At 49.4% G+C, this 70,504-nt stretch overlaps 2 protein-coding genes, 1 long non-coding RNA gene and 1 pseudogene across 3 annotated transcripts; 3 read left to right on the top strand and 1 right to left on the bottom strand.

The window, feature by feature from the left end:
- The first annotated feature begins 215 nt into the window (after positions 1-215).
- On the top strand, positions 216-6,400 carry ULBP3 (UL16 binding protein 3). Its single transcript, XM_010383590.2, has 5 exons — positions 216-361; positions 3,094-3,357; positions 3,582-3,854; positions 4,531-4,659; positions 5,904-6,400. The coding sequence occupies exons 1-4, from the start codon at positions 238-240 to the stop codon at positions 4,635-4,637; spliced, it is 768 nt and encodes a 255-aa protein (XP_010381892.1). The 5' UTR covers positions 216-237; the 3' UTR covers positions 4,638-4,659; positions 5,904-6,400.
- Positions 6,401-12,164: 5,764 nt separating this feature from the next.
- Positions 12,165-33,755, top strand: LOC115897007. The gene is made up of 3 exons (XR_004056974.1): positions 12,165-12,570; positions 30,481-30,607; positions 32,699-33,755. It is a non-coding gene; the product is annotated as an uncharacterized LOC115897007 (long non-coding RNA).
- Positions 29,006-29,820, bottom strand: LOC104678342 (annotated as a pseudogene).
- Positions 33,756-55,035: 21,280 nt separating the features above from the next.
- Positions 55,036-59,942, top strand: LOC104678341 (UL16-binding protein 3-like). The gene is made up of 4 exons (XM_010383589.1): positions 55,036-55,120; positions 58,374-58,637; positions 58,863-59,135; positions 59,836-59,942. The coding sequence occupies exons 1-4, from the start codon at positions 55,036-55,038 to the stop codon at positions 59,940-59,942; spliced, it is 729 nt and encodes a 242-aa protein (XP_010381891.1).
- The last annotated feature ends 10,562 nt before the right edge of the window (positions 59,943-70,504 follow it).

Below are 70,504 nucleotides of genomic sequence, written 5' to 3' on the forward strand. Positions count from 1 at the left end.
AGGCTCCCCGGGTCCCAGCCCGGGGTGGGGCGGGGAAGGGCGGGACGGGGCGGGATAGGGCGGAGCATCCCTCCAAACTTGGGCAGGCGTAGGCTCTCCTGGATCCCGAGGCGGGGCGGGACTGGACAGGCGTCGTGGGGCGGGACGGGCCCGACCATACTCAACCACTAGCAGGCGTGGGAGGGTGGAAGTGATTCATCCGCTGGTCCCGACATCTAATTCGCCGCCGGTCCACACATGGACCGCTCCTTGAGTCAGCTGCGCTCCAGGTCAACAATGGCAGTGGCCGCCAGCCCCGCGATCTTTCTGTGCCTCCCGACTCTGTACCTGCTATCCAACTGGTCCGGGACGGGGCGGGCCGGTGAGTTTGGGGATGGAGCCTCAGCGGGGCGGGGGCCAAACCTCGGGGGCTGTGGACTGCAGAGCGTTTCAGAGGAGAGAAGGCTTCTAGAAGGGCCGGCGCGATCTCCCCGGACTGCCCCCTCGCTCAGTTCCCATTCGCTGCTCTTTTTCGCCAGGTTAGCTTCCTGAGGCTGCTGCTTGCCCCGGAGGGCAGGAGGGGGGTCAAAGAAGGCGAAAAAGGAACCGCAGGAGGGTGGAGGGGCCAAAAAGCTGCAGAGGGTTAGGTGGGGAGGGGATCCCTTGGTGGTGCCCCGCAGCCCCACTCGCCCTCGGGAAGGAGAAACCAGAGCCCCTGGAACCCGAGCTGGGGTCAAGACAGGAGTGAAGGGGGGTTCCACAGAGACGCGATCACTGACGCCACAACCTGCTCTTCTCTCACTGGCTCTCTACCACACAAACCCTCCAGCACCCCCAGGGCTCCATGCCTTGGAACTTCCCCCTGCGCTTTGCTGCAGACACTCAACTGCCCCTAGCGGCTCAGCAGACACTTTCTACTCCTCCCCTCACTATTCACTTGGTGTCATCTCCAAGTGGTGTAAGTTGAAGAGTCACAGGTGTGTCCGACCCTGCCTGTGTCTTCTGGGTGGTGTGGATGTGATGCATATAAGTGGAGGTTCTATGGTTCGGGGTCAATGCTCCCCTGCTTTGCTGCTGAGTGGCATCATTGGTCCCTCGGGGCGATCAGGGACCGTCCCTGAAGCCTCAGGTGTGAGCTGAGGGTGCGGGGTGCACCCATGTGGTGTCCTGGGGATCGGGGCCAACTGTTTGTGCAGCTTCTTGGTTCCCTGTGGCCCTGCTCCAGCCCATCCCAGGAGACCCACCTGCGTCTTCTCACTGCCGGGCCTATCTTCCTAATGACCTAAAGGGTGAGGAGCACACCCTGTGATGGGCAGCTCTGAGACTGTGTGGTCACTGCCCTCCCGTAGCTGGAGGCCCATCTCCACCAGGGCCCAGGACCACACCTGCAGCCACTTTTAAGTGAGGGGATTTCATTGCTGTGAGTGGCACAACCTTGCTTCTGAGCACTAGGGGACCCTGTTGTGATTCCGTGGTTGGGAATAGCCATGAAATCCACATAGCACCTTTTCCAACCACACATGCCTCTGGGATCTTAGGGAGTCCAGGGTCAAATAGCCATAGTGGCAGGTCCAGCAACACTCCTCATGAGAGTGTGTATGGCTGCATCCCAGATACCAGAGCAGCATTGAGTAGTGACAGGGGAGGTCATATGACCAGCACAACCTATAATAGTTACTACATTAACTACAAACACTCTCCATTCCTGGTAGAAATCCAGGAAATGTGAAATTACCATCGAATGGGTCTATGAACCCAGCACATCCCTCTAAGCTGGACCTGACACAGGTGTCTGTCTGTTACTTTGCTCCAAATGCACCTCATGAGTAACAGGGGAGCAAGTTAATGCTTCACATCCCAGGGAAGAGCTCAGATCGCACACTGTGTCCACTAGGAGTGTCTGGGTATTTGCTGTTTCATGGTGTACAGTTACCAGAGTGAATGTCCTTCTTGCTCTGTGGAGGAGGCTGAAGCAGTCATTGCAGTTGCTGTGGGGTTGAAGGGGCCCACCAGGGGCTCTGGGCTCTCCTTCTAGTAAGGGACTCTGCATCTGAGATGTGGCTCAGTTCTCAAAGCTGGGCAAAGGAGCTCAGTTATTTCCTGGGGTGACAACTTTCAGCTACCTGGTCATCCATCCTTGCATTTTGTCTTTGTGGTAATTATTTAAATCTAGTAGTATCCGGGTGGAGTCTCCATCTCTTTTGGATCTTGGACCCTTTTGTTCTATGGGGCATAGCTTTGTAAGACTGAGGTCCCCAGCTGGCATTGTGACTTCTCTAATTATTTCCATCATTGCACCCTCCTTCCTGCTGACAGTTGACGGCCTCCTCTTGAGATCTCTTATTTCAGGATTTTCCACCCCCATTACTACTGGGAGCCCATTTCAGGAAGAGCATCTCCTACCCCTGACCCTGGCCTTCAGCAACAGGCATCCCTGAGCTTCTTGACAGTCTGCTGCCTTCTCCTGGGGCCTTCTTTATATGATGGGTAAACAGGAGTCTTCCAGGCTTCCCTTGAGCACAGAGGGTGGACATTGTTTTGGATTCCATACTGCAGTCACTGTGGCATGGGTGCTTCTCTTAGTCTTTTGTTCCTTCCTCTACAACCTGCCATGTAAGACCTGGGTTTTCTGTTTCATGTGGTGTGAGTCATTCCTTTCTCCAAGGTTCCAAGGGCAACCTCCTAGCAGATGACCACATTCCAGGGAACTTACCATATCTTGTTACCTATAATAAATGAACTCACCCTTATCTGATGTTGACTACCCATTACACCACGCTCCAACATCCTCAGGATGCCTTCCCACACTCTCCTGCCTCCTGCAGTCCACTTGGGCTGCTCCTGAAGATCCTGCCATCTAAGTCCTTCCTCCTGTAGCGGCCTGCCACCACCCTGGCAGGGTCCTGTGCTGATGGATGTGAGTATAGGTCTGGGCAGAGTGGGGAGATGGACATGTTGGCAACCCATGGTTCCTCCACAGGCAGAGACCACCGTCCAGGAAGAGAAATCCATGCTCTGCCAGCCCAGCCCTTCAGGAAACCCTCTTGCTGTCACAGTGTTTGGGGTCGTTCCCCCACACCAACACTCCCCGGTGTTTTTTCTTTTTTTCCATAGATGCTCACTCTCTCTGGTATAACTTCAACATCACTCATTTGCCCAGACATGGACAACAGTGGTGTGAGGTCCAGGGGCAGGCTGATCAGAAGAATTTTCTCTCCTATGACTGTGGCAGTGACAAAGTCTTATCTATGGGTCACCTAGAAGAGCAGCTGGATATCACAGATGCCTGGGGAAAACAATTGGAAATGCTGAAACAGGTGGGACAGAGGCTCAGAATGGAACTGGCTGACACTAAGCTGGAGGATTTCACGCCCAGCGGTGAGTGGAGGAGACCAAGGACAGAAGGGAGCAGAGTGTGGGCTCAGGGGCTGCACTGTGTGTGGGGAGAAAAATTAGACTTGGGACCTCCATGAAGCCCAGCCGCAAGGGCAGGACTTGGAGGAGACAACAGGACCAGATGAGAAGGGTCTCAGCGTAGGAGGATGTGGGACAGGGAAGAGAATGTGTAAAGACCAGAGCTGATCTCTTTCTGATTGGGGCAGGACCCCTCACACTGCAGGCCAGGATGTCTTGTGAGTGTGAAGTCGATGGACCCATCCGTGGATCTTGGCAGTTCAGCTTCAGTGGACAGAAGTTCCTCCTCTTTGACTCAAACAACAGAAAGTGGACAGTGGTTCAGGCTGGAGCCAGGCGGATGAAAGAGAAGTGGGAGAACAGCGGACTAACCAAGTTCTTCCAGAAGGTCTCGATGGGAGACTGCAAAACCTGGCTTAGGGACTTCCTGATGCACAGGAAGAAGAGGCTGGAACCCACAGGTAACTGACAGGGGAGCACTGGGAGCACCCTGGAGATGCCATCGAGTTACACCCTTGTCTGTGAGTGTCTGAGTATGGTGGGTGTGGGTATAAGGGTGTGAGTGGGTGTGAGTCTATGTGTGTGTGAGTGTGAGTGTGTGAATGAGTGTAAGAACGTGAACCCCTCATGGTGGGCTCCTCCTTGGGGTGCCTGGGCTCTTCCATCCTCCTCTTCTGTCTCCCTCCTGACTCCTCTTCCTCACTGCACTTGCTTTTGCTCCACTCACTGTGGATTTCTCGCCAGCCTCGAAACTGTGGGCATCATTGTATTTCTAGACCTTTCTCCTTAGATTTCCCTCCACCTAGGATTACTTTTCTTTTCCTCTCCCTTGGTCTCTTTCTAGAAATCCATCAAAACCACCTCAAATGCCAGCCCCGAGACTCTCCTGTCCCCGACCCTGGGGCATCACTTCCTCTTTCACCAGAGCAGGAGGGTGGGCTGTACTGTCACCTTGCTTCCCTCAGCAGCTATGTGAGCTCCCTGAGGACAGGGACACCCCCTCTCCCTTCCTACCCCAGGACCTGTCACAGCGGCTGCCCCACAGCAGGGGAGACAAATCCTCTGCCTTCCAGGATGACCTGTCTCCTCAGATTTGGGGCATGGACAAGGGCTGTCACTCCTTTGTTTCTGTTTCAGCACCACCCACCGTGGCCCCAGGCACAGCCCAAACCAAAGCCATGGCCACCAGCCTCAGTCCCTGGAGCCTCCTCATCATCCTCTGCTTCATCCTCCCTGGCATCTGAGGAGAGTCCTTTAGAGTGATAGGTACTGTAGGCAAAACTGTGAGGGGAACAAGAGACAGATAGGGGAGGTGGGAGGAAGGCAAAGGAGAATTCCCAGAGCCCCACCCCTCCCCATGGCCGGGTCCTTCTCATCCTGACATGAGACAGATGAATGAGACCTGGTGTCACCTGTTGGCAGTGACCTGGGTAGCTCAACTCTGGGTTCTGATGGATTCTCACCATCAGGGCCAGAGGGAAAGGGAGGGGCCCATACCAAGGCTCAGGGCCTATTGAGTTCAAGAGGGTTTAGACAATTCAGGCCTGTTTCAGAGCAGGTTTCTATTCAGGAAGGGTAGGGGCGTGTGGCCTGCAGGCAGCAGGAACTCAGGCATGGGGAGTCCGCATAATAGGAGAGGAGCAGCATGGCCACTTCACCTAGAATGTCAAGGGAAGGGGCGTCCCTGGAAGAGTTAAGAAGAGAGAGACCTGGGGGAATTCCAGGACGAGGGGGCTGTGAGGGCCTTGGCCCACCCAGTTCCTCCCAGTTCCTAAGGCTGCATTCCTAGAGAAAGCACCTTGAGTCCCAGCAGTTAAGGTGGAAGGTGAAGAGTAGAGCATGTCCAGGACAAGGTTTAGGAAATGGCCAAGCCCCTTGGACCCATGGGATTCCTGGCCGGGCCCTGGGGTGATGCCCCTGCCATTCTGCCTCCTGCACACTCCGGATCCTGAGCCAGCTGATGGCCCTGCCTGGAGCAGAGTGGACTCAGACAGGGCAGCTGAGCTGCTGCTAGAGGTCCATGGTTGCCAGTGAGCTTGGCTGGGAATGAATGTGGCGAGGCAGGGACAGTCCCATTCAGAGCTACGGGTGCAGCTTCCAGGGTGAGGAGAGGCTGAGAGCGAAGGGAAAAGAAGGAGGTTTGCCTGCAAGCCCACCCAAGGCCAGGGAATATGGATCCAGAGACCTCTCTTTGGACAGGGCTCCCCCAGGTCCTCTATACCCTTCTATGAGAGAGAGGATCAGGCCCTGAGTGAGGGTGCAGACCCCTCATTACCAGCCTCAGTTCTGAGCCCCTGTGGGCTGTAACAGGACCTGGGCTGGCTCTGTGTTGTGGTGAAGTGGGGAGGAGGTTGGGACAGGCTGCACAGCCAGGGGTAGGGTTGGAGGGAAAAACATGTTCCTTATTTGGGGGAGAAGCTCCGAAATGGGGAGGGTATGGGAGGGATCACCCAGGAGAACAGACACAGGTTTTTCTCAGCCACTTAAACCAACGCTTCATCTTTCCCAAGGTGGAAGATGATACCAGGAAGCCTTTGTTAGCCTCGTCTGGTTCCCGCTGTCCCTTCAGAGAGGGTGCCTGTATACTCACCACTGTGCCTTACTGGACAGCCAGGAGTTCAAGCCTTAGCAAGCCCACCGGCTCCCAGCACATGATGAGGACATTGTAGACTCAGCATCTCATGCCAGTCATTATCTTTGCTGATGATCCTAGCAGCCATTTTTCTTAACATCTTCTGCCACTTTCTTTTGGTGCTAATGGATGGAATTCCTGCACAAGTTTTAACTGAACAAGAAATCTCAGCAAAAAGCATTTTATTTCTACTGCTTTGATTGTGGAAAAGCAGACATTTCTCTGAAGCATGACCTTATTCTTCTAAACGGTATTGCTAGTAAAATAGCATGGTGGACTTCAGGCCTCAGGGATCCTTTCCATGCACTGACCAAGAATTGTATAAATCCTTTTTATTGTTATGTTGTTTTTTTTTTTTTACATTTTCTCATTCTGTCAACCATATTGGAGTGAAGTGGCATAGTCATCACTCACTGTAATCTCTAACTCCTGGGCTCAAGTGATCCTCTAGACTCAGCCTCTAGAATAGCTGGGACTACAGGCGCATGCCACCATGCCCAGCAATTGTTTTATTTTTAGGTAGAGATTGGGTCTTCCTACGTTGCCCAGGCTGGTCTTCAACTCCTGGCCTCAAGCAATCCTTTTATCTTTGCCTCCCAATTGCTCTAGGATTACAGACCTGAACCACAGTGTCTGTTGTGGAAATTTTTAAGTATTTATTATGAAAATGTATTATATTCATGATTATTTTATTTAGTAATTTATTAGACTGTACGTAAATAAAGATAATCTATTTTCAAAGAACCTTATTGACTTTGGAATTTTGGTTTGTAACCCAGTAGAGAATTAATGGGATTTCATTCTTCTGCCATGTTATGTTTAGTAATACACCTAGGTTGCTGCTAGATATCTTTTGGTGATAGAAACTTTAAAGATCACTTTTTTTTTTTTTTTTTTTTTGAGACGGAGTCTCGCTCTGCTGCCCAGGCTGGAGTGCAATGGCTGGATCTCAGCTCACTGCAAGCCCCGCCTCCTGGGTTTACGCCATTCTCCTGCCTGAGCCTCCCGAGTAGCTGGGACTACAGGTGCCCGCCACGTTGCCCAGCTAGTTTTTTGTATTTTTTAGTAGAGACGGGGTTTCACCATGTTAGCCAGGATGGTCTCGATCTCCTGACCTCGTGATCCGCTCGTCTCGGCCTCCCAAAGTGCTGGGATTACAGGCTTGAGCCACCGCGCCCGGCTAAAGATCACTCTTAATTTACAAGCAGCCTGGCTATCAGTCTTCACCACTGTCCTGATGCCCTGGGGGCCAGCAGGTATTCCTGCCTCTATCCCTGCTTCCAGAATGTGATGCTTTCTGGTTTGTCCCCAGCCCACTCCATGCTTGGCAGTGGCTTTTCTCATCATTCTTCAGCCCTGACCATGCTCACTTCTAGTAGAAGAAATCCTCACCACAGATACATCTCTGTTTTTAAAAGTAATTCTATTCCCCCATAGACAAAAAATCAGAAGCAGAATATATAAATAAAATGCACCTAATTCTTGGGCAAATGGTATGAGCAGTTCAGAGATGCTGAACAAACCTGTGAAAGCTTTCATATATCTGACACAATCGAGAACAACGGTCTACCCCTGCACACCCTTCCTACTGACAAATGTTTTAAATCTGTCTCTACTAATTGGTGGATAGGAAATGAAATATCAGAGACTTCTTACATTGTGGGTAGGAATCCAGATTAAATCACTTCTTTGATGTCTACTCAGGCAGTATCCAGGACAGTGGATGCTGTGCTCATCCCACTAACCAGCAATCCCAGAGTCAGTTCCAGGCAGAAAACATGTTCCAGAGAGTATGGAGTTACGAGACTGCTGACTATGCTATTCATTGTCATAGCAAAAAGTTGGCCATGAAATATTCCAGTACAGTACAGGATGCTTTTCAATGTTGATGAGAGATTTCTCTTTCACTCTACATTAGACTACAAAATCTGAACTAGCAAAAATGAAACCATCCAAATGCTGGATGAAAATGTTAAACTTTTCCAACATGTTAGTGAGGATTTATCATTTACACATAATAAAAATAACCACATCACTCCAGATCACTTTCCATATTTCCAAAAATATGCAGCTCAATCAATGGGATAAATAGAGCACCATTATGTATGTATTTAGGAAAATAAGGGAGTAGGAAATGCCCGCATCCATCAGCTCCCTGGATAATTGCTGAACCCGGAGTGGCATCTGAGCATGAGATGGTCGCAATGTCTGCAGTGAAATCTAATTTGGAGTTTGCACAGGGGTTATCTGGAGAGTGTCCTGGTTTGCAAGGAAACCATAGTAAAGTATGGGGCATGAGGTGGCATCCCTAAGATGGGGCATCAGCGTGACAGCTCACTCTCAAGTAGTGCAAGAAGAGAAGTTCTCCGTAATGTGCTTGCGACCACTCTGTTCATTCTGCTTGTTTCATTTTATTTTTTTTACTAGTTGAAAATAGAAATTTAAGAAAAACTTACTTTTCAGAAATTGATATGAAGGGGTGAATACCTCCATAAATGTAGCACAGCTCCTCCTCCTCCTCCTGCAAAGCCAGGGCCTCCAGGTGTTCCCCTCTCACCCTTTGTTCTCAACTTCAGGCAGCTTCTCCTGCCCCCTCCTCCCCTGCAGGCAGCCCCCAGGCCCCTCTAGAGAATGAAGCAGCTCTACAGAATGAAGGCCCAGAGTCCCTTCAACAATTTCTAAATACGTGACCTAATCCAGATGAGACTGAGATCTTTGAAGTGTTGGATTTCCATGGACACAGGAGCTGAGGGAGGGTTCTCCTTCCATCTAGGGCTCACTTTACCACACAGCCATCGATGGTTGCCCAGGCCTGAGTCGGCAGCTGTATCCCCTCTCCATTCGGCTCACCCCTGCATGCACCCACAACTGAGGAATCCCCAGCACATCCTCTTCTCAGTCACTATGGAGGCATCTGGAACTGCGGGCAGAAGTAGAAGGGAGGTAGGGGGCCCAGTGGCCCCTGGCTGCCGGGGAGGGCATAGCCTGGGGTGAGGACTGGGCAGAGACCTTGAGGTCCACTCTGCCTCCAGCCATTCAGCCCTTTACCCATTAAATGAAAAAAAGATAGGCACAGACATCCCTCTCTACACAGTATTCATGTGGGGAGAACCTGTACCTGGTGACCTTCAATCCCCTGAGGCTGGGTCCTGAGGCTGTGGGAAAGGGGAGGAGGCCTGGGCCAACCCCAGGGCCTGTCTCTGCTTCAGGACAGGGGCATGGGATGGCACCCACCTCTGTGACTGTGCAGGGACACAGGAGCCCAGAAGGTTCTGGCCTGATGCACTAAAGCCTCTGTCCAGGAGGAGCCACATGGAGGGTGGTCTGGAGGACAACAGACACATGGGGATGGGCAGTTCTTACACATGGGAGGGGCAGAGCTTGGTGGGTCCCCAGATCTGTGTGTGAGAAGAGTCCCATGTACAGGGCTGGGGACAGGAGCCTAGGTTAGTCCTGAGAGGAGGCTACTGGGAAGGCCCTGGCAGCCCCCCCCCGCCCCGCCCACCGAGGCTGGGAGACCTGGGTCAGTGACTGGGTGAACAGGAGGAAGGCAGAAGGCTGGCAGGACAGTCCTGGGCAGGACAGCCAGGTGACAGGAGGAGGGGCCTCTGTGCACACCTGGGCCCACCTGCCTCACTCCTGCTGTAGGCTCCTGGCCACCAGACTCAGGCCATCCAAGCTGGGAATAGCAGCAGCCCAAAGGTGCTAATGGCTGTGATCTAGCGATCATGCACCTCCTCCAGCAACCAGGGGGACACAGCACACACTTATCAGGAATCCAGAATCTTTTTCAGACTCACAGAGAATGGTTTTTCTCTCCTTCGTCAGGTGTACCTGACATGATTTAAGTGGTGGTTGGAGGCTGAGCATGCAACTGAATGAATGAGACATTTGCGGGAGGAAATGGGGCTCAAAGGAAAACCCAGGTGCAGAAGGGGAGCCAGAATGGCTCCTGGAACTGATACATGAATTCAGTCAAGTTTCAGGATATAAAATCAATGTACACAATCAGTAGCATTCTTATACTCCAACAACATTCTAGCTGAGAATGGAAGCAAGAACACAATCACATTTACAACAGCCACAAAGAAAATGAAGTACCTAGTAGTTCATCTACCCAAAGAGATGAAAGATCTTTATAAGAGAACTACAAAATACTCCTAAAAAAAATCAGAGACAACACACATGAATAGAAAATATATTTCATGCTCATTGGTTGGAAGAATCAATAGAGCTAAAATGGCCATACTTCCCAAAACAATTTACAGATGAAAAGTTATCACTATCAAAATACCAATATTGGTTTTCACAGAATTAGAAAAATCTATTCTAAAATATATTTGGAACCAAAAAAAAAAAAAAAAGTTCAAACTCTCAAAACAATCCTAAGCAAAAAGGACAAAGCCAGAGGCATCACGTTACCAGACTTCAAAATATACTATAAGGCTACAGTGACCAACACAGACCTACACAGTTACAAAAATAGACACTTAGATCAGTAGAATAAATTAGCCCAGAAATCAACCTGCACACCTACTGCCATTTAATCTTCAACAGAAATGAGCAATGGAGGAAAGACTCCCTATTTAATAAATAATGCTGGGCTAGAAGAGAGCAGGCGGGAGAGGGTGGGGTGACTGCGGGCGGAGCTCTCTGGCTTCTCTCTGCCTTCCTTGCAGGTTCTTGCTTTCTTCCTCCTTGGACATCAGACTCCAGGTTGTTTGGCCTTCGGGCTCTGGGGCTTGCCCCAGCAGTTTCCGACTTCTGGGGTCTCTGGGAGCTTTGGCAGGGGATAAAGGCTGCCCTGTGACCTTCCCCGGTTTTGAAGCTTTCTGACTTGGACTGACCTCTGCTGGTTTGTCTCCTCCCCAGCTTGCAGATGGTCTACCATTGGACTTTGCCTTGAAATCGTGTGCACCAATTTTCCCTAATAAACTCCCTTTCATATACATATACCTATATCCTATTGGGGCAGTCCCTCTGGAGAACCCTGACTAACCTGGGCCGGGGGGTAGGGGGCGGGTTGTCCCTGTGGCACCCTCTCCCTATTTTCGGAGTTGGGGTTTCTTCTGGTTCTCCTGCCACCTGCTTCTCCTTCCCTTTCTCCCGTCCTCTCTCTGAATCTCTACTTTTCCACACGTCTCGGGCCTTTCTCAGCCTCAGGACGTCCATCCTGGAAGAAACCCCAGCCCAGCCGAGGAACCAAGGGCCCTGTCCTCCAAGCGACGGGGTCGGGAAGGGGACGATTAGAAGCTCCTGACCCGACCCGTGGACCCTCAGGACCAAATGGGTCACGACGGGCGCCGCCCACCAGCAGCCTCAAAGAAAGCAGGAGGGGGATCCGAGCGGGAGTCGCGCTGTTGGAGCTCCAAGGACCCCAGCTGGAAGGTGACGTCTCCGCAGGAGTCAGGTGTAAAATCCTCCCCGCGGCCGGGCGCGGTGGCTCAAGCCTGTAATCCCAGCACTTTGGGAGGCCGAGACGGGCGGATCACGAGGTCAGGAGATCGAGACCATCCTGGCTAACACGGTGAAACCCCGTCTCTACTAAAAATACAAAAACTAGCCGGGCGAGGTGGCGGGCGCCTGTAGTCCCAGCTACTCGGGAGGCTGAGGCAGGAGAATGGCGTAAACCCGGGAGGCGGAGCTTGCAGTGAGCTGAGATCTGGCCACTGCACTCCAGACCGGGCGACAGAGCGAGACTCCGCCTCAAAAAAAAAAAAAAAAAAAAATCCTCCCCGCCCACCGCACCAGGCTGTGGGAGGAAACCAGCAGTCACCTCTGATTTCCCCTCACCTCAAGCCTGAGGAAAAAAACTTATCTCTGCCACGATGGGCTAGTACTCCTACGTCTTCCAAAGGCGTTTCCGCCCGCTGCGACCCGCCCGGGGCCGGGTCCCTCCTGATTGGACATCGGCTGCAGCAGGGCGCCCCTGAGGGGTATCAGGCTAGTGGGGGCCAGAGCCCGGGCGCAGCTGCGGTCCAGGGAGGAGCGCGCGGAACCAGAAGGTACGCGGCAGGGCAGGACTGAAACCCCCCGGAACTAACTTTCCACGCAAGTCTTTTGCGGCTGAAATCCGGGGACGCCGAGGCGCGCAAGAGGCAAAACGCAAAAATGACCCTAGAGCGACTCCGACCCGATTTCACCACCCCCAGACACACAAAAACGAACACCACAGAGAAAGTACAAAACCCAAGCCCTGCTCTTTGTGAAACACGCATTTAAAAACATAAAGAAGCAGCGCGCAAGTGGAAGAAAAGATTTGCAAAACGATAAAGTGAAATGATCTCCTGGGAAGAATGGGAAGCAGGAGACAGGCAGAGTGAAACGTCAGGGCGTTTCTCTGCGCTGTGGCTCCACCCGGGTGACCAAAGCCCGGGACGGCTCTGCGGGAGGCTCCGACATTTCCTCCACGGGGTAAACAGCGGTGTCCTCGGCATTCCGTCACAAGGTCCGGGTCCCAAAGGAGCTGACTGAGGGCCCCACGTTCCTTCATTGCGTTCCGGCTCTGTCTCTGCTGCGGGACAGTTCCTGGACCGCGCGAGCCGGTGAGTTCCAGGAATGGGTCGGAGAAAGAGGGGAGGGCGTCGGGGAGGAAGGCCTTTCTGACTGCGCCTGTACCCTTCTCCATTCCCCGCGCAGGGGCTCCTTCTGGCCACGTCGCGTCCCTGGGGTTGCTTCTCCCCGCTCGAGAAAACACAGTGGCAGAAACGAGGCCAGAAAGGAACGGCAGTAAAACAGCTCGTTGTCTGCGATAAATGCCAAGATTCTTGATCTGGCCGCCAAGGAAATCAAGGACGGGGACGTGCATCCACCTAGTGAGATTGGAGCAGGAGTTTCATAGGCGAAAGGAAAGAAGAGCTGTCTGTCACAGAGAGGGGTCCCGAACGATTTGCCAGGTTATAGAAACAAACGTCAGGGTTTTTATAAATGGGCTAAGTAGGAGGGGGTGTCTTATCTCCATAGGGCCTGAAGAACCGGTTAGGACCAGGTGTGCCATCTGCATAGGGCAGAGTCTCTAGCAGTCCCCACCCCATTCGTTGATCATGCAGGCAGGCTCTTAGTTTGTGCTGCTCTGCGCTACTTACTTGCCTGTGATAAAACGGGATGGTGAGTTTCTGTGCCCGTTCCCAGGCTGTTTCTTGAAACTGCAGGCATCCCCACCCCATGCACGCTTCCGACTTCCCTATCTCAATGTGCCTAAAGAAATGGACAGGGGCCAGGCGCAGTGGTTCATGTCTGTAATCCCAGCACTTTGGGAGGCCGAGGCGGATGGATCACCTGAGGTCAAAAGTTCCAAATCAGCCTGGCCAACATGGCGAAACCAGTCTTTACTAAAAATACAAAAATTAGCTGGGTGTGGTGGTGGGCGCCTGTCATCTCAGCTACTTGGGAGGCTGAGGTGGGAGGATTGAACCCGGGAGGCAGATGTTGCAGTCAGCCTAGATTGAGCCACTGCACTCCAGCCTGTGCGACAGAGCAAGACTCTGATTCAAAAAAACAAAAACAGAAACAAAAACGAATGGAATACCTCGTGTTTAGGTGTTACAAAATCCAGGCCAGACAAATCTAAACTTTAATCTCACACCCAGTTCCTAGATTAGTCCCTTCTCCAGCTCAAGTTCAACCTAAGCCTCAGGGGTCTTTAGCTGAGGAGGCAGGCACCACCTGCTCCCTTCTCCATCTTGGTTCCTCATTTTTCTGTGCTGGCTTCTCTGGGGTGGGGTGCGTTCAGAGGTAGGGACAGGCTAAAGGTCTTTGGCTTTTTCCTTCTGTTGATGAGTGAGTTCCAAATACTCGCTTTCTCTTGCATGATATTTCATTTATTTATATGTTAAAAATATTCATTTAGAACACACCATTCATGTGCCAGACACTGTCCCAGGGACTGGGGATACCGTGATAAATGAGATAAACAAAAATCCCTGCCCACATTAAATTAAGCTCCTATTCTAGGAAAGACAAAGAAGAAAGAAAAACACGTGTACTTAGTAAAATAGAAGGTTCCAAGTACTGAAAAGAAAAATAAAGCAGACAGGGCTCAGTGACTCACATCTGTAATCCCAGCAATTTGGGAGGCTGAGGTGGGTGGAATGCTTGAGCCCAGGAGTTCAAGACCAGCCCGCGCAACACAGCAAAACCCTATCTCTACAAAAAAAAAAAAAAAAAAAAAAAAAAAAAAAACATTTACCTGGGTGTGGTGGCATGCACCTGTGGTCCCAGCCACTGGGGAGGCTGAGGTGGGAGGATTGCTTGAGCTAGGGACGCAGAGATTGCAGTAAGCCAAGATCGCACCATTGCACTCCAGCCTGGGTGACAGAGCCAAACCCTGTCTCAAAAAAAGATAAAAATAAAAAATAAAAAAGCAGAGATGGGGGCAAGCGGCTGGGTATGCAAGCTTCCCTGAGCTCCCACAGTTCTTCACTGCCCCTCTCCTGTCTCACTGGGCACAGGCCACCTGGGGCTTGTGGTTGTTTTGCGCCAACCTAATATCTTGTTCTTCCCAACTGTTGAAGGCCAGTTGAAGCTTCTCTGTCCTCCACAGGGAACAGCATTGGCCTAAACCTGCAGACACCAACCATTGATTGCAAAGGGAAGTCAGCTCAGGTGAAACCACTGGTGAAGAATGATTCCAGCGTGGGGACACAGAGGCTGACATTTCTTGCTGTAGGTGATTTAATGTCCCTCAATATTTCACTCTCCCTGTAAGAGTGTGACACAGCCACATCCTTGTCAGGGCCTGAGGGAGGGTGGATAGACTTATCCATCCCATAGGGCATTGCTTGTGGCTGGGTGACTTTCTTATGCCAATGAGATTTTCATAGACACCGCACAAGCATTAGCCTGGAATGTGTCGGCGCTGCCAGGCCTGCCCTCTAATGCTCGTGATTTTTCCCACAAGATGAGCGTGCCCCAGGGAACTGCGGCTCCAACTGCAGGAGGAGAGGCATGTGGAGCACACATGGTTACAACCCTCAGCCTGGAGTCAAGCCCAGACTAGATCAGCCTAAGCCCAGCCAAGCCATGGGTGCAGGAGTGAAAAACAAATGCTAACTGTCCATGACATGAACTTTCAAAGGGGCATGTCATGATATGCAGCTCATCCCAGCAACAATGAAGATATTTCTCTATCAGTCAGTCAGTAAATAATTATTGACAAACAGTGTGCTAGGAAGGTGGAGTGATTTGAGTTGATTTGGTCCCTAATCTCACAGAGCTTACTTTCTAGAAGGGAAGACAGATGACGGATGAATAAATATAAATTATTCTATTAGGTTGGTGCAGCAGTAATCCCGGTTTTTGCCATTAAAAGTAATGGCAACAAAAAGCGGGAAGGAGCCGGTCCTGCAGTTCATTAAAAGTAATGGCAAAAGCCAAGATGACTTCTGCACCAACCTGATGGAATAATTCTGAGTGTACAAAATGCTGCAATGGGAAAGTTTCAAGTGCTAGGATAGCATCTAGCTACCTGGAGTCAAGAGATAGGCAGTCAACCTAACCAAGGTTAAATCCAAGTGATGGGGGCGGGCAGGGAGCAATATTTCAGTGGAGAGTCCAAAGAAGAATGGCAATTAGAAAACTGAACCCAGATGGTGAGAGGGGAAAGTGTTTCAGGCACAGAGAACAGCATGTGCAAAGGCCTATATGGGGAGGACATCATGTGTTCATTGATCTGAGGGGCGACCAGCAGGCTGGAGCTGAGCAGGTTGAGAAGAGGATGGGAGCCAGGGCAAGGGACCTCATGCAGAGGGTACAGAGCGTACAGCAGAGGCAAAGACCCAGAGTCAGGCCTGCGCCTGTGTGGTTTGAGGAACTGACAGAGGCCTGTCCAGCAGGAAAGTAACAGCAGATGGGAGACCGTAAGGCCAGGGCAGAGGGCAGGGCTGTGCTGGGCACTGTAGGCTGTGGATGGGAGCTGGCATTTATGCTCAGGTGATGGCAACATGTTAGAAGATTTTAAGGAGAGCAGTAACGTTTGGGGCTAATATGTATTCTGGGAACCTCAACAAACTGAATTCATAGTTTGAATGTTCATAAGACTTCTGCACAGGCAGAGAGAAATAAGATCGTTTCTACAACTGTGAAATAATATAATATTTAAAAAATTACTAAGGTTTTTACATTTTTATTTATTTATTTGAGACGGAGTCTCGCTCTGTCACCCAGGCTTGAGTGCAGTGGTGCCATCTCGGTTCACTTCAAGCTCCGCCTCCTGGCTTCACGCCATTCTTCTGCCTCAGCCTCTTGAGTAGCTGGGACTATAGGCACCCGCCACCACGCCCAGCTAATTTTTTTGTATTTTTAGTAGAGACAGAGTTTCACCATGTTAGCCAGGATAGTCTTGATCTCCTGACCTCATGATCCACCTGCTTCGGCCTCCCAAAGTGCTGGGATTACAAGTGTGAGCCACTGCACCTGGCAAAAATTACTACGTTTTTAAAGGTCATTTCAAATGGTGGATTTCTATCTTACATTTGAACATAAGTAGATTGCAAGGTTGGGGAAAGTAGAAAAGTTTCCTGACTTTTGTGAACATAAAAGAAATATCAATTTGAAAGCAAAACATTTATTCATTCACTTTCTCTGCAGTTTTCTTTACTGCTGAATTTCATAAGAAGGGATTGTTCATGACGGTCATGGAGCTGGGGACCTGGGGAGGACTGGTGTTGTTCTAGTTTGAGGGTCATGGAGCTGGAGACTCAGGGAGGAGCTGGTGCTGCTGTTCTAGTCTGAGGATCATGGAACTGGAGCCCTGGGAAAGAACCAGTGCTGCCACTGATGTATTAGGGTCTTGGAGCTGGAGATCCGGATGGAGCTGGTGCTGCTGTTCTAGTTTGAGGGTTGAGGAGCTGGAAACCCAGGGAGGAGCTGGTGCTACTGCTGTTCAAATCTGAGGGTGATGGAGCTGGTGGAGCCTTGGGGAGGAGCGGTGCTGCCTTTCAAGTCTGAGAGTCACTGAACTGGGGGTCCAGGGAGGAGCTTATGTTGCTGTTGTAGTTTGAGGGTTGTGGAGCTGGAGGCCCAGGGAGGAGCTGGTGATGCTGTTTTAGTTTGAGGATTGTGGAGCTGGAGATCTAGGGAGGAACCAATGCCGCCATTCAAGTCTGAGGGTCCTGGAGCTGGAGGCCTGGGGAGGAGCTGGTGGTGGTGTTCTAGTTTAAGAATCATGGAGCTGGAGCCCTGGTGAGGAGCTGGTGCTGCCACTGATGTCTTAGGGTCGTGGAGCTGAAGATCCGGGAGGAGCTGCTGCTGCCATTCTAGTTTGAGGGTCATGGAGCTGGAGACCCAGACAGGAGCTGGTGCTACCGCTGTTCAAATCTGAGGGTGCTGGAGCTGGAGTCTTGGGGAGGAGTTCGGGCTGCCTTTCAAGTCTGAGAGTCGTTGAGCTAAAGGTCCAGGGAGGAGCTGGTGCTGTTGTTCTAGTTTGAGGGTCATGGAGCTGGAAACCTGGGGAGGAGCCAGTGTTGATCTCCTTTGAGGGTCATGGAGCTAGAGATCCGAGGAGGAGCCGGTGTTCTTCTAGTTTGAGGGTCGTGGAGCCGGAGACCCGGGGAGGAGCTGGTGCTGTTGTTCTGGTTTGAGTGTCGTGAAGTTGGAGACCTGGGGAGAAGCCAGTTTTGTTCTAGTTTGAGAGTCGTGGAGCTGGAGACCCGGGGAGCAGCCGTTGTTTTTTTAGTTTGAGGGTTGTGAATCTGCAGACCCAGGGAGGAGCGCTGTTGTTCTAGTTTAAGGATCGTGGAGCTGGAAACTCGGGGAGGAGCCGGCGTTGTACTAGTTTTCAGGTTGTGGACCTGGAGACCTGGGGAGGAGTGGTATTGTTCTTGTTTTAAGGTCATGGAGCTGGAGACCCAGGGAGGAGCCATTGTTTTTTGTAGTTTTAGAGTCGTGGAGCTGGAGACCCAAGGAGGAGCCAGTGTTATTCCAGTTATAGAGTGGTGGAGCTGGAGACTTGAGGAGGAGCTTGTGTTGTACTAGTTTGAATGTTATGGAGCTGGAGATCCTGGGAGGAGCTGTGTTGCCCTTGTTTGAGGTTTGTGGAGCTGCAGACCCAGGAAGGAGCAGTGTGGTTCTAGTTTGAGGATTGTAGAGCTGAAGAACCAGGGAGGAGCTGGTGTTGTTCTAGTTTGAGGATTGTGGAGCTGGAGACCTGGGAAGGAGCTGGTGTTTTTGTTCTACTTTGGAGTTCATGGAGCTGGAGACCTGGGGAGGAGCTGGTGTTGCTGTTGTAGTGTGAGGTGCATGGAGTGGAAACCTAGAAATGAGCATTATTGTTTTAGTTTGAGAGTTGTGGAGCTGGAGACCCAAGGAAGAGCTGGTGTTGCTGTTGTTTAAATTTTAGTTTATGGAACTGGAGAACTTGGGATGAGCCGGTGCTGCTGTTCTAGTGTAAGGGTCATGGAGCTAGAGACCCGGTGAGGAGCTGGTGCTTCTGTTGTTTAATTCAAAGGCTGGTGGAGGTGTAGACCAAGGGAGGGGCTGGTGGTGGTGTTCTAGTTTGAGGCTCGTGGAGCTGGAGACTCAGGGAGGAGCTGGTGCTTCTGTTCTAGTGTGAGGTTGTGGAGGTGAAGACCCAGGGAGGAACTTTGTTGTTCTAGTTTGAGGGTTGTGGAGCTCGAGACCCAGGAGGAGCTGGTGCTGCTGTGGTTTAAGGCTGAGGGTCATGGAACTGGAGACCCAGGGAGGAGCTGCTGCTGCTGTTCAAGTCTGGGGGTCGTGAGCTGGAGAGCGGGGAGGAGCTAGTTCTGGTGTTCTAATGTGAGGATCATGGAGCTGTAGACCCAGGGAGGAGCCACTGTTGCTGTGTAGTTTGAGGATCGTGGAGCTGGAGACCTAAGGAGGAGCCAATGCCGCTGTGTAGTTTGAGGGTCATGGAGCTAGAGACCTAGGAAGGAGCTGGTGCTACCACTATTTAAGTCAGGGGGTTGTGGATCTGGAGGTTGTGGGAGGAGTCCATGCTGCTGTTCAACTGTGGGTAGGATCCGGTGCTTCAGTTGAAGTTTGAGGGTTTGGGAGCTGGAGATCCAGGAAGGAGCTGGTGATGCCTTTCTATTTTTAGGGTCATGGAGTTGGAGACCCAGGGAGGAGCTGGTGCTGCTGCTGTTCATGTTTGGGGGTTGTATAGCTGGAAACCCAGGGAGAAGCCAGTACTACCGCTTTTAAATTTTGAGGGTCGTGGAGCCTGATACCCAGGGAGAAGCCAGTGCTGCTGTTCAAATGGCTCCTCCTTGGGTCTCCACTTCCCCGACCTTCAAACTAGAACAGCAGCAGCAGCTCCTCCCCAGGTCTCCAGCTCCATGACTCTCACTAGAACAGCAGCCCCGGCTGCACCTTGGGTCTCCAGATCCACCACCCTCAAACTAGAAGAGCAGCAGCAGCTCCTCTCCGGGTCTCCAGATCCATGACCCTCTAACTAGAACAGTAGCACTGGCTCCTCCCCGGGTCTCCAGCTCTTTCACCCTCAGACTTGAGGAGCTGGAGACTCAGGGAGGAGCCAGTGCTGCTATTCTACTTTGAGGGTTGTGGAGTTGGAGACCCAGCGTGCAGCTGCTACTGCTGTTCTAGTTTGAGGGTCTTGGAGCTGGAGCCTTTGTGAGGAGCTGGTGCTGCCTTTCAAGTCTGAGAGTCGTTGAGCTGGAGATCCAGGAAGGAACCAGTGTTGCTGTTGCTGTCTGAGGGTTGTGGAGCTGGAGACCCAGGTAGGTGCTGATGCTGCAATTCAAGTTTGAGGGTGGTGAAGCTAGAGACCTAAGGAGGAGCTGGTGCTGCTGTTCATGTCTGAGGGTTGTGGAGCTGGAGAGCCGGGGAGAGGCTGGTGCTGCTGTTCATGTCTGAGGGTTGTGGAGCTGGAGACCCGGGGAGAGGCCAGTGCTGCTCTTCATGTCTGAGGGTCATGGAGCTGGAGATCTGGGGAAGAGTTGTTGCTGCCGTTCAAATCTGTGAGTCCTGGAGCTGGAGCCCTGGGGAGGAGCCTGTGCTGCCATTCATGTCTTAGGTTCACGGAGCTGGAAACCCAGGGAGGAGGCTGCTGTTCTAGTTTAAGGATCATGGAACTGAAGACACGGACAGGAGCTGGTGCTACCGCTGTTTAAATCGGAAGGTCGTGGAGCTGGAGCCTTGGAGAGGTGCTGGTGCTGCCTCTCAAGTCTGAGAGTCACTGAGCTGGAGATCTAGGGAAGAGCCACTGCTGCTGTCGTAGTTTGAGGATCGTGGAGCTGGAGACTGGAGGGGAGCTGGTGCTGCAGTTCAAGTTTTATGGTTGTGGAGCTGGAGACCTAGGGAGGAGCTAGTGCTACCACCATGTAAGTCTGAGGGTCGTGGAGCTACTGGCCCTGGGGAGGAGCCAGTGCTACAGTTGAGGTTTGAGGGTCAGGGAGTTGGAGACTTAGGGAGTAGCCAGTGCTGCTGTTCTAATTGAGGATCTTGAAGCTGGAGCCTTGGGGAGGAGCCACTGCTGCCTCTCAAGTCTGAGAATCATTGAGCTGGAGGGGAGCTGGTGCTGCCGTTGTAGTTTGAGGATAGTGGAGCTGGAGACCTGAGGAGAAGCTGGTGCTACAGTTTAAGTTTAAGGGTTGGGGAGCTGGGGAGCTGGAGATCTTGGGAGGAGGCAGTACTGCTGTTTAAGTCTGAGGGTCATGGAGCTAAACATGGAGCCAAATCTGGGGAAGCAGAGAGAGAGAGGGTTACAGGACACCACTTAAAACTGTAGATGTAGCTGTACCCCGAGCAAGTTAAGCTTGGGAGCTTCTCAATTCCAGTGATTAATACATTCTTTTTCCTCTTACACAGTTTGGATTTGTTTTCTGTCTCATGAGACAGAAAGACAATGATTAATACCCTTAGGAATTGAAAAGCTTAAAAAAACTAAATGATGTTGGTAATAATATAATAGAAATTAAACCATCGTTATCCTGACTGAGACAAAATTACACACACACACTATATATATGTGTGTATATATATATATTTTTTCAATCAGTTAGTAAAATTAAAAATGAATTGAAAAATAGACCCAAGCAAAGCTGTAAGATCTTGTTTCATGGAGAAGCAATGGAGGACAGAGATTAATCTGAGAGTTGCTGTTAATGGAGAAACTGAGAACTTACCATTTTTCCTGTGAGGTTTTGGTGCAGAATGATATTCTGTAAGTTCTGGCAGCTGAGTCACTTTGCACGGCCTGGTGATACAGTAGGTGTCACAGAAGGACCCTGACCCAGCTGATCCTGCCTCTCTGCTATGATGAGTGTGGCCTCAGATCCCCGACAACTGACCAACTGACCGTATCTTGAGAGGAGACCAGGCCCATAAGCACAAGGGTATCCATGGTGAGGTTCCATGGATGGAACACTATGGCTGTTCCTGATGTTCCTTCCTGATGTGGATCTGCCATCTTGTTATTTAATGGATCTTGTTTATAACTGTCTTCTAAATATTGAATAGAAAAATGTATTTGTATAATATGGGTAAGGTATAAAGAATATCAATGCGTTGGACACCCAGGACCTCCACCAAGTTTAGGGAATAGAATCTAAAGAGACTTAACTTTGGATGCTCCCTGGAGGCCCCTCCTGAATCCCAGTCCCTTCCCTTCTACAGAGGGAATCATTTTTTGCTTTAGTCTTTATTATTCCAGTACTTTTTTTCATAGTATGTTTCTTTCACCATGTATGTGTACATCCCTAAACAATATGCCATTTAGTTTTTGAACTTTCTGTTGTCTTTGAGACAGGGTCTTGCTCTGTTGCCTCAGCTGCAGTTTTTGAACTTTGATGTGAAGGAATTCTTTTGTGTAAATGCATTGGGTCTGAGCATTTGCTCAATGTCTATTTTTGTCCTCCATTCTCTTCCTGAGACCCATCCACATTGACGTGATTCATTTTCATTGCTGCGTGATCTCCCGTGCTATGAGGGGAACATGGGAAATGTCTCTATTTTCCTGTTGATGAGTGTTTGGCCAGGTTGGGGCCCTTAGGACTGTGTTGCTAGAACGTTCTTGAGCATTTCTTTTATACACAAATGCAAGTTTCTTCTGGTCAGTAGCTTTCAATTTTTAAAATTTCCTCCCTGGTAATAAATATAATTTTCCTCATAACCCACAACACACATCCTTTCATATACAAGAATACAACAACAACAAAAAGTTCACAACCATTCTTATCAGGGGCTGAATGTTCTTGTTGCTCTCCATTCTCCCCAACCGTTTCATTTACTGGATTGTGGGATTTTTGCCAGTTTGGTGGGTGTCACGTGATACCTCATCCTGTTAGGCTGAGACCCTCTTCATGTTTTTATTGGTCATTTCTTCACATTTCCTCTTCTGTGAAGGGCTGGTTCAACTCTATTGCCCATTTTCCCTTTAGTTGTCTGAATTTTTGTCTTTTTCTTTTATTATTATTATTTGAGACAAAGTCTCACTCTGTCACCCAGGCTGAAGTGCAATGGCACGATCTCAGCTTACTGCCACCTGTGCTTTCCAGGTTCAAGCAATTCTCCTGCCTCAGCTTCCAGAGTAGCTGGGATTACAGGTGTGCACCCAAACTCTCCTGACAGCCTGCCCGTCACCCACTCCTCGTTTCTAGATCACCAGGAATTCAAGACTTAGCAAATCCAGAGGCCTCCAGCAGATCAGGATGATGCCATAGACTCAGCATCTCATGAGATTTAATCCCTTTGGCAATAATCCTATCGCTGGAATTTCTTGAAATGCTTTGCCATTTTCTCTTGTGCTACCTAATGGAAGAATCTTTGCACTTAAAGTTTTAACTTAGTGAAAAAGAAATCTCAACCAAAAGAACATTTTCTGTCATCTTCTTTGGTTGTGGAAAAGCAGATGCTTCTCTAAACTATGATTTTGTTCTTCTAAAGCATTGCCACTAAAATACCATGGCTGACTTCAGAACACCAGGGATTCTTTACATGTCCTGAATCAGAATTTTCTAATTTGTTCATAAGAAAATATAAAGCCATGATTCTTTCCTTTAGTAATTTATCTGCTACTGATATTTAGTTAAAAATCTCTATTTTTTTTTGTTTTTTTGAGGGACGGAGTCTCATTCTGTAGCCCAGCCTGGAATGCTGTGGAGTGATCTGGGCTCGCTGCAAGCCTCCTGTGTTCCTGCCATTCTCCTGCCTCAGCCTCCCGAGTAGCTGTGACTGCAAACACCTGCCGCCACACCCTGCTAATTTTTTTTTTTTTTTTTTTTTTTGTATTTTTAGTAGAGACGGGGTTTCACTGTGTTAGCCAGGATAGTCTCGATCTCCTTGACCTCGTGATCTACCTGCCTCTGCCTCCCAAAGTGCTGGGATTACAAGTGTGAGCCACCGCACCTGGCCAAAAATCCCATTTTCTAAAATATTTATTGGCTTTCAAATTTCGTGTTATAATCCAGTAGAGAATTAATGGAATTTCATTCTTTCCTCATGTGATCGAGTAATGAACTAGAGATTCCGCTAGGCTATTTGGGAAGAAGGTAACCTAACGATACTTCTAAACTAGAGATTCCGCTAGACTGTTTGGGAAGAAGATAACAATACTTCTAAATTACAGGTCCTCTGACCGTCAGTCTTGAACATTGTCCTGATACCCTGGACAGACATCAATGTTCCTATTCTTAAAAAACATGACGGGCTGGGCACAATGGCTCACGCCTGTAATCCTAGCACTTTGGGAGGCCAAGGTGGGTGGATCACCTGAGGTTGGGAGTTCGCGACCAGCCTGACCAAAATGGAGAAACCCCGTCTCTACTAAAAATACAAAATTAGCCAGGCATGGTGGTGGGCGCCTGTAGTCCCAGCTCTCCAGCTACTTGGGAGGCTGAGGCAGGAGACTCGCTTGAACCCCGGAGGCAGAGGTTGCAGTGAGCCGAGATCACACCACTGCACTCCTGCCTGGGCAATAAAACTCTGTCTCAAAAAAAAAAAAAAAAAAAAAAACTGACTTATTCTGGTTTGGCTCCAGCATACTACAGCCTGGGCAGTGATGCTCCTTGTCATTCCTCAGCCCTGACCACACCTACTTCTATAAGAAATAATCCCCACATCAGATTAATCTCTCTTTCTAAGAGTTGTTTTATTCCCCTGTGGACAAAAGATCAGATTTGGAGTGTATAAAAAACTGCCACAAATAAATAAGAATATATCTAATTCTCCTAAGATTGGTCAAATGCCATGAGCAGTTCAGAGATTCTGAAGAAGCCCATGAAAGATTTGACATGTCCCACATAATCAAGATAACACCCATGAAAGAACAATGAAATGCCCTCTCACACCCATTCTACTGACAAGTGTTTAAATCTGTCTACACCAGGTGGTGGGCAGGAAGTGGAGAGACCTCTCCCATTGTGGGTAGGAGTCTTTATTGAATGATTCCTTTGACATAGACTCAGGTGGTATCCAGGATAGTGTACGCTGTACTCATTTCACTACTCGGCAATCTGAGTCAGTTCCAGGCTCCAAGCACGTTCTAGAAAGCATGAAGATATTTGGTTGTTTACTTTACTGTTGTTTTCATAATAAAAAGTTAGCAATAAAACATTCCACTGAAGTACAGCATGTTTTCTCACGTTGGTGTTCGATTTCTCTTTCTATGACAGACTAGAACATCTGAACTAGCAAAAAATTAAGCAACCAAAATGCTGGATAAAAAGATGTTAAATCTTTCAAATATATTAATGAGGACTTCTGAGTGACACACAATAAGAAGTACTGCATCAATCCAAATCTCTCCTCATATTTCCAGAAATACAGAGGTCAAATAATGGGGCAAATAAAACACCCTGATCTATATTTTCAGTAAAATAAGTAGATAAAAAATGCCTAAATCCATCAGATCCTTGCCTGTAAAACATAATCAAAACAACTGGTGAATTTTGAGTGATGTCTGAGCATGAGATGGATGTAATGTAGGAATATGAAATCTGTTTTGGTGATTGTATTGTGCTTATTAGGAGAGTGTCGTGGTTTGTAGGAAGAACACTAAAGTATGGGGCATGAGGTGGTGTCATTAAAGATGAGGCATCAGCGTGGCAGCTCGCTCTCAAATAGTGCAGGCAGAGAAGTTCTCTGGATTCTGCTTGCAAATACTTTGCAATTCTTGCTTGTTTCAATTTTTTTTTTTTTTTTTTTTACTAGTTGAAAATAGGAACTTAAGAAAAATGTACTTCTCAGAAACTGATGTAAAGATATAAATACCTCAATAAATCCATTATGGTTTCTTCTCCTCCTCCGAAGCCAGGGCCTCCAGGTGTTTCCCTCTCACCCTCTGTTCTCTGCTTTAGGCAGCTTCTCCTGCCTTCTCCTCTCCTGCAGGCAACTCCTAGGTCCTTCTAGAGTCTGAAGCAGCTCAGCCCAAAACAGGAGCTGGGGTCATTCAGGTTCACAGGCCCTGACCCTCACTTGAATTCAGGAGCTGGCAGGAGGTGAGTCAGAAAAAAGGCTTAACAGCTATTCTGAGATTAGATCAGCTGTCTTAGCTGCCTAGGTGTGTGTATGTGTATGCACTATATGTGTGCATGTGTGTCTGTATCTGTTTATGTGTGTATGTATGTTTCCATGGATTTTCTGCCTGGAACTCATGACTGTAATAGGAATTTCCCACACATCCTCCCTGTCCCTTCTCACTTCCTGACATCTCTTCTTCTCTGATCCTCTATGGTAAAACCCTCCTGGCCTACTCCTGGTACTATCTTCTTGCCACCAGGCTTTCCGTTCTGGCACATCCTCTGGAGAGAGAGAGAGAGAGAGAGAGAGAGAGAGAGAGAGAGAGAGAGAGAGAGAAATTGCCTATCACCAGTATGCAACTGGCAAGCCAACAATCTGCAGTGTGGGCCACCCGGCTGGAGACCCAGGAGAGCTGATGGGGCACGTGCAGTCTGCTGGAGAATTTTTCTTTTTTGGAGAGGTCAATCTTTTAGATGTTTTCAAGACTTCCACTAATTAGATTCAAGCTGACCTCCTTACAGGGGTAATCTGCTTTACTCAACATTCACCAATTTAAACATCAATCTCATCCAAATCACCTTCCAGGTTGACACATGATATCACACCTCCCTAGGCTAAATTATTTCCCCCTCTTGTGTCCTGAACCCACAGTGAGAGGATGTCACTGTGTGAGATTGGATTGAATGAAGAAAATGTGGTCCACATACACCATGAAAATCTGTGCAGCCATGAAAGACAACAAAATGAAGTTCTTTCCAGCATCATGGATGGACCTGGAGGCCATTATCATAAGCGACCTAACACAGAAGTAGAAAACCACATGCTGCATGTTCCCATTTACAAGTGGGAGCTAAACATTGAATACACATGAATGTAAAGATGGAGACACTGGAGATCACCAGACGGGAGGGGGGAGGGGAACATGGACTGAAGAACCACCTGTTGGGTACTATGCTTACTGGCTGAGTGATGGGATCACTGGGGCCCCGAGCCTCAGCCTCCCACAATTGACCCATGTGACAAATCTGCATGTGTACCCTTTACAATAAGAATTGAAATAAAAAATGAATAAATAATTAAAATGACATGAGGCCAAAAAGTAATGAAGTGACAGGAGCGAGAGAGCACTGCACTATGAACTCTATACCTGCTCTAAAAATACACACTCTAGTCATTTAAAATAATTCTAAGGTGTATGATCATAATTTTATAAAAATTACATATGATTGCACCAGAATCCTAACATTGAACACTGCGCAATGGAATTTCAGATGATTTCCACCTTGTTCTTTATACCTTTCTTTTTTGTCATATTTTCCGGTGATATTGTTTATCCTCCAGAAGTCATTGCTTCCAAGCGTCCCCTTCTGCACCCACCTCCTCCTTTTCTACTGTCCACACAGCCCTTCCTCTGACCTGAGACTGTGGCTTCCTTGGCAATGAAGGCACAGGAGCTGCATTCAGCCTCAGGAGAGAGGAGGACGCAGGGCAGGTTGTACAGAGGTCTCGGCATTGCAGAGGAACCTAACAGCACCCAGTTTCTAGTGCAGAGAGCTGCGTTTCTCCACCATGTTAGCTACAACCAAGCCAACTTTGCCCCTTTCCTGATTGTTTTTTTTTCTCACTCTTCCCAACTCCTACTTGAAAATTCATATGCTTCCACCTAACATTTCTTTCTACTTCTTGTTTTCACAATATATTCTGACTTACTGTGCCCAGAAAACACTGGTCCCACCATGTCCCAAGTTACCATCTAAAGTGTAGTGAGTGAATGAACAAGAAAGAGGCCCCTGCCCCAATCACTGCCTCTCATTTATTCACTCACAGGGTAAGTACAGCCTCAGAACCAACAATGGACTGTGCTACAGATGCTTCCCTGAGGAAAACAGATAAAATCCCTGCTGCAGTGAGGACAGCAGGTGAACATAATGAGCAGGTGCATTGCATCGGACGTAGGAAGGTGACAAATGATTCAGGAGGCAGGGAACAAGGTTGTGGGGAGGAAGACTGGGAGGGGAGCCCCCAGCTCCTCAGTAGTCTGAACAGGAAGGTTTCCCAAGAAGGTGATCTGTGAGTCCTGGCTTCAAGGAGGTGAGCATTCCCGCAGGAGGCAGAGCCGGTGAATATAGCCTGGAGTGGTCCAGGGAAAATCCAGAAAGTCTGGGTGTGGTGGCTCACATCTGTAATCCCAGCACTTTGGGAGGCCAAGGTGAGTGGATCACGAGGTCAGGAGATCAAGAACATCCTGGCCAACATGGTGAAACCCTGTCTTTACTAAAAGTACAAAAATTAGCTGGGCATGGTGAGGCGTTCCTGTAGTCACACTCAGGAGGCTGAGGCAGGAAAATCACTTGAATCCAGGAGATAGAGGTTGCACTGAGCCGAGATTGTGCCACTGCACTCCAACCTGGGGACGGAGCGAGACTCTCTCAAAAAAGCAAAACAAAATAAACAAAAAAGAAATACCGGAGAACATATTTTGTAAGTAATTAGGACCAAACAATCTATTTATCACCAAGCAATTTAATCATGATTTAAGAAAATATTTCACATGAATTGAAAAAGTGGTATGTTTATTTCATTTTTTTAAATTTTTGAGCTGAAAGGGCCGGGGATCATTAATTGACAGCAGTTTATACACATTTGTTTCCTTCCCACAGTTGTTTCCTTCCCAGAGCAGGCACAGAGTCCTTGAGAAGGGCAGTCTCTGAACGAGGGAGCCAGGAACGCAGGTCAGACATATCCTTGGCAGCACATCTAACCCCAACAGTATACAATCCTTCAAGTTGGAATTCCATTGGGTATGTGAAAGGGACCAAGGTGGGGGATAGAGAGGAAGTCTTCGACAGGACTCACATCTCAGTCCAGGCCTCCTCACTGTCCAAGTCCATCCAAGTTTTAGGACCCTGGGGGGCAACAATCAGGCCCACCCACCTCAACAGGGGCAGATTCTTCCATCTGTGTCCAGTTCACACACACCTGCTTCTGCTGGTTGCACAGTTCGAGAGAATTGGCCTTACAGTAAGAGAGGGACCACATCCTTTCTGCCCCTCCCCGGCATCTCTCTTCAGCAGCATCTGTGCAGGAACCACTGGGAAGATGGAGGCCTGCCTTCTCAGTTCAGCCACGTGTGCCCTCGTCTGCAAATCTTCCATCAGCAACAGGATGGAGGCCACATGTGGGCCCAGGCAGACACCTGTGTTCCCCAGTCCGTCACCCACTGTCCTGCCCTGGCTGTGTGCTGCCAACTGCTGGTGCCCAGGCCAGAGCTCCAGCAGGCCCCGAATTGGGACCTAAAGTCAGTTTGCATAGGCACTTGGCAATTTTTGGTAGGGAGATAGATGAAAAAGTGATGGATGTGAGAAGAATGAGTTTCATTTGATAGACTAATTAGAGATCTGAAGTGATTTTACCTTTATTTTCTTCACTTTAAGCCAATCATGAAATTTCACAGTGATTTCCAGGAAAGAGGTAGAAGGAAAGCAGTGTTAAGAATCATCGGGTCGGTGGCCAGTTGACCCAGGGAGGCGCAGGCAGGGTGGGCTCTCACTGGGGCAGCTGGAGGAGCATGGACTGCGCCGCCGGCAGGTAGGTGATGTTCCAAGAGAGTGAGAGCTGGTACGCGGTGTCCTCCACAGCTTCCAGCTTGCAAGGTTCCATCAGGCCGTCCCCTGCGGTGGCCAGTGAGTTGGCAATCAGCTCAGCTTCCTTGGAGTCACCCTCTGCAGAGATGATGGCTGCCTTTTTCTGCTGCTCAGCCTTTCCCACCACAAATCTGGCCCTCTCTGCTTCCTGCTGAGCCACAAGTTTGGCTTCCATTGCTTCTGTGAACTCCTTCCTGAAGGTCAGATGGGTCCAGGACACTTCGTCCAGGATAAGCCCAAAGATGACTGCTCACTCTGTATGGTCGTCACTCACCTGCCTGGAGACCAGCTCTCTCTGGGTGATTAGTTCAGCAACAAAGTGAGCCACCACTAACTTGAGGATCTCGGTCCTGATGGACAGCAGCACAAGCTCATCATAGTCCTCTCCGATGCTGGTGAAGATGGGAGAAAGCTGGCTAGCAATGGGCCAGAAGAGGATGTGCAGTGTGATGTTGACATTCTGTAAATGTTTGCTACCAGTGTTGACTGGCATAGTACATGGTCGAAAATGGCAGTCAAAGATCATTGGTTTCTGTACCCATGGAAGGAGAAAGTGAGTCCTTTCCCTACCACAATGTCCTGTACTCCACGGAATGGGTCAAAGATGACAGCTCTGTGCCCAGCATCCACATTATATAAGGCAGAGTTCACCACACCTCCTGCAACAGCCAAGGCCAGGCCAAACTTGCCAATGGGCTCGAACTCTTTGGCAGCCATATTTTCTTCTGCTGGATCCTCTCACACCTGTTTCTACTCTGACCTCCACATGAATTGCCCCTATTTCATTCTTAAATAAGCACAAGTGTTTACTAATTGACATGTGTGTCTGCTGGGCATTGAGCAACTTCTCAAACCTTGGAAGCAGATTGGGCACAGCCACCATCATTTCTTATTTCATACCAATTTTTGCAGGGGTTCATTTTTTTTTATCACAGCAACTGTTGAAATCATAGATTGTAAAAATACCATGACATCTAAAGCAATGTTGCATAGTCTAATGATGAAACTATAAAATACCTTGGAGTAGTACTTCCTAGCAGTGTCCAGAAGATAGCACTTCTCATCTTTCAAATAGTTCAGTAAGCCCAGAGGGATTGCTTACAGTGAATTTGTGTCCTGAGCTCCTTGGCACACAGCTTGGGATCCACAGCCAAGGGCTTACAGAGAAGACAAAACAGACGTTGACATCATGGTGGATGAGGGGGTCAATAAATGGTTCCTTTTTAGGGGTTGGGGCAGTTCCTCCCACCCTGCAGATCAAGATGCTCTGACAGCAAAGAGCAGAGGGGTGTGCTCTGGTGGCCCAGGAGTTCTGCCCAAGGGGAGAGGGTTCTTTTTTGCTGCAGTGAAAACCAACAGGACACTGCTTTATCACAGGACCAAGGGGACCAAGAAGGAAGATCAGAGTGAGGAGCTGTCTGAGTGTTTAAGATCACACAGTAACATCCTGTTTGATGGCTTCAGAAATCCTTCATGAGCTGGGAGACAGCACCCAAGGTTACAGGTAAGTGGGCAGGATGGGCCAGACATAACAACTCTTGAGATGACAACCAGGTTCTCCCTAGTGTTTATGTGTCTTTGTGTGTGCACGTGTATGTGTGTGTCTGTCTCTGTATTTCTGCTTGCATTTGTGTATGTGTGTGTGTTCGGGTGAGTGTGTGTGTGTGCATGTGTGGTGGGGAGGTGAGAAACTATGCATGCATGTCTGTGTGTGTGTGTGTGTGCATGCATGTCTGTGTGTGTGTGTGATAACATGCATGCATGAATGGTGAATTGATTTCCTGGTTGATTTGCTGTGGATGGAGACGGGGACTCCAGGGAGGTTCCTGCCCACCTCGCCTTCCCTATCTTCTCTCCTGACATTCCCTCCTCCCTGTGGGAAAAGTCTCCTTCAGGAACTGAGGGTTGATTACTGCAGACTTCTCACAGCTCCGCAAATTTCCGTGATATTTGCATCCCCTGGCCTCCCGCTCATGCTTATCCCTCTGCTGTGTGTCCTATCTTCTCCTCCCACCTGGCCGCACTGTATTCTTCCTATTCCTATAAGAACAGTCTGAAATGCCACCTCTCAAGAAGCCTCCATGCAACTCCCCAGGCAGAATGAGTCACCCCCTCTTCTGCCCTCTGATAGCCCCAACCAACTCAAGGACATCACATAAGCAGCAGCTGCATGGCTGTTTGTTTCTGTCCCTGGATTCTACATGCCTTGAGGACTGGACACATCCATCACCCACGTGTAAACCCAGCACCTAGCACGGTGGCTGCCATATGATAGGATTTAAGACACATCAGAGGAATCTAATAATCAGACTATCCCAGGGCTGCTAGAACTCAGAAAGGGATCCCCATAGCTCAGGGGATTAGACAAAGGTCTTCATTTCTGTTCTTTCCAGCACCAACCCTCATGGCTCCACTCATCCCTACTCCTTCCTCCTATTAAGATTGGCTGATCAGGAGAGGGGTAGGGGCAGGAGCAGCTACACCTGGTCTCTTCCACCTCCCACGGTGGGGTGCACCCTTGTTGGGAACTGGTGAGCATGATAGCCCCTTGGCGTAGAGGATCTGGAGCCTAGGAGCCCCACAGAGACCAGGAGGAGCTGTGTAGCCACTTGCAGAGACAGCCAGAGAGTGCTTCAGGACTGCATGGAAATCTGGAGAAGCGGGGAGCACAGGACCCTCTTTTGTGGGTCATGAGATATTTAGGTTGGGTCATGTCTACAAAAGAGGGTGTCACTTATCAATACTTTTACCTCTTTACCCCTTCCAGGTCAGAGTGGGTGCTTTACTTGTTTTTATGGATTACTGTGTCAATCAAAATGAGAGGTCAGAATCACCTTAAAGATTTGAAACATTTTCCAGATTTGACAAATGTAGCACATTTTAATGCTACTTCTATTTTTAGGAATCTGTGGCTGAAAGAAATATTTTATTGTATAGCATTACCCAAATTACTTATACAGGATTTTAAAAATCTACATAATGAAAGAAACATTTTATTGTATAGCATTACCCAAATTACTTACACAGGATTTAAAAAATCTACATAATGTCTTACAACCATGTGAAAAGTAAAAACTCAAATGCAATAACTTTTTGGGCCAGGAGGGGTGGCTCATGCCTGTAATCTCAGAAATTTGGGAGGCCCATGCGGGAGGATCGCTTGAGGCTAGGAGTTGGAGATCAGCCATGGCAACAGAGTGAGACCCTGTCTGTACAGAAAATTTTAAAATAGAACAAGGGTAGTAGCACATGACTGTAGTCCCAGCTCCTCAGGAGGCAAGGGTGGGAGGATCACTTGAGCCTGGGAGTTTGAGGTTGCAGGCAGTTGTGGTGGTGCCACTGCACTCCAGACTGGGTGACAGAGTGAGAGCCTGTCTCAAAGAAAACAACAACAACGGCAGCAAAAACAGCAGATGTAAGAAAAAAAGTTAAACACCAATAAGCTAAGTTGACAGGAGACTTGTGGAACCACAATGATCAATTTATGCAATTTCTTAATTTTGAGGTATTCAGGGGTCTGTTTAGTGTCAGTATTCTCAGAAAGTTCCATCTTATGAAATATAATTTGATCTGTTGAATCCACTCCTTAATCCAGGTCCTCTGAGAAGCAGATGCCTACATGGGATTCACATGAGGAGATTTCATTGGTGGAAACCCTGGAAGAACCATTCAGCAGGATGCACTTCTGAAGCCAAGTGCAGGAGGAAGGGACAGGAGGTTGCGCAGGTGCATCCTACACTACAGTGAATGGTGCTGGGACAACTGGATGGCACATGCGGAAGAATGAAGCATACCCCTTCCTTACAGCACACACAAAAAGTAGCTCTTCATGAATGCCAGATGTCCTCCTAAAACATGAAACTATGAAAGTCTCAGAAGAAAATACAGCAGTAAATGTTTGTGACCTCAGATTTAGCAAAGGCTTCTTAAGTACTGTATACCAATAGCACAAATGGCAAAATACAAGGTAGTTTAATTTCATTTCATGCAAATGCAAAACTTCTGTGCTTCAAAAAGGACTCCATTTAGAAGGTTAAAAAAAAAACCTTACAGAATGAGAGAAAATATTTAAAAATCATATGTCTGGTGAGGGACTGGTATGCTGAATATGTAAAGAACTCTTACAGATCAATGTTATGAAGTGCAATAACCCAATTTAAATATATGCAATGAATTTGAACAGACATTTCTCAAAAGTGAGTCAGGTACACTACATTATGGTCTCAAAACAATAGAAAATTTTAGGCAGCAGTTTCAGGTGACAAGCAAAAAGAATCCATTGAAGTATCTGCAGAGGCTCTGGACTGATAAGATGCTGCAAAACGGCATGTGGACCAAGCCGACTAAGAACTAGTGGACCCAACATGGCCCCGGATTTGACCTAGGTTTCACCTGGGACCTCATCACATGCTGATTAACATACTAAACACCCAACAGCCAGCTCCCTAGCAGCTCTGAGAATACCCATTTTTGGTGTGAAAATGGGTTGCACCACAGTTCTGAGAAATCTCCACCTTCTTCCAGGAATTTTTATAAATATTCCACTCCTTGGTTGAAGAAACCCAGAAAGGTGACAGTCACAAACCCCCTTGCACCTCTCTCTTGAGTTTCCCTGCACTCCCTTCACTGCAGTATGTACTTTTCCTTTTACAATAAATCTCTGTCATTTCTCTATTTCCTACTGGTCCTTGAATTCACTGGCTGGAGTCGAGGTCCCATCAGTGTTCGGGGACCTCCCCTTGCCCACTGGCATCAGAAGAAGAATGCAAATGACAGTGAGCCCAGGAAATGGTTTTCAGTATGCACAGCCCTCCGGGAAGTGCCAATCGCACCCACAAGGGGACACCTCACCCCGCTAGAATGGCTGACCCCGAACACAGTAAGGGTGGAGGGGGTGGGGCCTATGTTCCTTACAGGGCAGAGAGCAGGAGATGGAGAGTCCGTGGAGTCTGGGGGTTGTGTGTGTGTCACTCTCTCGCCATTTTCGAGGCGGGGATTTTTCCCTGTTCTCTGGTGCTGCCTGCTTCCTTCCTCTCCCTTTCTCCCACCCTCCCTCCCATCTTTCATTTCCAACCATCCCAAGGTTTTCTCTACTTCACGACATCAATGCTTAAGGCCTCCAGCCCAGTGGAGAAACCAGGAGCTCTGGACTGCAAGCAACAGGGTCAGGGAGGTGACAATGGGAATCCCCTGCTGGATCCTGGACACTCAGGACCTAGTGCATCGCAGCAGCCCCAGGGCAAGGAGGATGGGGGGCTCCTCATGGGGGCCACACTGTCAGATCCCCACTTATCCGAGCAGGATGGTGATGTCTCCACACTGAGCCGGTGGCAAAGTCCCCACGAGGATGAAGCAGGAACTTCTTGCTTCTCACCCCCACCAGGCCCCACATTTTCTGGTTCCTGCTGTCTCAGGAACTGCCTATTCCTTACTGCGACCGGTGAGTCCTCCTGGGTCTTCCAAAAACAGTTTCATCCTGAGGCTTCAGACCCGGAAGCCAAGGGGCATTGGCTGACAGCAGGGCACCCACTGTGCTGTCTCCACCAGTCAGGAATCAGGCCTGGAGCTCAGGGACAGTGGGGGCCCTGGGAGGAGTGCACAGAACCATACCAAGACTCAGGGCCTGTCGAGCTCCAGAGGGTTTAGCAAATTTAGGCCTGTTTCAGACGGTGTCTCTAGTCCTGTGGGGCTCCGGGGTCTCTAGTCCTATGGGGCCCCTACGGTGCGTGGTGTACAGACAGCAGGAGCTCAGGCATATGCGGCCCTCATGTTTGGATCAGGCAGCAGGTTGGTGGCTCCAGATGTGTCAAGGAGAAGGAGTTTCCATCCACTGGAGAAGAGCAGAGAGACTGGATGTAACCTGTCATGCTTTTGAGCCCAAGCCTGCACGTATACATCCAGATGGTGTGAGGCAACCAAAAAGTACAAAAGAAGTGAAACAGCCAGCTTTTGTCTTAACTGATTGACCAACCTTATGACATTCCATTATGACTTGTTCCTACTCTGCCCCAACTCCCATCTGAGCAGTTGATCCACCTTGTGACATTGTTCTTCTGGACAATGAGTCTTATGATCTCCCCACCATGCACCTTGTGAACCCCTTCCCTTCTGACAGTAGATAACCACCTTTAACTGTAACTTTCCACTGCTTACCTCAGTCCTATAAAACTGCCCCATCCCTATCTATCTCCCTTTGCTGACTCTCTTTTCGGACACAGCCCACCTGCACCCAGGTGATTAAAAAGCTTTATTGCTCACACAAAGCCTGTTGGTGGTCTCTTCAAACGGACACACATGACATTTGGTGCCATGACTCAGATCAGGGGACCTCACTTGGGAGATCAATCCCCTGTCCTTCTGCTCTTTGCTCCATGAGAAAGATCCACCTATGACCTCAGGTCCTCAGACCAACCAGCCCAAGGAACATCTCACCAATTTTAAATCGGGTAAGCGGCCTCTTTTTACTCTCTTCTCTAACCTCTCTCACTGTCCTTCGACCCCTTTCTCCTTTCAATTTTGGCGCGCCACCCTTCAATCTCTCCCTTCCCTTAGTTTCAGTTCCTTTCCTTTTCTGGTAGAGACAGAGGAGATGTATTTTATCCGTGAACTCAAAACTCCGGCACCAGTCACGGACTCAGGAAGACAGTCTTCCCTTGGTGTTTAATCACTGCAGGGATGCCTACCTAGTTATTCATCCACATTTCAGAGGTGTCTGATCACCACAGGGATGCCTGCCTTGATCCTTCACCTTGGTGGCAAGCCCCACCTCCCCTGAGTGGCAAGTACCACCCTCCACCCCCCACCCCCCCACTTCCTCACCTGTGTCTCTATCCTCTCTTTTCCTGGGCTTGCCTTCTTCACTGTGGGCAACCTGCCATCCTCCATTCCTCCTTCTTCTCCCTTAGCCTATGTTCTCTAGAACTTAAAACCTCTTCAACTCTCACCTGACCTAAAATCCAAGCATCTTATTTTCTTCTGCAACACTGCTTGGCCCCAATACAAACTTGATAATGGCTCTAAATGGTCAAAAAATGGCACTTTCGATTTCTCCATCCTACAAGACCTAGATAATTTTTGTTGAAAAATGGGCAAATCGTCTGAGGTGCCTTACGTCCAGGCATTTTTCACACTTTGTTACCTCCCTAGACTCTATTCCCAATGCGACTCATCCCAAATCCTCCTTTTTTCGCCCAGTCTGTCCCTTCAGTCCCAACCTCAAGTGTCGCTGAGTCTTTTGAATCTTCCTTTTCTACCGACCCATCTGATCTCTCCCCTCCTCCCCAGACTGCTCCTCCTCAGGTTGCTCCCCGCCAGGCTGAATCAGGCTCCAACTCTTCTTCATCCTCTGCTCCCCCACCCTACAACCCTTCTATCACCTCCCTTCCCCACACCCAGTCTGGCTTACAGTTTCATTCCACGACTAGCTCTCCCCCACCTGCCCAATAATTTCCTCTTAGAGAGGTGGTTGGAGCTGAAGGCATAGTCAGGGTACATGTGCCTTTTTCTGTATCAGACTTTTCCAAAATCAGCCAGCATTTAGACTCTTTCTCATCAGACCCCACTAAAGATATACAGGAATTCCAATATCTAACTCTGTCCCACAATTTAACCTGGGTGACTTAAATGTCATCCTAACTTCTACCCTCTCCCAGATGAACAGGAAAGAGTGTTTTCTCTAGCCCAATCTCACGCTGACATCTGCCAGCTTCATGAGCCAGGCCTCCAGGAAGGCGTTAGAGCAGTTCCCTGAGAGGATCCCCAATGGAACTATCAGGCAGATTCCCCACATATAGCTAGGCGAGATTACATGATTTCCTGCCTAGTTGAAGGGCTTAAAGAGGCAGCGTACAAACCTGTTAATTATGACAAACTTAAATAAACTACCCAAGGAAAAGATAAAAACCCAGCCTAGTTCATGGATCATTTAGCAGCAACCTTGAGATGCTTTTCAGCCTTGGACCCAGAAGAGCCAGAAGGCCATCTTATTCTCAATATGCATTTTATCACTCAATCAGCTCCTGACATTAGAAAAAAGTTTCAAAAATTGGAATCTGGCCCTCAAATCCCACAATAGGAAATAATCAACCTTGCCTTCAAGGTGTACAATAATAGAGAGGAGGCAACCAAACAGCAATGCATTTCTGAGTTACAATTACTTGCCTCTACTGTGAGACAAAACCCAGCTGCACCTCCAGCACACAAGAACTTCAAAACACCTAAGCCACAGCAGTAAGGCATTCCTAGAGGACCTCCTCCCTCAGGATCTTGCTTCAAGTGCCAGAAATCTGGCCACTGGGCCAAGGAACACCTGCAGCCCTGGATTCCTCCCAAGCCATGTCCCATCTGTGCAGGGACCCAGAGGAAATCAGACTGCCCAGCTCGCCCAGCAGCCACTCCCAGAGACCCTAAAGCTCTGGCCCAAGGCTGTCTGACTGACTCCTTCCCCAATATGCTTGGTTTAGCAGCTGCAGACTGACACTGCCTGATCACCTTGGAAGCCCCCTGGATCATCACAGATGCTGAGCTTCGGGTAACTCTCACAGTGGAGGGTATGTCCATCCTCTGTTTAATTGATACCGGAGCTAACCACTCCACATTACCTTATTTTCAAGGGCCTATTTCTCTTGCCCCCATAACTGTTGTGGGTATTGACTGCCAGGCTTCAAAATCCCTTACAACTCCCCAACTTTGGTGCCAAGTTGGACAACATTATTTCATGTACTCCTTTTTAGTTATCCCCACCTGCCCAGTTCCCTTATAAGGCTGAGACATTTTAACCAAATTATCTGCTTCCCTGACTATTCATAGACTACAGCCACATCTCATTGCCACCCTTCTTCCCAACCCAAAGCCTCCTTCGTGTCTTCCTCTTGTATCCCCCAACTTTAGCCCACAGACATGGGACACCTCTACTCCCTCCCTGACAATCGATCACATGCCCATTACTATCCCATTAAAACCTAATCACCCTTACCCCACCCAATGCCAGTATCCCATCCCACAACAGGCTTTAAGAGGACTGAAGCCTGTTTTCACTCACCTGCTACAGCATGGGCTTCTAAAGCCTACAAACTCTCCTTACAATTCCCTCATCTTACCTGTCCAAAAACTGCACAAGTCTTACAGGTTGGTTCAGGATCTGTGCCTTATCAACCAAATTGTTTTGCCTAGTCCACCCTGTGGTGCCCAACCCGTACACTCTTTTGTCCTCAATACCTCCCTCCACAACTCACTATTCTGTTCTTGATCTTTTTTTTTTTTTTTTTTTTTTTTTTTTTTTTTTTTGAGATGGAGCCTTGCTCTGTCAACCAGGCTGGAGTGCAGTGGTGCAATCTTGGTTCACTGCAACCTCCGCCTCCCAGATTCAAGAAGTTCTCTGCCTCAGTCTTCTGAGTAGCTGGGATTACAGGTGCCTGCCACCATGCCTGGCTAATTTTTTGTATTTTTAGTAGAGACGGGGTTTCAGCATCTTGGCCAGGCTGGTGTTGAACTCCTGACCTCATGATCCACCCACCTTGGCCTCCCAAAGTGCTGGGATTAAAGGTGTGAGCCACCACGCCCAGCCCATTCTTGATTTTAAAGACACTTTTTCCACTATTCCCCTGCATCCCTCATCCCAGCCTCTCTTTGCTTTTACCTGGACTGACCCTGACATCCATCAGTCCCAGCAGCTTACCTGGGGTGTATTGTCGCAAGGCTTCTGGGATAGCCCTCGTTACTTCAGCCAAGCTCTTTCTCATGATTTACTTTCTTTCCACCTCTCTGCTTCCCACCTTATTCAATACCTTGATGACCTTCTACTCTGTAGTCCTTCCTTTGAGTCTTCTTAACAAGATACCCTTCTGCTCCTTCAACATTTATTCTCCAAAGGATATCGGGTATCCCCCTCCAAAGCTCAAATTTCTTCCCCATCCATTACCTACCTTGGCATAATTCTTTGTGAAAACCCGTGCTCTCCCTGCTGATCATGTCCTGTTGATTTCTCAATCCCCAACCCCTTTTACAAAACAACAACTCCTTTCCTTCCTGGGCATGGTTGGATACTTTCACCTTTGGATACCTGGTTTTGCCATCCTAACAAAACCATTATACATACTCACAAAGGGAAACCCAGCTGACCCCATAGATCCTAAATCCTTTCCCCTACTCCTCTTTTCCTTCCTTGAAGAAACTTCTAGAGACTGCTCCCATACTAGCTCTCCCTGACTCATCCCAACCCTTTTCATTACACAAAGCTGAAGTGCTGGGCTGTGCAGGCGGAATACTTACACATGGACCAGGACCGTGCCCTGTAGCCTTTCTGTCCAAACAACTTGACCTTACTGTTTTAGGCTGGCCATCATGTCTCTGTGTGGTGTCTGCCACTGCCCTGTAGTTTTAGGGGCCCTCAAAATCACAAACTATGCTCAACTCACTCTCTACAGTTCCAATAACTTCCAAAATCTATTTTCTTCCTCATACCCACACATATACTTTCTGTTCCCCAGCTCCTTCAGCTATACTCAGTCTTTGTTGAGTCTTCCACAGTTACCATTGTTCCTGGTCCAGACTTCATTCCAGCCTCCGACATTATTCCGGACCTGACCTCCATGACTGTATCTCTCTGTGATCCACCTGACATTCACTCCATGTGAGCTGCCAAGTGATCCAGGGCCTGCTTTCCAGGTTCCCAATTGCAGCAGGCGCCAGCCCGGCGTTCCTTCTATGCCTCCGCCTCTGCTCCTGCTGTCCCGCTGGTGCGGACAGGTGAGTTCAGGAATGGAGGCTAAACAGGGCGGGGGCCATACCTGGGGGGCTATAGACTGCGGGCTTAAGAGGAGGGGAGGCTTCTGGAAGAATCGTCGCATCTTCCCAAACTGCGACCCGCTCAGTTCCTCTCTGCAGCTCCTTCCCGACAGATCCACTCTCCCAGCCTGCTTCTCCCGCCAGGGGAGAAGCTGGGCAGAGAGGAGGCTGGAAAGGAACCTCGGGAGGGTGGAGGGGCCAGGGGGCTGCAAGAGGGCGAGATGGGTCGGGGATCCCTAGTGCAGCCCAGCAGTCCCAACCATCCTCGGGAAGGAGAAGCCAGAGCCCCTGGAACCTGAGCTGGGGTCAGGATGGGGATGAAGGGGGGTTCGCAGGGACACAATCACAGATAGCCCCACCAGCCACAGGCCTGCTCTGCTCTCACCGGCTCTCCACCACATAAACCCTCCAGCACCCCCAGGGCTGCCTGCCCTGGAATTTTTCCATGCACTTTCCTGCAGACACTCACCTGAACCCAGGAGTTCAGCAGACACCCCCCACCCCTCCCGTCACCATCCACTGACACCACCCAGGTCACATGCTCTTACTTCCCACCTCAGCCCAGCTGGTCACCCCAGAGATCTCCCCATCCATGAAGGGACCCTCACCACCTCCTACACCACGCGGCAACTTCTGCCTCTTGCTTGAGGACACACCCCAGCAAACACACCCCAAGCTCCGCACAGAACCTGTGCTGGGTGAATGGGAATCACCATTCCCTCCAGGAGACCCTGGGAACTCTGGTGAGTAGAGGCTGCCCACTTTTGTCCTTGGGGCCCAGACCCGCCTGTTCTTCCTACTGGGGAGTCAGCGTCATAGAGAATAGTCACTGTGTAGACAGGGGTCAGCAAACCCTTTCTAGAAAGGGAGGAAGGATACCCTGTGATCTTTGCAGGCCTTGGATTCTCCATCTCTGTGTCAAGTCCTGTCACTTTGTAGAGCAACAGCAGGCAATGGCAACCTGCAAATGAGGGGGACCAGATTCAGACCCTGTCCTAGGTTGCTGACCCCAAACGAGGGGATTACAGTGTCCCAGTGAATAGTGCCCCATCCCCTATGGTGTCATCTCCAAGTGGTGTCTCAGGTGTCAGTTGGAGAGTAGAAAGTGGTCCAACCTTGCCTGTGGTTTCTAGGTGGTATGGATGTGATAGGAGAGGGGGCCCCATGGTTCGGGGCCTACTCTCCCCTCCTTTGATGCTCCTATGTTCCATGGGGACCATCAGGGACCTTCCCTGAGGCCTTCCCTGAAGCTGAGGGTGAGGGGGTGCTGCCATGTGGAGTCCTGGGGATTTGGGCCAACTGCTTGTGCAGCTTCTTGGTTCCCTGTGGCCCTGCTCCTGCCCATCCCAAGAGAACCACCTGAGTCTTCTCACTGCCGTGCCTACCTTCCTAATGACTTAGAGGGTGAGAAACATACCCGTAATGGGCAGCTCTGAGGCTGCATGGTCACTGCCCTTCCATGGCTAAAGGCCCCATCTCTGCCAAGGCACAGTACTCTACAGGAGTCATTTTTTAATGTTGAGATTTTCTTGCTGTGAGTGGCGTTGCCTTGCCTCTGAACATTCACACGGAATCTATATTGCAATTTTTCAATTAGACATTGTAACCACATGTACCGCTAGGATATTCGGGGGTCTTGGGTCACTGGGCACTTAAGGCATTAATCCCTTAATCCCTCATCATTCATGGATTGTCTATGACTGCTTTTGAGCTACACCAGCAGAGTTGAGTAGTTACAATGGAGAACATATTCCCTGCACACCTTTATATATTTACAAAATTGCCCATCACAGCAAACTCTAGTGGCCATAAATATCTTTGGAGAAAGCCACAAAGAATATTTGCTCTTACTGTGAGGTTAAAGGGTCCTTCCTCACTGGAAACTGGTGTCTTGTTGTAGTCATGGGTTCAGGGTATGAGAGGTGGCTTCATTATGTAAATTGGGCAAAGCAGCCTTGTTCTTGATGGACTGGCTACTTTCAGCCTCCTGGTCATCCATCATTTGTTTTATCTCTGTTTGTTGTAATTACTTAAATCCAGCAGTATCCGGGTTGGGTTTCCATCTCTTTGGGATCTTGAGCTCCTTTGTTCTATGAGTCATGGGCAAAGCTTTGTATGGCTGAGGTCACCAGCTGGTATTGTGACTTCTCTAATCATTTCCATCATTGAACCCTGCTTGTTCCTGACAGTTGACACCTCCACCTGGAATCTGTTATTTAAGGATTTTTCATCCCATTACTACTGGAAGCCCATTTCAGGAACAGCATCCTACCCCCAACCCTGGCCTTCTGCAATAGGCATCCCTGAGCTTCATCCCATATTGGTGCCTTCTCATGGGGCCTTCTTTATATGCTGGGCAAACAGGAGTCCTCCAGGCTTCCCATGAGCACAGTGGATGGAAATTGTTCTGGATTTTCACACTCAGACCCCTCTGTCATGGGCACTTCTCTGAGCCTGTGAGCTCCCTCTACTATCTGCTTTAGATTTTCAGATTTTCTATTTATTGCTGTGTAGACCATCTCTTTGTCCAAGGCATCCTCATTTCAGGAAGGCATCCTCATAGCAGATGAGCACTTCACCAGGGGCTTTGCCAACATGTTAAATTCCGTGACTATGAAAATTAACTCTTCTTCCTCTAATTAACCCTAGTTAGTTAGATTTTCCATCCTCAGTCCATCCCACCATGCACCAGCATCCTCAGGGGTAGCCCCCACACCCTCTCTCACCTCCCACAGTCCACTTGGGCTGCTGCTGAAGATCCTCTGCCATCCAGGCCCTTCCTCCTCTAGCAGGCCTGGCACCTCTCTAGCAAGGTCATGTGTTGACTGATGTGGACAGAGGGGCAGTGGGACATGTCTGGGGACATGTGGTTTTCTCAACAGGCAGAGACCTCCTCCTCCTCCTCATGCAAGGGGGGAGCACTCACCTTAAACTTATGGACACCACAGTTCTGGAGGGGGCACTCCTTTCTGGGCCAGCCCAGCCCTCCAGAGGCATCCTCTTGTTGTCACAATATGGAGGAGGGCTATATAGTGCTCTTTTTCTCCCCACCCAACCCTCACCTGCCTTTCTCCACAGACCCTCACTCTCTTTGCTATGACATCACCATCATCCCTAAGTGCAGACCTGGACCACGGTGGTGTGCAGTTCAAGACCAGGTGGATAAAAAGACTTTTCTTCACTATGACTGTGGCAACAAGACAGTCACACCCATCAGTACCCTGGGGAAGAAACTAAATGTCACAAAGACCTGGAAAGCACAGAACCCAGTACTGAGAGAAGTGGTGGACATGCTCACAGAGCAACTGCTTGACATTCAGCGGGAGAATTACACACCCAGGGGTAAGTTTCAGGTGGCCCAGGACAGGAGGGAGCAGACACAGTGGTAGGTTAGAGGCATTTATAGTTTTCATGTAAAAGTACAAATGGGAAGGTCATCTTACCCTTCAAGAGGTCTAGAGGCAAGGCCAGGATGTGGCAGAGAGTAAGGCCAGGAAATTGTAAGGAGAACAGGATGGGGGCTCAAAATGTGTCAAGACCAGACTTGATCTCTCTCTTTTGATGGAGGCAGAACCCCTCACCCTGCAGGCCTGGATGTCTTGTGAGCAGAAAGCCAAAGGACACAGCAGTGGATCTTGGCAGTTCAGTTTAGATGGACAGATCTTCCTCCTCTTTGACTCAGAGAACAGAACGTGGACGACGGTTCATCCTGGAGCCAGAAAGATGAAAGAAAAGTGGGAGAATGACAAGGATGTGACCATGTCCTTCCATTACATCTCAATGGGAGATTGCACAAGATGGCTTGGGGACTTCTTGAAGGGCATAGGCAGCACCCTGGAGCCAAGTGCAGGAGGTAACAGAAGAAAGAAACGGGGATCTGGAATTAGATCAGAAACGGTGATCTCGAGACACTAGTTCTTGAGTTCAGCTTCAGTCATCCCAGTATACACGTTTGTTAAAATGACCCCCTTGTAGGGGGCTCCTCCTCAGGGTACTGGTGTGCCTGTGTTCTCTCATCCCCCTCTCCTTTTTCCCTCCTGACTCCTCTTCCTCACTGTACTTGCTTCTGCTGTCCGCACTGTGGATTTCTCACCAGCCTCAAAACTATGGGTGTCACTGTTTTAAGACATTTTTCCTTAGTGTTCCCTCTTTTGAGAATCACTTTTCCTTTCTTCTCCCTGGTCTGGTTCTGGAAATCCATCAAAGCCACCTCAAATGCCAGCCCCGAGACCCGACCCTCCCCAGCCCTGGGGCATCATCTCTTCTTCCACCACAGCAGGAGGGTGGGCTGTGCTGTCACCTTGCTTCCCTCAGCAGCTGTGTGAGCTCCCTGAGGACAGGGACACCCCCTCCCTTCCTACCCCAGGAACTGTCCCAGAGGCTGCCCCATAGCAGGAGGGCACAAAACCTTTGCCTTCCAGGATGACCTGGGTCAGCAGGAGCTGAGGAGGCATCTCCTCAGATTTGGGGCCTGGACAAGTGTTGTCACTCTTGTGTTTCCATTTCAGTACCATGCACTGTGTCCTCAGGCGCAGCCCAACCCAGCACCATGGCCACCACCCTCATTCTTTGCTGCCTCCTCATCATGTGCCTCCTCATGTGTCCCAGGCACAGCCTAATCCATAGCCATGGCCACCACCCTCAGTCCCTGGAGCCTCCTCCTCATCCTCCCCTGCTTCATCCTCCCTGGCTGCTAAGGAGAGTCCTTTAGAGTGACAGGTATGGGGGCAGAATTGGGAGGGAAGCAAGGAGCAGGTGGGTGAGGAGGGAGGACGAGGATGGAGAATTCCCAGAGTGCCACCCCTCTCCATGGCCAGGATCTTCTCATCCTGACACGAGACAGGTGAATGAGACCTTGTGTCGCTTGTTGGCAATGACCTGGGAAGCTCAGCCGTGAGTTATAATGGATTCTCACCTTCAGAGGCCAGAGGGAAATGGAGGGGCCCATACCAAGGCTCAGGGTCTATTGAGCTTGAGAGGGTTTAGCAAGTTCAGCTCTGATTCAGAGCAGGTTCCTATTGAGGATGGGTGGGTGTATGGCTTGCCAGCAGCAGGAATTCAGATATGGGCAGTCAGTCCTCTTAATTGGGTCACATGCATCGTGTAGCTTTACATGAGGTGTGAAAAGGGAAGTGGGATTCCATCTCTGAGGCTAAGAGAGAGATATGGGTCTTATCCCAGGAGGAGGGGGCTGGGAGGGCCTTGGTACCCCTAATTCAAAATGAGGAAGTGCAGGACTGCCTTCCCACAGGAAGTGGTTTGGGTTCAGGAATTAAGGTGGAAGGCAAAGCGTAGAGGCTTCTCTTGAGAAGGTTTTTTAAAAACCTTCTCAGTCAGTCCCATGGAGCCATGGTGTTCAAGTCCGGGCCGTGAAGCAGCTCCCCTGCCATCCACCTTTTGCATACCCCAGATCCTGAGCTGGCTGATGACCATGCCTGGAGCAGAGTGGACTCAGACAAGGGGGAGCTGAGCTGCTGCTGGAGTTCCGTGGGCACCGCTGGGCTGGACCAGGAATGGATAAGGTGGAACAGGGACTGTCACCTTCACAGCTATGGGTGCTTCTCCCAGTTTGAGGAGAGGCTGAGTAAGAAGGGGAAGGAAGGATGTTTGCCTGCAGGCCCACCCAAGGCCAAGGGCACAGGAATACAGAGCCCTGTCTTTGGATGGGCTCCCCCCAACCCTTGCCATGTTTTAGGCCCTCTTGTCAGATGGTAGAGAGGGCTTTGAGTGCAGGAGCAGGCCTATCACTGCCAGCTTCAGTCCTGCAGGACCCTCCACTCCATCCCCTAGTCAGGTGCAGGGCCTGGGCTGACTCTGTGATGTGACAAAGGAGGAAGGAGGTTGGTCCAACCTGCAGGAACCAGGGTTGGGGGTCAAAGAAAAAACAAGTCCTTTAGTGCAGGGGGCTCTGACAGGTGGAGTGACTAGGGAAAGCTTGCCCTGGAAAAGTGATCCAGGTTCTCCTCCACCTCTGTAATCAACATTTGTGTCCTTTCTGAAGGTCGAAGATGATACCAAAAAGCCCCTGTAAGCAAGGTCTTGATCAATCTCACCCTTCTGGCTGGCCACCTGCTCACCACGTACTTTGTATGTCCAGAGGCCTCCAGAAGATCATGATGACACCATGGACCCAATAGCTCCTTCACTGCCTTGATTCCTTTTGCCAGCAATTTTACCAGTGGTTATTCCTATCATTTTATGCATTTTCTCTTGGTGCTACCTGATGGAATTCCTGAACTTAACATCTGGCTGACTAAACAAGATATGTCAGCATTTTGTTTCTTCTGCTTTTGTTTGGAAAATCAAGTACTTCTTTGAGTGATGACCTCTTTCTTACAAATGATATTGTCAGTGAAACAATCATGTTATAGTTCAGACCTCCAGGGTTTCTTTCTGTGTCCTGAAAGATAATTATTTAATAAGCAAAAATTATATTAATGATTGTTTTCTCTAGTAATTTATTGCTCTGTACTGATATTTAAATGAAGGATTCTATTTCCCAAAAAACTACTGAGTTTAGAATTTTGTTGTATCACCCAGTAAAGAGGTAATATTATTTCATTTTTCCTCCATGATATGGAGTAACAAATGAGTGATTCTGCTAGATTTTGTGTGGAAACAGAGAATCTACAAAACATGACTGAATAAAATCAGAGACAGCAGAAATATATGGAAAAATATTTCATGCTCATGAGTTGGAAGAATCAATATAGCTAAAATGGCCATCCTTCCAAAAGCAATTTATAGATGCAACACTATCCCTATCAATACCAATGTCATTTTTCACAAAATTAGAAAAATCTAATCTAAAAGTTATTTGGAATTAAAAAAAAGAGCCCAAATAGCCAAAACAATCACAAGCAAAAAGAACAAAGCCAGAGGCATGACATTGCCTGACTTCAAACTATAATATAAGGCTATGGTGATCAAAACAGAGTGGTACCTGGTACAAAAATAGACACTTAGATCAGTGGAACGGAATAGAGAGTGTCTATTCACCCAAGCCCTCTTGCACCTGCCTCTCTCTTGAGTTCCCCTGCAGTCCCTTTACGTGAGTGTGTACTTTTCCTTTTACAATAAATCTCTGTCCTTTCTCTGTTTTCCCATTGGTCTTCGAATTCATTTTCCCGGGCGGTGTCTAGAGCCCGACACCAGCTGGGGTCGCCGCCCCACTGGCGTTTGGGGACCTCCCTTTGCCCACTGGTATCAAAAGAATGCAGGCCAGGCTCAGTGGCTCACGCCTGTAATCCCAGCACTTTGGGAGGCCGAGGCGGGCAGATTGCCTGAGGTCGGGAGTTTGAGGCCAGCCGGACCAACATAGAGAAACTCCGTCTTTACTAGAAAGACAAAAAATTAACCAGGCATGGTGGCACACGCCTGTAGTCCCAGCTACTCTGCAGGCTGAGGCAGGAGAATCGCTTGAACCCGGGAGATGGAGTTTGCGGTGAACAGAGATCGCTCTACTGCACTCTAGCCAAGGCAACAAGAGCTAAACTCCGTCTCAAAAAAAAAAAAAAAAGAAGACGAAGAATGCAAATGGCAGTGACCCCAGGAAAAGGCGCTCAGTATCCGCAGTCCTCAGGGACATGCCAATCGCACCCACAAGGGGACGCCTCACCCCGCTGGAATAGCTGACCCCAAACACATTGAGGGTGGAGCGGGTGGGGCCTGTATTCCTTACAGGGCAGAGAGCAGGAGATGGAGAGTCAGTGGAGTGCGAGTGCTGTACGTGTGTCACCCTCTCCCCATTTTCGTGGCAGGGATTTCTCCCCGTTCTCTGAGCCTACCTGCTTCCTTCCTCTCCCTTTCTCCCGCCCTCCCTCGAATCCTTCTGTCCACCCATCCCAAAGTTCTCTCCACCTCACGATGTCCATGCTCGGGACCCCCAGCCCAGCGGAGAAACCAGGAGTCCTGTACCGCGAGCGGCGGGGTCGAGGAGGCAACAACGGGAAGCTCCGCCCGTCTCGTGCGCCCTCCCGCAGCAGCACCATGGCAAGGGGGATGGGGAGTACTTGTGGGGGCTACACTGTTGGAGCCCCACTAATCCGAGCGGGAAGGTGACGTCTCCACACGGAGCCAGTGGCAAAGTCCCCGCGAGGATGAAGGGGAAACCTCCTGCTCCTCACCACACCAAAACCCCGCATTTCCAGGATCCTTCCATCAAGGGAACCGCCTGTCCCTTGCCACGACAGCCGAGTCCTCCCAGGTCTTCGTAAGGCCGTTTGGTCCGGAGGCTGTGGACCCGGAGGCCCGGGGGCATTGGCCGGCAGCGGGGCACCCACTCCGCGGTCTCCACCGGGCAGGACCCGGGTCCAGAGCTCCGGCGTAGCGGGCGACCTGGAAGGAGGGAGCAGAGCCCAGAGGACACGACTGGGTGGAAACTGAAACCGCCAGGTGCGAACTTTACCCAAAATCATCTGTGATTGAAATCAGCAATCACCTGTAATATTTCCCCTGTGACAATACCGTTGGGTAAATATCTATAACCAGTGCCTCGTCACTGCAGCAGTCCCGCGTGCGCCTACCTGGGTTCCAAGTCTCTGGAACCTCGTGGCCCACAACAGATCTGGCGAGCCCACCCAGTGACTGTCCCCAGGGCTCCAGGTCCCATTTTTCCTTACTTCTTTACCTCCATATATTCACCTGTTGCAGGATGGAAACCATGAAAAGTCATGTGTGAAAGGCTCCCCCACCCCTGCCTGCATCCACTCTCATTGGCCACATGCCCAGGACAAAACTTAATTGGATTCTTCTCATCTTTTCAGGGAGTCTTTATGCCATTTCAAACGCATATTAATACATATTCTTAATTCAGACTTGGATATTTTTGACCCTTGATGAGCCCTGTCACCCTGTTCTCCAGGAAGCTTGTACTAGTTACCCCTCTCTCTACAGTGGATGTTTCACCATCCTCTGCCCCAGCTGGGTCTTCACAATCACAGACAAGAGTGTCGCCAGCATTGCCATCCCATGACATGAGACGCTTTAAAGGTGCATTAATTTGCACAGCAATTCTGTGTCTGGAAATCTGTTCCACACAATTGAATTGAGACTCATGGAAGCACAGTTTCTGCAGCATTTCATTTCTGTAAAAGTAACTGACTGGAGACCATCTGGATCTTCATACATAGACACTGGTTACATTTGTTGTGATGCAGCCTTTCTATGCAATATCATGCAGAGATAAAAAGGAAAATAATCTGTATATGCAGATCTTGGAAGATCTTCAAAGTGTGTTATTTTGAGATAGAATCTGCATGCAGCAGAGTGCCTATGGGCTTATGTTTATTTCAAAAACCAGCACTGATAGGTGTATACATCTCTATTTTTAGTAAGGAAAACAGTATTTCCATAACTTATTGACAGTCTGCTTGTCCGTTTTAGGAAAAATCAATGTAGCTGAAAAGCCATGGTTACAGGAATTGGTCATCAACCACCAAGATTCTACACAGTCCTACACATCCTCCCAGCTGAGGTTGCAGGAGGAACAGGATGTGGAATGCAGTCGCGTTTCAGAGACGAACCTAAAGTCAAACTGGACCAGGTGTCTTGTCTTGATCTCTGCCTCTTCACCCAACCGCCACCTGGTCAGGCAGTGACCCTGGAGGGGCTGGGATGATGCTGGGAGGGCAGTGAGGATGGGGAGCCAATGGTGGGAACATGGTGAACAGGGAGAGCAGAGACCCCACAGCAATGGGGGAGGAGCTGGTGTGATGCTGGTGTAGCAGGACGAGCCACAGACAAAACTCCTCAGACACCAGATTAAAGAAGGAAGTGGTTTTTTATTCAGCCGGGAGGATCGGCAGACTCATGTCTTAAGAGCCAAGCTCCCAGAAAAAGAAATTCTTGGCCTTTTTAAAGGCTTATAACTTTAAGTGGTCCAAGTGAAAGGGTCGTGATAAATCGAGCAAGCGTGGGAAACGTGACTGGGGGCTACATGCATCAGCTAACAGAACAAAAAGTTTTACAGTGCTTTTTTCATACAGTGTCTGGAATTTACAGATAACACAAGTAGTTTAGGTCAGGGACTGATGTTATTATTATTACTTTTTTTAACTCCTAGGACCAGGTGGTGGTGCCAAGGTTGTCTGGCTATTTATGTCACTTTTGTTTCTTTCTAACTTTTTGCTTTCTCTCTTTCCTCCTCTTTTGTGAACTAGGCAAGGTGGGGGTAGGAGGGCAGCAGGAGTAGTAGTGGTCTCCTTCTTTAGTGGGAGGAGAGAAGACTAGCAGTAGCTGAATAAGAGAAAAACAATAAGCTTGTCCGATCTACAAGTGCATCTATGAAAAGGTAGGTTAAAGTAGAAACCATTCTCCGCCTTCTTGAGACTATGACTAACAGCCTGGAACGGTACCACTGGATGAAATAGCTCAGGAAATAAGCTCCTGAGCTTATTAAAATCTGAAGAATATTTACCTCCTGAAGATCCAAGTTGGAAATAGTTTAGAGGAAGGAACTCCAATAGCAAGAGAAACACAGAACATGTGACAAGAGAACCAAGGAGGACGAGTGATCAAAGAATCTGTTCCAGATTACTGTTGTCAACAAAAAGGGAAAATGTGGGCCAGGCGTGGTAGCTCACACCTGTAATCCTAGCACTTTGGGAGGTCGAGGTGGGTGGATTACCTGAGGTCAGAAGTTAGAGACCAGCCTGGTCAACATGGCGAAATTCTGTCTCTACTAAAAATACAAAAAATTAACTGGGTGTGGTGGCAGGTTCCTGTAATCCCAGGTACTCAGGAGGCTGAAGCAGGAGAATCACTTGAACCCAGGAGGTGGAGGTTGCAGTGAGCTGAGATCGTGCCACTGCACTCCAGCATAAGCGACAGAGCGAGACTCCATCTCAAAAAAAAAGGGTTGGTGGGGGTGGGAAATGTGAACTTAGGATCACAGAAACAAGGAAGTGTTGCTAAGAATAACCGAGAATTATAGCTATGAAAGATATTAAGAAAATGGGGCTGGAGGTGGCACACAAAAGGGATAGGAAAATGTGCTGATACTTCTAAAATTAGGAATAAAACAAAACCATTAATACCAATAAATGTGATACATATTGGTATGAGTCATAGGTAAAGGGCAGCCACCCTGAGAAGAAAACTAGAATATATAACTTTTAAACCAACAGAAAAAACCTTTAGTATACTAAATGGAACACAGGTATGGAGGGCAAATACCAGCAATAAAAAATACAATAAATACATATGGACCAGGGAAAGTGGCTCACGCCTGTAATCCCTGCAATTTGGGAGGCCTAGGTGGGAGGATCGCTTGAGCTCGGGAGTTCAAGACCAGCCTGGGCAATATAGGCAGACCCCATCTCTGCAAACAAATACAGAAAATTAGCCCAGTGGGTGGCACATGCTTGTAGTCCTGGCTACTCGGAGGCTGAGGCAGTAAGATGGCCTGAGCCCAGGAGTTAGAGGCTACAGTGAGCTATGACCGCACCACTGCACTCCAGCCTGGACAACAGAGGGAGACCCCATATCTTAAAAAAAAAAAAAAAATATGACAGAGCTAAATCCTAAACAGTAATAACAATGAAGGTGAATTACTAAACTTATCACATAAATCACTGAAACTCCCAGGTTGGATTTTTAAATATTGAATAATATACATTGTTTTCAAAAGGCAATGATAAATGTAAAGATTAAAAATAAAATGTGCTGTATCTGCCAAGAAAGGCTACTTTTGTGTGTGTGTGTGTGTATTCGTTTCTTTCAGTGACTACAATACGCTTTATTGTTCTTGGAAAGGTCTCAGGGTTTGCTTTTAAATCAGGCTGCCCGCTTTTCATCAGTTTCACATCTCTCTCCCCATGCCAGGCTGGCTCCAGCTAGCAATGCCACATTAAATTCCAGGGAGACCTTCAGAAACTTCCAGAAGCCTCCCCTCCTCCTGACCCCCATGTAGTCCAAGACCCCCTGTGTTTGCCCACAACCCCTGCTTAGGGTCCAGCCCCGGAACTCAACTACCCGACTCGACTTGGACCAGCCTGGCAGCAGGAGCAGAGGCTGGAGGCAAATGCCCAACTCTGCACCAACACCTGTGCCACTGGTGACCTGAAGCCCAGGGCGTGACACATCCGGAGGAAGCAGAGGGCCCCGTGTATGAGTCACCCAGGCCCTCAAGGCTGTCACAGCTCCATTGTCCCCACCCTGCCCACTTGCAACTCCAGGCCATGGGGCCATAAATGCTTAGATCCTTGCTCCCTCTCAGATCCCACCCCTTCTTTTCTCCTTCTCTTTCCTCCTGGCCCCCTTATCTTTTCCCATTTCCATTCCCACTTTCAGACTCATTCCTTCTTTGCTTAAAAGGCAAGATTTTTGGCCAGGCACGGCGGCTCACATCTGTAATCCCAGCACTTTGGGAGGCTGAGGTGGGTTGACCATGAGATCAGGAGTTCGAGACCAGCCTGGCCAATGCAGTGAAACCCCATCACTACTAAAAATACAAAAAATTAGCTGGGCATGGTGGCAGGCACCTGTAGTCCCAGCTACTCAGAAAGCCGAGGCAGGAGAATTGCTTGAACCCAGGAGACAGAGGTTGCAGCAAGCCGAGATTGCACCACTGCACACCAGCCCAGGCGACAGTGCAAGAGTCTGTCTTAAAAAAAAAAAAAAAAAAAAAAAAGGCAAGATTTTCCTGGCCCTTTTGCACTCTAGGCTCAATCAAACCTGAAGACAGCAGTTTGCTGTCCACCATTACACTATGTTTTCTAGAAGATTCTATCCTGATGAAGCACCCCCAGATTGGTTGAAAACCAAAATTACTTTTCCTTGGAAAATCTTTGTGGACACCCAGACTGGCATTCAAATTTCCATGTTGTGGCCCAGCGCGGTGGCTCATGCCTGTAATTCCAGCACTTTTGGAGGCCGAGGCAGGTGGATCACCTAAGGCCAGGAGTTCCAGCCCACCCTGGCCAACATGGTAAGACCCTGTCTCTACTAAAATTGCAAAAATTAGCCTGGCACAGTGGCAGGCGCCTGTAATCCCAGCTACTTAGGAGGCCGAGGCAGGAGAATCGCTTGAACCCGGGAGATGGAGGTTGCAGTGAGCTGAGATCGTCCCACTGCACTCCAGTCTGGGCCACAGCACGAGACTCTGTACCCCGCATCCCCACAAAAAATAAATAAATAAAAAACACCCAACAACCAAAAAAGGAAAACGGGAAAAAATATTACCAACTTGCGCCAGCCACAAGGTCTCCAACCTCGATGCTGCCACCTTCAGGCCCCTGGGGGTCTCCGCTCCAGCTTCCCTCTGCACCTGTGCTATTCCTCTAGTCCCATTCACTCCCACAACTGTCTCATTCATTCACTGGTTCACTCAGCCTCCAACCACCCTTAAATCATGTCAGGCTCACCAGGTGATGGAGGAAAAAATCCTCTGTGGGTCTGAAAAACACTCCTGAGTCCTGATGAATGGGCCTTGCTTTCATTTCCACCCCCTCACAGCACCCCCAGGGCCATGAAGAGGCCTCGGCCTGGGATCAGAGTTCCAGCTCTCCTCAGGGTGGACCTGGCTTTTGCTGACTTCAGGGTGGGCCGCAGGGCTCACAACTGAAATAGGAGACCTGCCCTGGATCCTTAGCATGTGCAAGGACAGAGTTTCTTGTAGAATTTGTCATTTTCCACACGCGGGCATCCATGCCCAGAAAGCTGAAGAACCTTGCATGGGCATATTCAGCCACAATATCAGCTGACTTCCATGTCTGAATACATGGTCTCTAGATCATGGCCATTACAGTCACTTTTGAACCACTTCTGTCTCCATCCTGGGCTGGATCTTCTCACACACAGATCCCCGGACCACCAAGCGATGCCCCTCACAAATCTGAGAACTGCCCACTCCCATGTGTCTGTTGTCCCCCATACCACCCTCCACGTGGCCCCTCCTGCACAGAGGCTCTAGTGCATCAGGCCAGAATCTTCCAGGCTCCTGTGTCCCTGCTCAGTCACAGAGGCTGCTGCCATCCCATGTCCCTGTCCTGAAGCATAGACAGGTCCTGGGCTTTGTCCAGGCCTCCTCCCCTTTCCCACAGCCTCAGGACCCTGGGGATTGATGGTCACCAGGTGCAGCTTCTCCCCACATGAAGACTGTGTGGAGTGGGAGGTCTGCGTCTATTTTTCTCATTCAATGGGGAACTGGCTGAGTGGCTGGGGGCAGAGTGGGACTCAGGGATTCTGCCCAGTCCTCACCCCAGGCTAAGCCCTCCCTTGCGGCCAGGTGCCACTGGCCCCCCCACTTACTTCTGGCTTCTGTCCACAGATCTAGATGGTTCCATGGTGACTGAGACGAGGATGCACTCATGTTGCCCCTTTGAGGATGGCTGCAGGGACCATCCAGGGACTGAGCAGAGGTGTGGGTGCAGCCATGGATTTGGGTGTGGTTGGCCACAGATGGGTGTGCAGCAAAGTGAGCCCCATCAAGACGTAGACCCCACCCTTGGCTTCTGCTCTCCATGGAAACACAACTGATCACATAAAGATTGATCACGGTAGGCCTTTAGGGCTTTCCTTTCTTTTTTTCCCCCAAGTCATAAAGGGATATAGAATATACTCAAAGACCTCCTCATGCTTTTAGTGGTGAGGCAAGGAAGGTCAGCTCCGGACTGGGAACCTGCTGCGCCCTGGACGGAGAGGGGCGGGGATTCTGCCCTGCAGGCGGAGGGAGGGCGGGTGTCGCTGGCGCAGGCGGTGACGGGAACACCGCCGCCACTGAATATCCCCGTGCAAGTTTCTTCACCTTCCTGTGCATCAGTGTTTACACTGGGGTAATGATAAATGCTGTGTTGAAAAATTAAAAGAGGAAGGAACTGTGTCCTGATCCGCGCGGAACCCGCGCACGCCGCCACCAAGTTGCGGGGGCGGGGTGGACGGGGAGGGTTCGCCCGACCTGGCCGCTGTCAGACCAGGAGCCGGGGACAGGAAGGAGTGGAGCGTTCCCCAAAGGGGGCCGGCAAAGGTTTCCGGAGGATCCCAGCCTTGGACTGAGCGCAGCGGCGGGGCTGGGCGGGGTCGGACGGAGGGCAAGTCACCGGCCTGGGCGGAGCACCCTACAACCAATCGGCTTGGGGTTCTCTTTGCAACTCAACCGCAGGTCTCCGCTGCGACAGCGACTCCTGTGCCCTGCGCTGCAGATCCCCAATGGCAGAGGCCGCCAGCCCCGCGTTCCTTCTGTGCCTCCCGCTTCAGTTCCTGCTGTCCGGCTGGTTCGGGGCAGGGAGGGCCGGCGAGTTCAGGGATGGAGCCTAAGCGGGACGGGGGCCAAACCTGGAGGACTGTGGACTACACCGGGTTTCAGAGGAGGGGAAGACTTCTGGAAGGACTGGCGCGATCTCCCCGGACTACGTGCCCTCTCAGTTCCCCTCCCAGGCTCCTTTCCTCCGGTCCTCTTTCTGTGGCTACTACTTGCCCCACAGGCCAGGAGGGAGACGGGGGGTCAAAGAAGGCAGACAAGGAACCGCAGAAGGGTGGAGGGGCCAAAGGGCTTGCAGAGCCCAAGGTGGGGCGGGGATCCCTGGTGCAGACTCGCAGCCTCACTCACCCTCGGAAAGGAGAAACCAGAGCCCCCAGAACCCGAGCTGTGGTCAGGACAGAGGTGAAGGGGGTTCCACAGGGACGCGATCACTGACACCCCCACCAGCCACAGGCCTGCTCTGCTCTCACCCGCTCTCCACCACACAAACCCTACAGCACCCCCAGGGCTCCCTGCCCTGGAACTTCCCTCTGAATTTTGCTGCAGACACTCACCTGCACCAGGGGCTCACCAGACACTTCCCACCGCTCCCCTCAGCATTCACTTACACTACCCAGGTCACATCCATTCACTCCCCCTCTCAGCCCAGCCCTGTCACCGCACAGGCCTCCCTCACCTCCCCATCCATGAAGGGGCCCTTAGCACCTCCCCAACCAACTAGCGCCCTCTACCCTTCTCCCCAGCAAACACTCCCCACGCTTTCCACAGAACTTAGTGCAGGGGGGATGGGAAGGACCATTTCCCCCAGAATGACCCTGGGAGCGCCAGTGAGTAGAGGCGCCCACTACTTCCCTTGGGTCCCAGATCCGCCTGTTCTTCCTACTGGGGAGCCAACGTCATATAGAATAGTCACTATGCAGACAGGAGTCAGCAAACCCTTTCTAGAACTAAGGAAAGGCTGAAGGCACTTTGGTCCTTGCTGTCCATGGGTTCTCTGTGTCAAGTCCTGTCCCTTTGTGGAGCAGCAGCAGGAAATGGCAACCTGTTAATAAAAGGGAGACCAGATGTGGACACCATCCTATGTCGCTGACCCCAGATAAAGGCACATGCTGTGTCCTGGCAATTGCTGCCCCATCCCCTAGGGTGTCATCTCCAAGTGGTGTAAGTTGAAGAGTCACAGGTGTGTCCGACCCTGCCTGTGGCTTCTGGGTGGTGTGGATGTGATGGATGTAAGTGGAGGTTCTATGGCTCAGGGTGTACTGCCCCCCTCTTTTGCTGCTGGGTGGCATCAGTCGTCCCCCAGGACCATCAGGGACCCTCCCTGAAGCCTCAGGTGTGAGCTGAGGGTGAGGGGATACAGCCATGTGGTGTCGTGGGGATCAGGACCAACTGCCTGTGGAGCTTCTTGGTTCCCTGTGGCCCTGCTCCTGGCCATCCCAGGAGAACCACCTGCGTCATCTCACTGCCGGGCCTACCTTCCTAATGGGCAGCTCTGAGGCTACCTGGTGACTGCCCTCCCATTGCTGGAGGCTCATCTCCACCAGGGCCCAGAACCATATCTGGAGCCACTTTAAATGAGCCTTGCTTCTGAGCACTAGGGGACCCTGTTGTGATTCTGTGGTTGGGAATTGCCATGAAATCCACATAACACCTTTTCCAACCACACATGTCTCTGGGATCTTGGGGACTCCAGGGTCAAATAGCCGTAGTGGCAGGTCCAGCAACACCCCTCATTCACAGAGTGTGTATGGCTACATTACAAGCTACAAGAGCAGAGTTAAGTAGTGACAGGGGAGGTCATATGACCAGCACAACCTCTAATAGTTACTACATTAGCTATAAACACTGTCCATTCCTGGTACGAATCCAGGAAATGTGAAATTACCATCAAATGGGTCCATGAACCCAGCATATCCCTCTAAGCTGGACCTGACACAGGTGTCCATCCATTACTTTGCCCCATTGCACTTCATGAGTAACAGGGAAGCAAGTTAATGCTTCAGATCCCTGGGAGGGGGTCAGATCACACACTATGTTCACTAAGAGTGTCTGGGTATTTGCTGTTTCATGGTGTACAGTTACCAGAGTGAATGCCCATCTGGTTCTGTGGGGGAGTCTGAAGCAGTCATTGCACTTGCTGTGGGGTCAAAGAGGCCCACCAGGGGCTCTGGGCTCTCCTTCTAGTAATGGACTCGATCTGAGATGTGGCTCCGTTCACAAAGCTGGGCAAAGGAGCTCGGTTATTTCCTGGGGTGACAACTTTCAGCCTCCAGGTCATCCATCCTTGCGTTTTGTCTTTGTTTGTTGTAGTTATTTAAATCTAGCAGTATCCAGGTGGAGTCTCCATCTCTTTTGGATCTTGAACCACTTCCTTCTATGAGCCATGGGCATAGCTTTCTATGGCTGAGGTCCCCAGCTGGCATTGTGACTTCTTTAATTATTTTCATCATTGCACCCTCCTTCCTCCTGACAGTTGACGGCCTCCACTTGAGATCTGTTATTTCAGGATTTTCCATCCCCATTACTACTGGGAGCCTATTTCAGGAACAGCATTTCCTACCCCTGACCCCGGCCTTCAGCAACAGGCATCCCTGAGCTTCTTGACAATCAGCTGCCTTCTCTCAGGGCCTTCTTATATGCTGGGTAAACAGGAGTCCTCCAGGCATCCCTTGATCCCAGAGGGTGGCCATTGCTCTGAATTTTCATACTGCAGTCACTCTAGCATCTGCACTTCTCTGAGCCTTTTGTTCTTTCCTCTACAACCTGCCATGTAAGAGATGGGCTTTCTGTTTCATGCAGTGTGGGTCATTCCTTTTTCCAAGGTTCCAAGGGCAACCTAGTAGCAGATGAGAAGCACATTCCAGGAACTTACCATGTCTTCTTTCCCATAATAAATAAACTCATCCTTATCCAATTTAGACTACACTGTACCCACTACATCATGCTGCAAAAACCTCAGGGTGCTCTCCTGCCTCCTGCAGTCCACCTGGGCTGGCTGAAGATCCTGCCATCTAGGTCCTTCCACCTGTAGCAGGCTTGCCACCTCCCTGGCAGGGTCCTGTGCTGACGGATGTGAGTATAGGCCTGGGAAGAGTGGGGAGATGGACATGTTGGCGACCCATGGTTCCTCCACAGGCGGAGACCACCACCCAGGAAGAGAAATCTATGCTCTGCCAGCCCAGCCCTTCAGGAAACTCTCTTGTTGTCACAGTGTTTGGGGTCTTTCCCCCACCTCAAAATTCTCTGGTATTTTGGTTTTTTTTGTTTGTTTGTTTGTTTTCCATAGACACTCACTCTCTCTGGTATAACTTCACCATCATTCGTTTGCCCAGACATGGACAACAGTGGTGTGAGGTCCAAGGCCAGGTGGATCAGAAGAATTTCCTCTCCTATGACTGTGGCAGTGACAAGGTCTTATCTGTGGGTCACCTAGAAGAGCAGCTGGATGCCACAGATGCCTGGGAAAAACAATTGGAAATGCTGAGAGAGGTGGGACAGAGGCTCAGACTGGAACTGACTGACACTGAGCTGGAGGATTTCACACCCAGCGGTGAGTGGAGAAGACCAAGGACAGAAGGGAGCAGACTGTGGGCTCAGGGACTGCACTTTGTGTGGGGAGAATAAATTAGACATGGGACCTCCATGAAGCCCAGCAGCAAGGGCAGGACTTGGAGGAGACAACAGGACCAGATGAGAAGGGTCTCAGCATAGGAGGATGTGGGACAGGGAAGAGAATGTGTAAAGACCAGAGCTGATCTCTTTCTGATTGCGACAGGACCCCTCACGCTGCAGGCCAGGATATCTTGTGAGTATGAAACTGACAGACGCATCTGTGGATCTCAGCAGTTCGGCTTCGTCGGACAGGAGTTCCTCCTCTTTGACTCAAACAACAGAAAATGGACAGTGGTTCAGGACAGAGCTAGGCAGATGAAAGAGAAATGGGAGGACAGTGGACTAACCATGTTCTTTCAGGTGTTCTCAATAGGAGACTGCAAGAGCTGGCTTAGGGACTTCCTGATGCACAGGAAGAAGAGGCTGGAACCCATAGGTAACTGTCAGGCGAGCACTGGGAGCACTCTGGAGATGCTATCCAGTTACACCCTTGTCTGTGAGTGTCTGAGTATGGTGGGTGTGGGTATATGGGTGTGAGTGGGTGTGAGTCTATGTGTGCGTGAGTGTGAGTGTGTGTGTGAGTGTAAGAACGTGAACCCCTCATGGGGGGCTCCTCCTGGGGATGCCTGTGCTCTCCCATGCTCCTCTTCTGTCTCCCTCCTGACTCCTCTTCCTCACTGCACTTGCTTTTGCTCCACTCACTGTGGATTTATTGCCAACCTCGAAACTGTGGGCATCATTGTATTTCTAGACCTTTCTCCTTAGATTTCCCTCCACCTAGGATTACTTTTCCTTTCCTCTCCCTTGGTCTCTTTCTGGAAATCCATCAAAACCACCTCGAATGCCAGCCCCGAGACTCTCCCCTCCCCAGCCCTGGGACATCACCTCCTCTTCTGCCAGAGCAGGAGGGTGGGCTGTACTGTCACCTTGCTTCCCTCAGCAGCTATGTGAGCTCCGTGAGGACAGGGACACCCCCTCTCCCTTCCTACCCCCAGGACCTGTCACAGCGGCTGCTCCACAGCAGGGGAGACAAATCCTCTGCCTTCCAGGATGACCTGGGGCAGCAGGAGCTGAGGAGGTGTCTCCTCAGATTTGGGGCATGGACAAGAGTTGTCACTCCGGTGTTTCCATTTCAGAACCACTCACCAGGGCCCCAGGCACAGCCCATACCAAAGCCATGTCCACCAACCTCAGTCTCTGGAGCTGCCTCATCATTCTCTGCTTCATCCTCCCTGGCATCTGAGGAGAGTCCTTTAGAGTGACAGGTACTGTGGGCAAAACTGTGAGGGGAACAAGAGACAGATGGGTGAGGTGAGAGGAAGGGAAAGAGAATTCCCAGAGCCCCAACCCTCCCCATGGCCGGGACCTTCTCATCCTGACATGATACAGGTCAATGAGACCTGGTGTCGCCTGTTGGCAATGACCTGGGCAGCTCAACTTTGAATTCTGATGGATTCTCACTGTCAGAGGGCAGAGGGAAAGGGAGGGGCCCATACCAAAGCTCAGGGCCTATTGAGCTCGAGAGGGTTTAGCCAATTCAGGCCTGTTTCAGAGCAAGTTTCTATTCAGGAAGGGTAGTGGTGTGTGGCCTGCAGGCAGCAGGAACTCAGGCATGGGCAGTCCGCGCAATAGGAGAGGAACAGCATGGCTGTTTCACCTAGGATGTCAAGGGAAAAGGTGTCCCTGGAGGAGGCTAAGAAGAGAACCATCTGGAGGAATCCCAGGAGAAGGGGGCTGTGAGGGCCTTGGCCCACCCAGTTCCTAAAGCTGCATCCCCAGAGAAAGCACCTTGAGTCCCAACAGTTAAGGTGGAAGATGAAGAGTAGAGCATGTCCAGGATGAGTTTTAGGAAAAGGCCAAGCCCCTTGGACCCATGGTATTCATGGCCAGGCCCTGGGGTGATGCCCCTGCCATTATGCCTCCTGCGCACTCCAGATCCTGAGCCAGCTGATGGCCCTGCCTGGAGCAGAGTGGACTCAGACAAGGAAGCTGAGGTGCTGCTGAAATTCCATGGTCACCACTGAGCTTGGCCAGGAATGAATGGGGCAGGGCAGGGACAGTACCATTCAGAGCTATGGGTGCAACTCCCAGGGTGAGGAGAGGCTGAGAGAGAAGGGGAAAGAAGGAAGTTTGCCTGCAAGCCCACCCAAGGCCAGGAAACATGGATCCAGATACTTCTGTTTGGACAGGGCTCCTCCAGGTCATCTAGACCCTTCTATGAGAGGGAGGAGCAGTACCTGAGTGAGGGTGCAGAGCCCTCATTACCAGCCTCAGTTCTGAGCCTCCCTGGGCTGTAACAGGACCTGGGCTGGCTCTGTGGTGTGGTGAAGGAGAGAGGAGGTTGGGACAGGCTGCACAGCCAGGGGTAGGATTGGAGGGAGTTACATATTCCGTATTTGGAGGAGAGGCTCGGAAATGGGGAGGGTCTGGGAGGGATCACCCAGGAGAACAGATCCAGGTTTTTCTCAGCCACTTAAACCAACACTTCATCTTTTGTCAAGGTGAAAGATGATATCAAGAACCCCCTGTTAGTCTGGTCTGGTTCCTGCTCTCCCTTTAGGGAGGCTGCCTGTCTACTCACCACTGTGCCTTTCTGGAAAGCAGGAGTTCAAGCCTTAGCAAGTCCACAGTGTTGCAGGAAGTCAGGGACCACGAATGGAGGGACAGGCTGGAGCTGCAGCAGAGGAATGTAAGTTGTGAAGATTTCATGGATATTTATCACTTCCCTAATAATACTCTTATAATTTCTTACCCCTGTCTTACTTGAATCTCTTAATCCTGTTATCTTCGTAAGCTGAGGATGTACGTCACCTCAGGACCCTGTGATGATTGTGTTAACTGAACAAATTGATTGTAAAACATGTGTGTTTGAACAATATGAAATCTGTGCCCCTTGAAAATGAACAGAACAACAGTGATTTTAGGGAACAAGGGAAGATAACCATAAGATCTGACTGCCTGTGGGGTTGGGAAAAAAGAGCCATATTTTTCTTCTTGCAGAGAGCCTATAAATGGACGTGCAAGTAGGAGAGATATTCCTAAATTCTTTTCGTAGCAAGGAATATAATATTAAGCCCCTAAGAAAAGAATTGAATTCCTGGGGGGGAGGTCTATAAATGGCTGCTCTGGGAGTGTCTGTCTTATACGGTTGAGATAAGGACTGAAATACGCCCTGGTCTCCTGCAGTACCCTCAGGCTTATTAGGGTGGGGGGGAAATCCCACCCTGGTGAATATGGGTGAATTTGAGGTCAGACCAATTCTCTGCTCTTGAACTCTGTTTTCTGTTGTTTAAGATGTTTATCAAGACAATACTTGCGCAGCTGAACATAGACCCTTATCAGTAATTCTAATTTTGCCCTTTGCCTTGTGATCTTTGCTTTGCCCTTTGCCTTGTGATCTTTATTCCCCCTTTGAAGCATGTAATCTTTGTGACCTACTCCCTGTTCGTACATCCACTCCCCTTTTGAAGTCCTTAATAAAAACCTGCTGGTTTTGCTGCTCAGGTGGGCATCACAGACCTTCCGACATGTGATGTCACCCCTGGCAGTACAGCTGTAAATTCATCTCTTTGTACTCTTTCTCTTTATTTCTCAGACTGGCCGACACTTAGGGAAAATAGAAAGAACATATGTTGAAATATTGGGGGTGGGTTCCCCCGATACCACAGGCTCCCAGCAGATGATGAGGACATTGTAGACTCAACATCTCATGCCACTCATTTCCTTTGGTGATGATCCTAGCAGCCATTTTTCTTAACATCTTCTGTCACTTTCTCTCAGTGATAATGAAAGGAATTCCTGTACAAGCTTTAACTGAACAAGAAATCCCAGCAAAAAGAGTTCTTTCTGCTTCTTTGATTGTGGAAAACAGATACTTCTCTGAAGCATGACCTTATTCTTCCAAGCAGTATTGCTAGTAAAATAGCATGCTGGACTTCAGATCTCAGGGATCTTTTCCATGCACTGACCAAGAATTGTATTAATCCTTTTTACTGTTATGCTTTTTTTACAGTTTCTCATTCTGTCAACCATCTTGGAGTGAAGTGGCATAATCATCACTCACTGTAATCTCCAACTCCTGAGCTCAAGTGAGCCTCTAGACTTAACCTCTAGAATAGCTGCAAGTACACATGCATGCCACCATGCCTGGCAAATTGTTTGATTTTTAGGTATAGACTGGGTCTTCCTATGTTGCCCTATATAGAGAATTAATGGGATTTCATTCTTCTGACATGTTATATTTAATATTAAAACTAGGGATGCTGCTAGATATCTTTTGGAGACAGAGACTTTAAAGATCACTCTTAATTTATAAGCAGCCTGGCTGCCAGTCTTCACCACTGTCCTGATGTCCTGGGTCGGCAGATATTCCTGCCTCTATCCCTGCTTCCAGAATGTGATGCTTTCTGGTTTGTCCCCAGCCCACTCCAGGCTTGGCAGTGGCTTTTCTCATCATTCTTCAGCCCTGACCATGCTCACTTCTAGTGAAAGAAATCCTCACCACAGATACATCTCTATTTGTAAATGTTATTCTATTCCCCCATAGACAAAAGATCAGAAGCAGAATATATAAAGAACTACTATAAATTAATAAAATGCACCTAATTCTTCAGGAAATGCTATGAGCAATTCAGAGATCCTAAAGAAACCTGTGAAAGCTTTCATAGCTCTGATACAATCAAGAAAACAGTGGTCTACCCCTGTATACTCATCTTACCAACAAATTTTTTAAATCTGTCTCTACCAATTGGTGGACAGGAAATGGAATATCAGAGACTTCTTACATTGTGGGTAAGAGTCCAGGTTGAATCACTTTTTTGATGTCTACTCAGGTGGTATCCAGGAGAGTGGACGCTGTGCTCATCCCACTAACCAGCAATCCCAGAGTCAGTTCTGGGCTCCAAACATGTTCCAGAGAACATGGAGATACTAGGATGCTGACTGTGCTGTCCTTTGTCATAGCGAAAAGTTAGCAATGAAATATTCAAGTATAGTACAGAATGCTTTTCAATGTTGATGAAAGATTCCTGTTTCACTCTACATCAGACTACAAAATCCGAACTAGCAAAAATGAAACAATTCAAATGCTGGATGAAAATGTTAAACTTTTCCAACATGTTAGTGAGCATTTGTGATTTACACACAATAAAAGTAACCACATCAATCCAGATCACTTTCCATATTTCCAAAAATATACAGATCAATCAGTGGGACAAATATACATCATAGTGTAGATATTTAGGAAAATAAGGGGGTAGGAAATGCGCGCATCCATCAGCTCCCTGGTGATGAAAGACATTCTTAGAACAATTGCTGAACCCAGAGTGGCGTCTTAGCATGAGATGGTCGCAATGTCTGCAGTGAAATCTAATTTGGAGTTTGCACAGGGGTTATCTGGAGAGTGTCCTGGTTTGCAAGGAAACCATAGTAAAGTATGGGGCGTGAGGTGGCATCTCTAAGATGGGGCATCAGCGTGACAGCTCACTCTCAAGTAGTGCAGGAAGAGAAGTTCTCCGTAATGTGCTTGCAACCACTCTGTTCATTTTCTTGTTTCATTTTTTTTTTTTACTAGTTGGAAACAGAAATTCAAGAAAAACTTACTTTTCAGAAAATGATGTGAAGGGGTGAATACCTCCATAAATGCAGCAGAACTCCTCCTCCTCCTGCAAAGCCAGGGCCTCCAGGTATTTTCCTCTTACCCCTCAGCCTCAGGCAGCTTCTCCTGCCCCCTCATCCCCTGAAGGCAACCCCCAGGCCCCTCTAGAGACTGAAGCAGCTCAGGCCCAGGGTTCCTTCATCACTTTCTAAATACATGGCCTGATCCAGATGAGACTCAGATCTGTGAAGTGTTGGATTTCCATGGGCACAGGAGCTGAGGGAGGGTTCTCCTTCCATATAGGGCTCACTTTACAACACAGCCATCGATGGTCACCCAGGTCTGAGTTGGTGGCTGCACCCTTTCTCCATTCAGCTCATCCCTGTGGTCACTTCATCCACCCACAACTGAGGAACCCCCAGCACATCCTCATCTCAGTAACCATGGAGGCATCGGGAACTGTGGGCAGAAGTAAGAGGGAGGTGGGGGGGCCCAGTGGTCCCTGGCTGCTGTGGAGGGTATAGCCTGGGGTGAGGACTGGGCAGAGACCATGAGTCCCACTCTACCCCCAGCCACTCAGCTCTTTTCCCATTAAATGAAAAAAAAATAGGCACAGACCTCCCACTCCACACAGTCTTCACGTGGGGAGAAACTGCACCTGGTGACCTTCAATCCCCAGGGCCCTGAGGCTGTGGGAAAAAATGGGAGGCCTGGGGCAAGCCCAGGGCCTTTCTCTGCTTCAGGACAGGGGCATGGGATGGCAGCCACCTCTGTGACTGAGCAGGGACACAGCACCCTAGAAGGTTCTGGCCTGATGCACTAGAGGCTCTGTCCAGGAGAGGCCACACAGAGGGTGGTCTGGAGGATGACAGACATGGAGTCAAGCAGTTCTCAGACTTGGGAGGGGTAGAGTTTGGTGGATCCAGGATCTCTGTGTGAGAAGAGCTGCCCATGCACAGGGCTGGGGACAGGAACCCAGGTTAGTCCTGGGAGGAGGCCACTGGGAAAGCCCTGGCAGCCTCCAGTGGCTTAAGGCTGGGTAACCTGGGTCAGTGACTGGGTGAACAGGAGGAAGGCAGAAGGCTGGCAGGACAGTCCTGGGCAGGACAGCCAGGTGACAGGAGGAGGGGCCTCTGTGCACACCTGGGCCCACCTGCCTCACTCCTGCTGTAGGCTCCTGGCCACCAGACTCAGGCCCACCCACGCTGGAAATAGAAGCAGCCCAAAGGTGCTAATGGCTGTGATCTAGCGATCATGCACCTCCTCCAGCAACCAGGGGGACAGAGTACACACTTATCAGGAATCCAGAGTGTTTTCTAGACTCATGGAGGATGGTTTTTCTCTCCTTCATCAGGTGTACCTGACATGATTTAAGTGGTGGTTGGAGGCTGAGCATGCAACTGAATGAATGAGACACTTGCGGGAGGAAATGGGGCTCAAAGGAAAATCCAGGTGCAGAAGGGGAGCTGGAGTGGCTCCTGGAACTGATACATGAATTCAGTCAAGTTTCAGGATACAAAATCAATGTACACAATCAGTAGCATTCTTATACTCCAACAACATTCTAGCTGAGAATGAAAGCAAGAACACAATCACATTTACAACAGCCACAAAGAAAATGAAGTACCTAGTAGTTCATTGACCCGAAGAGATGAAAGATCTTTATAGGAGAACTACAAAACGCTGCTAAAAAAATAAGACACAACACAAATGAATGGAAAAAATATTTCATGCACATGGGTTGGAAGAATCAATATAGCTAAAATGGCCATCCTTCCCAAAACAATTTCTATAAATAGGTATCACTATCAAAATACCAATATTGTTTTTCACAGAATTAATCTATTCTAAAACTTATTTGGAACTAAAAGGAAAAAACAAAGTTCAAGCTGTCGAAACAATACTAAGCAAAAAGGACAAAGCCAGAGGCATCACATTGCCGGACTTCAAACTACATTATAATGCTACAGTGACGAACACAGACCAACGCTGGTACACAAATAGATGCTTAGAGCAGTGGAACAAAATAGACAGCCCAGAAATCAACCTGCACACCTACCGCCATCTAATCTTCAACAGAAATGAGCAATGGGGGAAGATCCCCTATTCGAAAAGTAGTGCTGGGATATCCAGCCAGTCATATGCAGAAGAATGAAACTGAGCCCCTACCTCTCACCATATATGTAAAATAACTCGATATGGATGAAATATTTAAATATAAGTATTAAAACTGTAAAAATCTTGGAACATAATCTAAGAAATACCAATGTGGACATAGGGTCTGGCAAAGATTTCATGGAGAAGACACTAAAAACAATTGTACCAAAAACAAAAATTGACAAATGGGATCTCATTAAAGAGTTTCTGCACAGCAAAAAAACTAGTAACACAGTAAACAGCCTGTAGAATGGGGGAAACTATTTGCAAACTCTGCATCTGATGAAGGTCTAATATCCAGAATCTATAAGGAATTTAAACAATTCAACAAGCGAGAGCAAAAAATCCAATTAAAAATGTGCAAAGACATGAACAGACACTTCAAAAGGAGACATACAAGTGGCCAAGAAACATGACAAAATGCTCAATATCACTATTCATGAGATAAATGCAAATCAAAACTGCAATGAGTTACCATCTCTTACCCGTCACAAAGTCGGAGATGGTGGTGAGGCTGCAGAGAAAAGGAAACAGACACTGTTGGTGGGAAAGCAAACGTGTTCAGCCGCTATGGAAAGCAGTTTGGAGATTCCTCCAAGAACTTAAAATAGAACTGCCATTCAATCCCACAATCCCACTGCTGGGGATACACCCAAAGGAAAAGAATTCATTTTATCCAAAAGACACCTGCACCAATATGTCTATTGCAGTGCTGTTTTCACTAGCAAGGACATAGAATCAATCTAAGTACCCAACAACACTGAATTGAATGAAAAAAAAAAATGTGGTACATAGACACCATGGAAATCTATGTAGCTACGAAACACAGCAAAATCATGTCCTTTTCAGCAACACGGATGGAACTAGAGGCAATTATCCTAAGCAACCTAAGACAAGAACAGAAAACCACATACTGCATGTTCCCATTTGAAAGTGGCAGCTAAGCATTGAATTCACATGAACCACAGATGCTGGAGATTACTAAACGGGGGAGAGACGAGGGGCACCTGGGCTGAAAAACGACCTGTGGGGCACCATGCTTACTGTTTGGGTGATGGGATCACTGGGACACAAAGCCTCAGCCTCCCAAAATCTACCCATGTAACGAACCTGTATGTGTACCCTTTAAAGTATAATATAGGTTGAAATTAAAGATGAATAAATAAAATAAAACAACATAAGGTCAAAAAACTGGGGTTAACTGACCAGAGTGAGAGGATTCTGCACTAAGAACCCTAACCCAGCTCAAAAAAATAAACTCTAATCATTTAAAATAATCGTAAGTTGTATGATGATAATGGTATAAGAATTATACATGAAAGTGCCAAAGCCCTAAAATTAACACTGTATAATGGAATTACAGATGATTTTCATCTTGTTATTTATACCCTTCTTTTCTTTCCATTTACAAGTGACATTTTTTGTTTATCCTCAGGAAATCCTTGCTGTCAGCCTTCTCTTTCTGCACCCACCCCCTCCTGTTCCACTGTCCACCTTAGCCCTTCCTCTGGCCTAGGACTGTGGCTTCCTTGGCACTGAAGGCACAAGAGCTGCATTCAGCCTCGGGAGAGAGGAGGATGCAGGGTAGGTTGTGTAGGTGCTCTCGGCATTGCAGAGGAACCTAACAGCTCAGGCCCTCTATCACAGACGGCTGCATTTCTCCACCAGGTTAGCTACAACCAAGCCAACCTTGCCCCTTGCTCATTGTTTTTTTCTAATTCTTCCCAAGTACATACTTGAAAATTTTTATTCTTCCTCCGACCATTTCTTTCTTTGTGTGGTCTGCCCAATATATCCTGATTTATCGTGCCCAGAAAACACTGGACTCACCATGTCAGTGACAGCTGCAAGGCCACAGTCTCCACTCGCTGGAGGGGCACCCTGGGCTTGGAGCCCCTCAAAAACTCCAGCCCCAGAGAACTCTATTTGGCCTGCCTGGGACTCACTGGAAAAGCTCCATTCATTGGGTTTGTCATTGTTTGACCTGCTGAGGTCTCTCTCTAGGGGAAAAGCCAGATCCTCAGAGCACTGGCTAAAAGCAATCATTGAAACTGTACAACCTCACCATTTGCATGTGGGACAAACAAGTGGCTACTGGGGGAAATTGAGAGAAAGATTTGGGGAATGAGATGTGCATAGCGGCTGGCATGTGCCCAGGAAGCACCTGAAAAGGCCACATCTCTGACCTTCAGCTGATCTGGAGGTTCTGTGCAGGCAGGAAGTAGAGCTACAGTGGTGACATCAGCTGCCCGCCTGAGTGTGACAGGGGTAGGAGTGCACCACACACACAAAGCCCTCCACACCAGGGAGTGTCACTCAGTATCACTCCGAGGGGATGACAGTCAAGGGGAGACTGTGGGGAGAAGGCTATCCAGCTTCCTCATTTCCATGGAGACAATACTCAGCTGAGGTAGTACTAGTGACTGAATGTCTGTGTCCCCCCAAACCTAATCCCCAACATGTGCTAGGAGGGGGAGGCTTTGATAGGTCATTAGGTTACCAGAGAAAAGCCCTAAAGAATGGGGTTGGAGGGCCAGGCATGGCGGCTCCCGCCTGTAATCCCAGCACTTTAGGAGGCTGAGGTGGTCAGATCACTTGAGTTCAGGAGTTCAAGACCAGCCTGACCAACATGGTGAAACCCCGTTTCTGCTAAAAACTAGCCATGAGTGGTGGCAGGAGCTTGTAATCCCAGCTAACCGGGAGGCCAAGGCAGGAGTAGGGCTTGAACCCGGGAGGCAGAGGTTGCAGTGAGCCAAGACTGCACCATTGCATTCCAGCCTGGCGAAGGAAGGAAAGAAGAGAAGGAGGGATGAAGGGAGGAAGGAAAAAAGGAAAGGAAAGGAAGGAAGGGAAAGAAAGAAAAAAGAAAGCATGGACGTAAATCTGTATGACTTTGGGTCTGGCTAAGGCTGCTTAAGCACTGTATGCCAAAGCACTATTTTTTCTTTTTTCTGTTTCTTGTTTGTTTGTTTGTTTGTTTTGGAGCTAGAGTCTTGCTCCGTCACCCAGGCTGCACGGCAGTGGTGCGATCTCAGCTAACTGCAACCTCCACCTCCCAGGATCAAGTGATTCTCCTGCCTCAGCCTTCCGAGTAGCTGGGACTACAGGCACACACTACTACGCCCGGCTAATTTTTTGTATATTTAGTAGAGACGGGGTTTCACCGTGTTGCCCAGGCTGGTGTCAAACTCCTGAGTTCAGGTGATCCGCCCCTCTCGGCCTCCTGAAGTGCTGGGATTACAGGCGTGAGCTACCGCGCCCGGCCCCTGCCAAAGAACTATTGACAAAAGAAAAATAGTTTGATTTGATTTATTCCAAAGGTAAAACCTCTGTGCTTCAAAAAGGTCCCGCCTGCCTGATGCCCCGCAGGGGGCGTTCGGCCGCCGCCGCCGCCGTCCCAGCAGGAGGGACAGGGCCTCGAGCGGGTTGCGGTGGGCGGACTCGCCCATCGCGCCAGGGACAGTTTTTTTTTTTTTTTTTTTTTTTTTTTTCTCAGGGCTTGAGGTGAGGGGAAATGAGAGGCAACTGCTGGCTTCCTTCTACAACCCGGTGTGGGGGACTGGGAGGACTTCACACCCGGCTTATGCGGAGACATCACCTTACAGCTCGGGCCCTTGGGGCTCCCACTGTGCGGCTCCCCTGTGGATTCCCCTCCTGCTTGCTTTGAGCCTGCTGGTGGGCGGTGCCCGTGACCCACTTGGTCCTGAGGGTCCACGGGTCGGGCCAGGAGCTTTTCGTTGTCTCCTCCAAGACCCCGTCGCTTGTGGACCAGGGCTTTTGGTTCCTCCGCTGGGCTGGGGCCCCTTCCAGGATGGACGTCCTGAGGCGGAGAAAAGCCCCGGACGTGTGGAAAATTAGGTTCACTGAGAGGATGGGAGAAAGGGAAGGAGAAGCAGGTGGCAGGAGAACAAGGAGAAACCCCCGCCCCGAAAATGGGAAGAAGGTGACACAGGGACAACCTCCCCACCCCAGGTTAGTCAGGGTTCTCCAGACGGACCGCACCAATAGGATGTGTGTGTGTGTGTGTGTGTGTGTGTGTGTGTGTGTGTGTG

This window comes from Rhinopithecus roxellana, chromosome 4, assembly GCF_007565055.1.
Source record: "Rhinopithecus roxellana isolate Shanxi Qingling chromosome 4, ASM756505v1, whole genome shotgun sequence".
Taxonomy (NCBI): domain Eukaryota; kingdom Metazoa; phylum Chordata; class Mammalia; order Primates; family Cercopithecidae; genus Rhinopithecus; species Rhinopithecus roxellana.

What these genes read in the sequence shown, in the direction of transcription:
- ULBP3 (XM_010383590.2), top strand. Translation starts at nt 238, where the DNA reads ATGGACCGCTCCTTGAGTCAGCTGCGCTCCAGGTCAACAATGGCAGTG. An exon ending in GTCCGGGACGGGGCGGGCCG is followed by an intron (nt 362 to 3,093) that starts GTGAGTTTGGGG and finishes TTTTTTCCATAG; the next exon opens with ATGCTCACTCTCTCTGGTAT. An exon ending in GGAGGATTTCACGCCCAGCG is followed by an intron (nt 3,358 to 3,581) that starts GTGAGTGGAGGA and finishes TGATTGGGGCAG; the next exon opens with GACCCCTCACACTGCAGGCC.
- LOC104678341 (XM_010383589.1), top strand. Translation starts at nt 55,036, where the DNA reads ATGGCAGAGGCCGCCAGCCCCGCGTTCCTTCTGTGCCTCCCGCTTCAG. An exon ending in GGAGGATTTCACACCCAGCG is followed by an intron (nt 58,638 to 58,862) that starts GTGAGTGGAGAA and finishes TGATTGCGACAG; the next exon opens with GACCCCTCACGCTGCAGGCC. An exon ending in GAAGAGGCTGGAACCCATAG is followed by an intron (nt 59,136 to 59,835) that starts GTAACTGTCAGG and finishes TTTCCATTTCAG; the next exon opens with AACCACTCACCAGGGCCCCA.